This window comes from Dermacentor silvarum, chromosome 9 (genome assembly GCF_013339745.2).
Source record: "Dermacentor silvarum isolate Dsil-2018 chromosome 9, BIME_Dsil_1.4, whole genome shotgun sequence".
Classification (NCBI taxonomy): Eukaryota; Metazoa; Arthropoda; class Arachnida; order Ixodida; family Ixodidae; genus Dermacentor; species Dermacentor silvarum.
Window position 1 is genome coordinate 89,533,078 of NC_051162.1, and position 72,089 is coordinate 89,605,166.

General features: G+C 45.8%; 2 protein-coding genes across 2 annotated transcripts in view; one reads left to right on the top strand and one right to left on the bottom strand.

The window, feature by feature from the left end:
• Positions 1–21,537: 21,537 nt before the first annotated feature.
• LOC119465376 (retinol dehydrogenase 7-like) lies at positions 21,538–48,177 on the bottom strand. The gene is made up of 6 exons (XM_037726163.2): positions 48,057–48,177; positions 43,262–43,481; positions 35,407–35,613; positions 28,841–29,023; positions 27,172–27,304; positions 21,538–23,573 (listed from the first exon to the last, which is right to left on the bottom strand). The coding sequence occupies exons 2-6, from the start codon at positions 43,464–43,466 to the stop codon at positions 23,210–23,212; spliced, it is 1,092 nt and encodes a 363-aa protein (XP_037582091.1). The 5' UTR covers positions 43,467–43,481; positions 48,057–48,177; the 3' UTR covers positions 21,538–23,209.
• A 14,689-nt stretch (positions 48,178–62,866) lies between these two features.
• LOC119465377 (D-beta-hydroxybutyrate dehydrogenase, mitochondrial) overlaps positions 62,867–72,089 on the top strand; it is a 13,412-nt gene continuing 4,189 nt past the window's right edge. Inside the window, exons 1-2 of the mRNA XM_037726164.2 lie at positions 62,867–63,285; positions 68,810–69,016. Of these exons, the coding sequence (XP_037582092.1) occupies positions 63,081–63,285; positions 68,810–69,016 (412 nt within the window). The 5' untranslated portion in view covers positions 62,867–63,080. The remainder of the gene's footprint in view (positions 63,286–68,809; positions 69,017–72,089) is intronic.

Sequence of the window (72,089 nt, forward strand, 5' to 3'; positions counted from 1 at the left end):
CTCAGCACTGACGGACGGCAACCGCAGTGTTATTCGACTGTACGTTTCCGGTGTGTAACAGATATTATGGGACGAAACATTCTGCTGTTGGCCCACCTTTTGAACCCAGGTCTTCTTCGACAGTCGCTAGAGCATCGTTGACTTGTTGTTCGTTGATGATGTCCATCTGCCGAACTTTGACGATCACAAACTTCTTCAATTCGTTGGCTCCATCACTACTGGCGTCCAAGCAACCGGCGAACATAAAGAAACCTTTCTGCGAGAGGCTCTTCACTAGCAAGTGTCCAAAGCCATTATCGCACCCGGCAGTAGAATGTTTAAAATAACAGGAACGTATAACTGATATTGAGGCGTAGAGCTGGCTTGAAAATACAAAGTTTTCCAAACGTGCGGAACTTCAGTGTACCTTAAACTGATCGCCCATAGCTACTGCTGAAAACGGGTTGACAAAACTCGATTGCACTCAAAACCTCGATCATAAGTTGAAATTTTATCCTCTTTCTTTTTCTATTCCTTTACCCCTTTTCCCCGAGCACAACCAACCACAACTACGCTTGGCAAACATCCCTCTCTCTCTCCCTTTCTCCTTCCCTCCCTCCCTGTCTTTCTGTCTGCAGACACATTCTCTCATCCCTAAAGCATTCGTAATTTTGATAGAACCTTCTGTAACGCTGTCGTGTGTGTTTCTGCAGCGCACCCACACGCACGCACGTTCGCACGCATACGCGCACGCTATGCATGTGGTAAGAGTAAAAGCCGAATCAAGACAATGCACAGAGCTCTGTTTTCACGACTAAAACCCTGTTTTCATCTTGATCGGTTGTAAAACACACCAGCACAAACACACTCATGTTCAAAGAAAAACAAACACTTTCAGGTGGTAACGCGACACAATCACCAGGCATGCTTGTACACCACACATAGCTATTGGGCGAGTTAACCCAATGAAAAAAAAAGAAAGAAAAATACAGACAGAAAGAAAGAAGAAAGACATATACCAAACGAGGGCATTTAAGAACAAGAACAAAACATATTGAATGAATCAACTCAACAATTCTACTTGCGAGTCGCACCTGCATGACAATAGAAGCCATCCACAAGAGCTATGACATGGTGCCATGTAAGCTTACGCAATTTTTTCTGCCATGAGAAATAATGCCGGTGTCATCGATGCATAACGTATGCGTCGAAGCAGCGTATGCAATATACTCGTATTTGAGCTCTTGGATTTCTTTTTCTTCCTATTTGGTAGTAACGAGGAGTTCGAGAAACGTGGTGATAAAACGCCCGACCCCCCGCATGACTGCCTCCACTTGCAGTGTTGTTGTCCGCTGCCATGAAAATGTAAAAAAAAAGAAAACACAAGTAAGAAAGATGTAAATGAAGATTAAGCTTGCTCGACAATGGTTTCTTGTACCTGATTTTTCTGCCTTCCTGTCCATGGTGATATTAATTGGCTTCTCTCGTTCTAACTAGGTACATATGCTTTCCGCCTCACTACTGACGTCACGCGTTCTAAGTCAAACCTATTTTCGAATGTCTATTTTGGGTTGTGAACTGCCTCAATATTTAGTAAGTGCGTGCTCATAAATCTGTCCAGTTGCGTGACCTTGAGCTTGTTTTCAAACGTTCGGATCGCCAGCTGAAAATAAGACTCACTTCCTCGTCCTCGAGCATGCTTTCAATAATAAGAACGCCCAATAAGAATGCGCAAAAAGAAAAAAAATCAAACAAAAAAACATTGCAAGACCTTCACGACCTTTAAGAACGACGCCGAGCCAACGTCTTTATACGGCAGTTCCTAGAGAGAGCACACAAAAGAAGATTAGGTATATGTTAATTATTATAATATACAATGAAAATGATAAAGCATATTGTCACGAGCGGCGATCCTGTGCTGACAACAATACGTATTTCATTTGCGTAGGCCTCGCGAGGGTGGTAAACCGTCAGTAGTCGACAAAACTGCAATTGATTGTCGTAAGAAGTCGGTCTTTATAGCCGGCACGTTAATAAGTTGAAGTGTTCAAATAATGTAATTGTCTAACCTAAGTAATAATGATTATTCTAGAAAAACGACCTTCGAATACCAAACTGAATTTCGAATATATCCTCCTTTTTTTATCAAAGTGCAATGTGCAGATCGCGTGAAAAACGTGCTGCTCGCAACATGGACGTCCAAACAAGTGAACAGCTTGCAAAGGAGCAACCACTGATTTCATTTATTTAGAGCACCAATTTGATGACAATAACGGAGCAAGGAAACAGCACATCAAATGCACGTAGAGTTATGTGGTGGATAAAAGAGATAAGTCCGACACTTGAGCACTGCACTTGTTTTAAAGAGATTAAACATAAGACTGATTGACCAGTAAATTGTTTTGGCAAAATCCAAACAATAACTTTATATAAATCTGGTCTAGAAGCAAGACATTCTAATCAATGACTAAAAATGATTCAGTAGAAGTTAGGTGCTTGACTGATGCTTATGACTAACAACGGCGCCTATCCTGCCGCAAAATAATTTGGTGCAGTCATCACTTGCCCCGGTCTGCCTGTCTCGAGACCTCAATAAGAGTGGCTATTCGTAATATTTGAATTGGATGAAACATGTGACATTTTCGAATAATGAATTTTAGTCTCAAATCTAATACGAACCAAATAGCGAATTATATTAAAATTGATTCGTATTTTAAGTTTTGAATATGCGCGCATTCTGAATATTCACTGCTTCTTACTTCTCAATGCGGCTGAACTCTTGCAGCGCTAGTCTTTCCTGCAGCAAATCTTATTGCCAAATGTATATGCCAGACACAATCCTGATTATCAGACGCGTGTACGAGCCTATGAACCAAGATGGATCAGAGATTTAGCGTAACGCGCATGGTCCCGAGAGTGCTGAGACACTCTCAGAAAAGAACCGCCAACATGCAGCAGGTTCGATGTGTACTTAGTGTTGTGACGTAGCTCTTGCGTTAAAGAATAGAACGCGGTACAAATTCTTAACACAGAAGGTATATTACGGATTGTTAGAGTCGTTATCCCTGTCTAAAGTAGCATGAAGGAGGAAGTTCATATGTCTTCCCTATATATATATATATATATATATATATATATATATATATATATAAGTATTGGTGAACCTATTTTGTATCATTTACCCTATACTATTTGTTCTTGGTAGATTGTATATATAGATTGATTAGTTGCGTTTAAAATATCAAGGCCTCTGAGCGGCGACAGCTACTCTTGTTCTCTAAAGTGCACATTGCGCGTAAAAGCGAAACAATTTTCACAGAAGACAAGAAAGCCCCCCCCCCCTTTCCCCCTCCCTTACTCTCAGAAGAAAAAGAACAAGGGACTGCGAGGTCCATCTGAAAGTAAACACAATATGTATCTCCCAAGGAAAGTGTTTGACGACTGTGGCACTTCACGAAAATGCAGGGAAATATGGGCAATAAAGCATATTTAGGGATATTCGGAAAATTCGTGACGCCTCAAAAACTCAACGAGTGTACGTTGGGCACTATGTTGCTGCCTCTCTCACTAATATGCGTCCAAGATATTTCTTACATGAACAATAATCACCCCACATCTCGGGCAGCTTCTCACAGTTAAGATAAGCTTACCTGTCACCAAAACTGCCTTCCCTTCGCCAGAGACTAGCTTCACAAAGGCGACGGTCCAGATGCACCTCGCCAGCCAGTAGGACAACGCGGACACAATGACGATGAATCCGAGCCATTGCGCCACAATCGAGGCTAGGGGCATGTACTTTCAGAACTTGCAAAAGGTGAAGACGAGTATAAAAAACAAGACCCACGACGTGCGCATGTTGGAGTCGTCCTGAAACACCAGAGACATGCGAAAGACAAGTTCGGGTTATTTCCCGGACGAATGGATATGGTACTTCCTGAAGTCTGTTAAACATTAGACATTGTTGACGCCACATTCTAAAAAAAAAAAGAGGGAGAGGACAATGTCAGGAAAGACAGGAAGGTTTTTAGGTGTGACGTACGGCAGACTACCCTGTGCTGGAAAGGAACGTAAAGTGATCGAAAGATAAGAGAATGAGAAATGGAAAGGGACAAAACAGTTACATGTGCGTAAACTCTTGGGAACGCCCCACAACGACTGTAGTATGAACTACGTTGGAGCTCGTCCAGAAGGGCCTCTTGCAGCGCTCTGTGAGAACGACGTCGCAGTATTCCGGTAAATGTAATCACCGTGATATCAATCACGTAGATAACACCATTTTTGGACACAAATATACAATCCAAAGAATCAACATCACTGTGGTACAGAAATATACAATCCACAGAATCGGGGTGCCTCACACGGACGATGACGCGTGACGTCTGCTTGAGACTTTCAACCTTCAAGACATAGCATGTCTCGTTACGCACATTTAAGTAAACACACGTTAGTGTCAATTACAGCGGCAAACTAGGCTTGATCACATCTATAAGGTGCTACGCCATAACGTCCAGCTATGGCTAACCAAACAAGTCCCATAGAAAATGTCGGCTGCTCCACGGTTGTGCTGCGGCTCTGGATCGACGACGTTCTCGAAATATGGGTTTGTCCTCGTCATGTTTTTTCTGTTTCTTTTCTTTCTTTATTTCGAGGAGGGGGGGGGGGGGCTCTATGGCAGGGCACAGCACGTACCAAATATATACCCTCACAAGTTTACCGCAGGATGGCTCTGCAGTGCCAAGGTCTCTCGATATATTTATCACCTGAAAAGTAGGTATACGCAGGAGCTTCGTGTCCCTAAGTAGTTGGCACGAAGACTCTTCAGTGGACGAAAGACTTCAATTGTTATCATTTTATTCCTCCTTTCCGTTCATTCCGAAGGCATTAGACGCTTCCGAAGCACAGCTGTCGAAGCAAACAGTCAATGCCTAAAGTTTCTCTCCAACACGGAAAAAAACATCTCATTCTAGTTCTTCTGCCATGAGCTGTCCGCTTAGCTTTCTTCCTCGACTTCCTTAATGTTATCTTTAGCCTGCATTCGCCGACCGTATGTAAGCCTTCTCGCAGGACACAACTGACGTTATTCATGCACTATAAACCCATATCCACTCCTTTTTTGCGACGCTCGACGAAATGCAACCACCATACGGCGCCTGATCAGCAGCTCGTCATGAGCGTGAACACGTTTCTTTCCTCCTGAATCCGCATTGATTGGCCAAAACAGTGGCGGAACCAAGGTTGCTGTCACTGCGTCAGTAGCCGCCTCGCCTTCAGCAAGGAACGGGCACGAGCAAAAAAATAAATAAATAAAACATGCTGCTTCAGCGCAGCCAGCGGCAGACGGTTCAAGGACCGGCGCACCTCCTGTCACACCTTTGCAGGAAGCGGCTTCTACAACCGCGTGCCGCAGGCGCTGTGCTGTAGGGCGCGAGTCATATGAGGGTGTTTTGGCGCATATCGGTGCTGACTCTCTCCGGTTTCTCCTCTATTATTGCACGTGCACGTTCCAGGGTCGGCGGTAAAATTGCTCATTGGCGCTCGGTGTTTTCGAACGATCGCCACCGGCAGACGGAAAGAAGTGCAGAGGTGAAGCTTGAGCAGGAAATGAGTAACAGGCCTTGCGTAGAAAACACTAGCAAAAAGCCTTAATAAGTGAGCTGTGAAATACAATGTGCTGATTTACCTAATTACCTAATTCATTGACAGAGGTAATGACGTGACTTTCTCCTCGTTCTCTATTTTAGTCTCTGTTTTAAAGACGACACTCTTTCCTGGGCTACCTAAAAGCGAAAAACTTTGCCTGTGACTCGATTCAACCACCCGGCCGAAACCAACCAAGCTACTAGCACTGGTGGCACGGGATCATCATCATCATCAGCCTTTATTTATGTCCACTGCAGGATGAAGGCCTCTCCCTGTGATCTCAAATTACCCCTGTCTTGCGCTAGCTGATTCCAACTTGCGCCTTCAAGTTTTCTAACTTCATCACCCCACCTGGTTTTCTGCAGTCCTCGACTGCGCTTCATTTCTCTTGGTATCCATTCTGTACCTCTAATGGTCCACCGGTAATCCATCCTACGCATTACATGGCCTGCCCAGCTCCATTTTTCCCTCTTAATGTCAACTAGAATATCGGTTATCCCTAACATAAAACATGTTCAATTGTTTCTCTGGTTCCACAAGAGTCGCACATTGGCGTATCCCCCATTCCAATGCGGAACGAGTAGGCCTTTTTAAATGCCACCCTGAGCCAGAGGCGGCACAATACTGTCGCCTCAGAGCGGGAAATGTTTGATGGCAGTTGAAGCTTCAAGGACGGGTCAACTTTGTGGAGATGGCACTTCGGGTTAAGAGAAGACCAATATTTGTGTGTCATAGCTTTAGCCACGATATGAAGTTTTCCTGCAGCGTCAGTCCTGGATAAGGGGATTGGGACTAGTCGGCCTTCCAGATGAGCAGACCGGGCGGCTTCGTCGGCGAGGTTATTACCAGCAATGATCGTATGTCCCGGTAGCCACTCAAATATAATTTCATGCCCTTTAGCGATAGCTTGATGGTGGTCTTCTCTTATCTCATATACCATCTGCTCATGAGTCTTGTGGTAAATGGCAAAATGCAGACTCTGAAGTGCTGCCTTAGAATCACAAAATATGACCCATTTCTGAGGTGTCTCTTGCAGGAGGTATTGTACAGCAGCACGCAGGGCAGCAAGCTCTGCCGCCGTTGATGTTGTGACGTGTGACTGTTTGAACTTGAGTGTGGTTTTCGTAGCCGGAATGACAACGGCACCGAAAGAACTGGTAGATGAGACGGAACCATCGGTATAGATGTGTATTGGGTCCCAGTAGGTCTCATTCATTAATAGCAGCGTCATCTGTTGCAGAGCTATTCTTGGATGATTGGCCTTCTTCTTTACGCCCGGAATACTTAGGCGCACCTGAGGCTGTTGCAGGCACCACAAGGGGAATGAAGGCCTTGCTGCTGGGGTGTATCCTAATGGAAGGCAATCTGGATTGGTGACGATAACTTCAGAAAACGTGGAACGAGGTCTCTGGGAAGGCAAAAACGCCAAGTGATGATCGGGGACGCGGGAAAGATGACGGATATGCGCCCTGAGACAATGCACTGCAACGTATGTTTGGATCGGATGATCTTTGGCGAGGACGATTGTTGCAGGTGTTGACGCACCGTGAGGAAGTCCTAAGCAAGTGCGCAATGCTTAGCCCTGTAAGCTCTCCAACGAGCGAACATTTGAATTGCAGGTATTGGACAACACTGGAAGGCTGTAGCGTAGGTATCCTAGAAATAGAGCTCTGTACAACTGAAGCATGGAGCGTATAGATGTGCCATATGTTTTCCCGCACATGAATCTCAGTACCTGGGCAATCGAAGACAGTTTTTTCTTCAGGTACGTGCAATGAGGTCTCCAGGAAAGATTGCGGTTGATTATTACACCTAAAAATCGATGGGTCTTTCCGTAGGCAATAGTGTGTCCATTAATAGAAACTGGGTATGGCGTCATAACTTTTCGAGTGAATGCAACCAATGCACATTTCTCGGTTGATACAGTCAAGCCTTGTGCTTGAAGATATGCTGATGTCAAGGTTGCTGCCCGTTGCAAACGCGCGCGCACCTGAAGCCGAGTAACTGCAGAAGTCCAAAGGCAGATGTCATCTGCGTATATCGAGAGCCAGATTGTCTTAGGTAAAACGTCAGCTAGTCCAATGAGTGTCACATTGAAGAACGTCGGACTCAATACTCCTCCCTGAGGCACGCCGCAGTGCGTGTAATGTTTAGCTTTGGGGCCGTCTTCTGTTTGCACAAAAAACGACCGGCGAGTTATGTAGTCGGATAACCAACGAAGCATGCGGCCGCCGATTCCAATTTTCTCCAGGGAGGTGACGATGGCATCATGTGCAACGTTGTCATACGCGCCTTTCACATCGAGAAAGAGCGCAACTGATATGCGCTTACGGCTTTTCTTTTCTCCTGCTGCACAAACGTCGTGAGGTCAATGATGCTGTCCATTGAAGAACGACCCCTACGAAAGCCTGCCATGGAAGCGGGGTAGATAGTGTAACGCTCGAGATACCATTCTAGACGTGCAAGGACCATCCTTTTCGATAACCTTGTCGATGCAGCTGGCAAGAGCAATAGGGCGATATCCCGCCAAGTCCAACGGAGATTTTCCCGGCTTTAGTAATGCTACCAGCCGACTTAACTTCCATTGCCGGGGAACTGTACCTCTATGCCATGAGTTGTTAAAACTGTTCAGAAGCGCTCTTCTTGCCTCTTGTCCAAGGTGTCCCAGGGCAGAATAGGTGACGCCGTCAGGGCCTGGAGAGGATGATCGTTTAGAGACTGCCAGGGCAGCTTCGAGTTCTTCCATGGTAAATGACACGACCATTTCCGGTACCTTAGCCGCTGGGAGGTCACTTACATCAACGTTGATGTTGACAGGCTCGCCAGTGACTTTCGCACAGAATTCCTCCGCCACACCAAGCTCTGTTTGGCCAAGATGGAGGGCCAAAGCTGCAAATGGGTGTCGTTGTTGTGGGGATGATCGAAGACCGCGTACTGTCCTCTAGATATGTGAAAGCGGCTTGCGAGGGTCCAGTGACTCGCAGAATGTCTTCCATCGCTCTCTCTCTAGTTTGTCTATGCGACGCTGAATTTTCTTCTGAATGCGACGTGCGTCTCTCAGATCATAAATTGATATAGCGCGTCTGTATCGTCGTTCTGCACGCCGTCGAATCGCACGAAGTCTTTCAAGTTCAATGTCGAAATTCGTTCGGCTTGATGACAACGATGATGAACACTTCGAAACTTTAAGTGCTTCTGCGATGGTGTCGGCGATGTCGCCGGCGAAATCTCCCCCAAATGCTTCTTCCATAAGCGACGTAAACATAGTCGAGTAAGTGCACTTCAAGATACCACGAGAGAAAGACCGAGTGAGTCCATTAATCGTTAGGTAGGTGGGAATGTGATCACTCCCATGAGTCTCGATGTCGCAAAACCATTTAACATGTGATTTGAAGTTCCGTGACACCAAAGTCAAGTCCAGGCAGCTGCTATACATAGGACCCCGCAGATACGTCGGGCTACCATCGTTCATGATGCAGAGGTCATAATCAGAGGCAAGCGACGCAACATTCCTTCCCGTGGAGTTTATCTTGGTGCTTCCCCAAAGCAAGTTGTGCGCATTGAAGTCCCCAGTGATGACCTAGGGGCCATAAGTTTCCTTTAATATGCATTTCAGTCTTTCAGGGTCAAACCGCCTTGATGGGGTGATGTAACAACCAATAAGAGTAAAGGCCATTTTGTTCTTTTAGACGCGGAGGAATACGTATTGGTTATAGTCATGAGGCTGAACAGCATGCGAAACATAGTTCAAGTCCGTGCGGATGTAAATGAGAACGTTGCTCCGTTCCTAGCTTGTGGAAGAAGCAAACGCTTCGTAACCAGATAGTCTGTAGGGCTTTCATACGTTCGGTTCACAAATAATAAGTATAGGGAACCGATTCTTCAAGACAAATTGGCGCAAATCCGAGATGCGGGACTTCAAGTCTCTGGCATTCCATTGAAAAATCGTCGCACTTTTAACTTCAGTGAGAAAAGAAAGTACTGCGTGAGTCATGGTGCTTATAGGAGGCTTGCAAGTACTGGATTCAGTGCATCCAGTATTTGCAATGCGCTTTCAGCTGTTGGTGTCTGCAGCTTTTTCAGTAGCATGCGAATCGTATTCATTAGTGATCGCACCATTATAACCACTTGCCGATCCTGTTCAGTCAATTCACCAGCAGGAGATGCCCGGGGTGGTCGACTTCCATCGGCGGGCAGCGATTCTCCTGTTGGTTGCCGTTTCGGCAACGCAGGCCAGGATTCGGTGTCCGTATTCTTCCCAGTGCCCTTGTCCTTTGTAGACCTTTCTGATGTCAATGGCCTGAGTGGCAGTGGAGGAGGTGACTGTGGACATGGCATACGCATCACCGACGCAGAAGCTTTTCTTGAAGAACGTCGGCGACGGGAGCGTCGCGTCCTGATTTTAGCGGCGGCTTCTCGATGAGATGAATGATCTCTTGCCATCTCTTTTAAGATAGTCATTTCCTTCTTAATCTTGGGGCAGTTTTTCGATGAGGCCTCATGAGATTCGTGGCAGTTTGGACATTTCATGACAGTGGCGGCACATTTATCCGCGGCGTGTGGTTCAGCACAGCGAGGGCACACTGTCTCGTTCTCACAGACGCTGCTCACGTGTCCGATCTTCATGCATTTGCGGCACTGTAGAGGCTTCGGAATAAAATGTTGGACAGGATGCCGAAAGTGGATTACCTTAACGTGAGACGGGAGGCAGTTGCCCTTGAAAACAATCTTCACGCAACGTGAGTTGCCCAGGCGGTAGACATCAACAATGACGTCACGATCACTCGCTGCTTTAACCAGAATTGGCAAGTCATTGTTGAGGATGGCCAAGTCTACATCATATATTACACCAGTGATGACATCAGAGCCCAGTAGTATGTGAGAGCGCACCTGCATGCCATCAAGATCTGTTACCTTGCGTAGGGCGCTAAGAGCACCCGCATTCAGAACATCAACCGCCAGTACATTTTTGTGGGTGTTCACTCTAATGTCCGTGATTTCATATGGCACCACGGTCTCCAGCAGCATCGAGATAGATTGCCTGTTAAGCCGCTTCATGTTACCGTTGGGTATCGAAGGCATAAACAGAATGGTGTTGGCGTCGGAGTTCCGCATGGGCTCAACAGTTTGCGTACTGGAGGACGAAGAGGACCTGGTGTTCCTTCTCTTCGCCTTGCGGCTCCGCACAAGTTTGAACCCTTCGTCGTCGGAAGGGTCCTCGCTGATGAGCGAGTAGATATGGGTGCCTTCGCTGTCGCTGTCAGTCTGGAGCCCGATCCGCTTCCTGGAGGCGGCCGTCGCTGACGCCGCCGGATCCGGCAGACGCCCTGGGCGGTCCACGTCCATCGCCACCGAACAAGGCGCGACGCCTGATCGATACACTGGAGATTTCACAAAAATAGCCAGAGGTATATAAACAACACTCCGCGAAGAGACACTTGCTGTAAAAGCATACATTAGAAGCTATAGTATTTCAAAGTGAAACGCTCTGTGCCTACGTAGCCGTGGTTTTGTGTGTCGCGTGGCTCGGCTAAAAGGAACCAATTCAGGAGATGGTTTAATCCCCCTGACACACGGGCCCTAATCGTGTGTAGTGTTGCAATGATCGTGTGTCAGGGGTATTTATACCCCTCATACACGGGCACTCTGAAATCCTTTAGGTAAGGGGACATCGACCGGAAAGGCGTTCAAGCGCAGTGACACACGACAAAGGAGTATCTACCTCCCGGCAAAGTTCCTTTGCGGGAAAGCAGATCGGGCATCTGCTTTTCGAGCGGAAAGGTGTACTCTAGCATACAGCGTGCACAACTCATCAATAGACGAAAACCTGTTAAATAACTACGGTGCCCCGTAAGTATTCTTTTTTACCTTGGAAAATGTTTAAATTTTTAGCGGTAATGCGATTTGTTGAAGATTTACTCTAGGTATACTCTCAAACACCCGCACCACGTCGTTAGCGCCGCGATGTTGAATTCCGAATATGCGCATTATAAGCCATCAAAAATGGGAAAAAATGTTTTTAGGTTCTACAATCACTAAATATAATCTAGATGCGCAGCTTCTTGCAAATGTTTTCTCTCTTGCTGCTTTAACAGTCAGCGGTTTTTTTTTTCTTTTTTAGCGCGTTCACTTGAAGAACCACCTAAAGAAGTTCGTGCGCTGCTGTGTGTCATCGGCGCAAAAACCTTTCTGCAGAGGGTCCTTCGGAGTAACAAAAGGGGTTTCCTGCAAAGGACTTTACATTTTCCCGTGTGTCAGGGGTATAATACACAATGAGCCAATCCTATCAACAATCTAATCAAAGGTACTGATTCTGTAATCCAATCCTTGCAATAATGCGTTATATGAGTCTTCACAGGGGTGTCAATCTGTTTTTCTAAGACCTGGGCAAATCTGATCCCAGTCGCTCAGGTAGAACGTGTGGACCCAGCATATTTGCCACTTTCTCCGGGCTTGGCATTGGTGTCTCACGAAATATTAAAGACGATAGTCTTTCTTGGGAAACTTAAACGCTGAAAATTTGGTACAAGGAGAAGTTTATTGTCATCTCTACATTTTTTACAATTCACAGGTGTAACACCATTCATTTTTCTTGATATACTGGTATCTGTTTACACACTATTACACACAATTATACACTAGGCATTTGTAACATAAAATTTGATTAGTTTCGAGCCGTTATACAATGTTTAGGCTATTATATTGTACTTTCGTTCAGCCTTGCACAGTTATACAATGTTTAGTTTGACTCGCAAAACATTGGAAAATGCACTTGCAAATGGATCAGCCTTGTATTTTTATACAATGTTTAGGCTGCCCTTTATTTCTCACAAAATGGTATTCTTTAAATGTTGTTGGGGTCACATAATTCCATTTTTTTTCCTAAAGTTCAAAGATTTAAAGGCGTGTTAGTATGGAATAAGTGGGATTTCAACTGTGTTTTCTTTAACTATCCAAAATTTTGTATGCCATTTTTTAAGAAAATTGTCTATTCCATTTTTTTCTAGCTCTTCATTCAATATTTTGCACATCATGATTCTGGTGTTTTTTAATACCGGATACACCGCTTTTTGGGGCTTTTTCTTAATTTCAGCAAGCCCTCTTCTTTTCCACAAATTATACATTATTACTATGGTCAGTAATTTTTCAAAGAGGCTTTTCTTCTTCTCTTCTTTGGCTAGATTTGTCCTCAACTTGGTATTGGCTATCTTCCAAACAACTTTTGCTGAAGGGCATTCTTTGAATGCATGCCTTTGCGATTCAGGTTGTTTGCAGTTAGGACATTCCTCTGATGGTGTGATCCCGAACCGTGCAAGTCTTATTTTTGTCGGGAGAACTCCCCACCGTCTTTTCCATTCAAAGTCTTTCACTTCCTTCGGTAATTGCGTGTGTTTCCAAAATTTCCACTTATGTGGTAGACTTTTTGGTACATCTTCCATATTCAACTCCTTCAGAGCCATTGTAGCGCTTATTTCTGCGGTCTTTATGTCTGCTAGTGGGGTTTCTGGACAGAATTCCTCGATCGCTTTTTTTGTGTTCACTGCTTCTTTGTGAAATTGAAGCGGGATTTCGGCTCTCGGGCCTTTCCAGATCTCTGTTGTGACAAAGCGATCAAGAGTACTAATCCAATATCTCAGTAAAGGTTTTCCAAGGAAGTTATTCTCGTGAATTAATGAGCTTACTGTTTTTGCTGCCAGAGTTCGTGCTGTTAGAGAAACGTTTGGTATCCCTAAACCCCCTCTTGATGGGGGTATTCTCGTAACTGTTTTTGTAACTGGTGCTGGTTTCTTTTCCCAAAGGAAGCTCCCTATGAGGGTAGTCAGTCTGTTTGCAACCAGTCGAGGCATTTTTGCGATTCTTGCTACATAGAAGGCAGGAGAAGATAGTTTTGTTTTCACTACTTCCGCCTTCTCTATTAGGCTTAAATCTTGATGGCGTGGGTTTTCGGCCACTTGGGCAGCTTTTTTAACACGAAAGTGTTTTATTCCGGGGTCCACCAAGACTTCACTGACGTATTTCCGTCACGGAAATACGTCATGGAACATAATACAAAGAAAGAAACCAGAAGAAAAAGTTCCACAACCATGCAAAATTTGGGAATCGAACCCACGACCTCTCGGTCCGCGACGATAGATCGCCGAGCGTTTAACCCATTGCGCCACAAACGCATTTGCAGAGAGCTACACAGACGTGCCTTATATATCTAACTCTCCTCCGTGTACCCGCGCTCTTGCTCGGGGCGGTGCCGCCGCCTACGAGCAGAAAAGAGAAGTACTGCATTATGACACTAACGCGCACCGACAGTGAACGCTTCGGTGGTCTCAGCTCTATGACGCCTCGATGCCAGCATTCGAAGGGACGCTGGCATCAAGAAGCACTACCAACGCCACCTAGGTGGCGTTGGTAGTGGCGTTCACCGTACTCAGCACAGCGGAGCGCGGCCTCCGCAATTAGGTCTGAAAATGTTTCTGAAGTTGATCGCGGAGGCTGCAATTACGACGCGCTGTACGCGCTGATTTGACTCGGTGACGATTCAGTTACGTGCTTTGTCTTGCGCGTTGTATTAGTGTGTCAGTTACGTGCTTCGTCTTTCGCGTTGTGCTAGCGTGTGCAGCGTAGTGCAGCTTCCATATGCACGACGGTTGCTCATGGTCATCGACGTTGGTAGTCGTGATGGAGGAGACGTGCCACCAGGCGTCAGCGTGGGTGCATCAACGCCTAAGGGCGCTTTAGCCACAAAACACCAATAGACATTATATATCAATGTGCAATAAACATTACACTACTTCTGTGAAGACACGTTTCACTTTCGTGTTCTATACCGATTCCTATATAAGAGGGATCAACCACATTTTTTGATTAATTCTTGCTCCAGATATTATAGCATACTCTTTGAAGATTAGCAGAAATGTCTGGTAGCTGCATTCATCTTTAATAAATAAAGATATATAATCCGCAAAGGCTGAAATTTTTATTTCCCCCAATCCTGGCAATGGGAAACCTCTCATTCTTTTTTCTTGGTCGACTCTTCTCAGTAGCGGATCCAAAGTCAAAACAAAGAGTCCTGGTGAGAGTGAACAACCTTGTCGCACCCTTCTCGTAACCGAGAAACAATCTGTGAGCGTGTTGTTAATTTGTATTTCACTTGTAATATCTTTATATAGTAATTTGATGATGTCTATGAAGTCCTGAGGAAAACCGAATTGTTTCATAGTCTCATATATATAATGATGGTTCACTCTATCGTATGCTTTCTCTTGATCTATCGTAATGAAGGCACCTTTAATTTGTTTTTGTTTGACATAAGTGAATATATCGCGTGTTAAAGTCAAAGACGCGAATATCGATCTCCCTGGAACTGCTGCTGCTTGTAATTCTGATATAATCATTGGCAATACATCATTTAGTCTATTTGTTAAGATCTTTGCTGCTATTTTATAGTCTGTGTTTAGTAATGTGACGGGTCTCCACCCATTCACATCTAGTGGGTCATTGTTTGGTTTAGCTAGTAGAATAATTCTTCCATTTGCGAAAGAAGGAGGTTTCTTCTTTTGAATGATAAAATTGTGTGGACCCAGCATATTGTGTGGACCCAGCATATTTGCCACTTTCTCCGGGCTTGGCATTGGTGTCTCACGAAATATTAAAGACGATAGTCTTTCTTGGGGAACTTAAACGCTGAAAATTTGGTCTGTCTGTCTGTCTGTCTGTCTGTCTGTCTGTCTGTTTGTCTGTCTGTCACCCGATTGAGCCACCCGGCCAAAGTTGGACCACTTGCTTACCGCCCACACTACTTAAACTGGTACGGCTGTTCATACTTGTGAACGTTATCGAGCACAAAGTAAATATTACGTATATCTGAGGCGCAACATCACTAGGTAAGTATTAGGAGGTGTGTTCCTTTAATAGAAATACATAGATACGTAACTCTGAAGACCCTAGTTTCTTAAGCTGCGCTGAAAATGCCATGCTATGCGCGCCGACGAACGACGTTCCCCGACTGCGCGCCGACGAGCGCCCGCTGCTATGGAGGAAGGAAACCCTCTGCACAAGCTCATGTTTCCCGATGTATTGCCAGATGGCGTCCATGTCTCACGCAGCGCCTCCTCAATTTTATCAATGCCAGCCAAATGCGGCCGATTCAACATAAAAGAAGCGCTGTCTGAGGCAGGGCAAAACATAAATGGCCGCTTGATGAAATAATGCGGTAAAATGAAATCTGTTCAAACAAACCTCCATTGCATTTATCATGCCAGGACGGAAATGGTACAAGAACAGCATCACGGGTGGCCGCGGATCAGACCAGCACTCATGTAGTACGGCCGGCAGAAGACTATCGTCTTTCGACGACATTTGCAGTGAAGCACGCAGATACGCGGCAATTTTTTTTAAGTGGAGAACACTTTAGGCGCCTGGGCTGTCGGCGTCGGCCGCGTGATCAAGCTCACAAACAAGTGCTCAAAACAGGGTCAAAATAAACTAACATGATTCAGAATAATTTCATAAAAGACAGGAATAATCAAGCACTAAGTGCATTAATTAACAGAAATTCGTTAAGATCGCTTCTAGCAGCAAATGCTTTGGCTCCATGTGCGTGGTGATTTGGCTCCATGTGCGTTGGCGGTTTCGCACCCGTTGTGCCTTAGCACAGGTGTCAAAATGGATGGTGGATTGCTAAACACAAGATAAACACAGGTTAAAGCAAGATAAACACAAGGAAAACACAAGGGAAACGCCGGCGAATGAATGCTCCGCACTTCACCAGTTTTCACGTTCAGCGGAACTGCATTACCGTCGAGTTATCTATTCTTTTATTTTTTATTTATTCATGGAGTTTTACGTGCGAAAACCACTATCTGATAATAAGGCACGCCGTAGTGGGGGACTCCAGATTAATTTGGACCACCTGGGGTTCTTTAACGTGCACCTAAATTTAAGTACACTGGTGTTTTCTGCATTTCGCCTCCCATCAAAATGCGGCTGGCATGGTCTCACGGAATAGACGTAGCACTGTATATCACAAAAAGAAAAGACACTTGTGCTTAGTTGCGATGGCTTACGGCGCAACTAAGCGATTTTAGTGCGATTAGCATTATTTGGTCACTTCAAGCCCTTTTCACTCTGCCGGCATCTGTATAAACTCTGTCATGGCGCATCTTTACACGGTGCGACTTTCATATACGTCAGAATGCGGACTCTTCTAGGCAAACGTTTTACGCCAGAAATAAATGTCTATGCAATCGCGCCGTAGTTAATTCGTAGTCGGAGATACTGAACCCAAAATCTGAAGTACCAGTGGCACAAAACTGGCTGCAGTTGGGAGGCCGCGTTTAGTGAATTGTCTCTTTTAGCGTCCGATCTGTGTAACGCTTTAATGTAAGTCCAGCAAACACACAAAGATCACCGTGCGAGTAACTGCGAAAATAAACGTTTATTGACAACGCACAACTCTGCGAACACGAACAATCGCTACTAATATAGTGGCTCGACCTTGTCGAGGTGTCCAAAGTGAAGCACTCCTAGCGTCTCAAGACGCTGGCTTGCCCGCAACAAATTCATAAGGGCGTTCAATACCTCTTGTCGATGCTTGCGTCCGTGGCGTGATCGTTTCAAAACCGCGTCGTTGACAGGGAATGGCCCTCTTAGGATAAGAGGCGATAATGCGCACAAAACCACAATTAATGGTGGATTAATGACTAAGCAATTGAACTGAAGTGATAATTGGTACACAGAGAGGTGAATGAGGTGAATTAAGAGTGAATTGATGGTGAATTAAGAGTGAATTAAAGGGATTTAGTTGGGTGATAGGAGTCAAACAAAAGGTAATGATGAGATAGAGTGAGCTAAGATAATGAAGAGTAAATGAGCATGAATGAAGTGGTGATAAAGAGTGATTGTTGAAAAGGGTGATTGTTGATTGTGATTGTTGAAAGAGTGATAAAGTTGAATCAAGCATAATAAAAAGGGATTAAAATTGGAAACTTGGGGTATAGAGCAAACCAAGTGTGATGGAAGTAAAACAGAGATGATAGAGAGAATGAAGGTGAACCAAGCAGTGATAGGGTGAATCAAGATTGAATGAAGGTCCTATGGAGTGGGGGAGTAACTTGCAAAAACATTAGGAGATTTGAGGATCCAAGGGAGAGTGACTCAGCAAAAATTGCTAGTGCTGAGTCACGGTTCAAGTTTGGTGAATCATAGGAAGGGTGACTGGCAAAAAAAGACGACTTGAAGAAATGACTGTAAATTGTGGTTTCAGAGTGATGACTCAGCAAAAAAAAGCGCAGAGTCACGGTCCGAGTTTGGTGAATAAACTTTGCGAAATGTGTAAAAAATGTGAATAAAGAAAATAAAGAAAATGTCAAAAGAAATTTAAAGCGTAAAAAAAAAAGCGTCCGTGGCGTGATGGTTTCAGTGTCGGGACTCTGTGCTGGAGGTCCTGTGTTCGAATCCTGCCGGCGAATGATTTTAGTAATGCTTGTTTAATTCACTTGATGGCTCAACCGCGCCGATTTCAGCTCCCGTGAAAATAATAATTTTGGGCAAACAGAAAGCGCAGGCTATTTTACAGGCGCTATTTCTTTACCGAATACGTACAGTCAACACACATTGCGCGCGGTCGCCGTAATGGAGTCCCCCGAACCAGCCTCTTGCGCGAAAGGTACTATGTGAAGTATGTTCTTATAGTGTACGTGCTGTCTGTATAACCAAATGGAGCACATCAGAATGAAGCCTCAATGCAGCGACTGCACGGGTTCGCAGCGACTGACTCCGCGTCTACATGCATGTCCACAAACAGTCTTTCGCTTTCGCTGCGAGCGCGTTTTCGCTCCGTGCCGTGAGTTTTAAGCCGCAGCATGTGAACAGTGAACATTTGACAGTACACAAGCAACCATTGTTGAGTGAATGCTATCAGAGCTGTTCAAGAATAATTTGTACATAAGTAGGGACTTCGACGCTATACGGCGACTCGTGATGTGCTATCGCCACTGGTTAATAATTTTTTTCTTATAAATTTTTGGACGTTTCAAAATCGTTATTTATGTAGTTGCGTCGCACTGTATATTTATCGGTCATCTCAGCGAAGAATTTCCCGTTGCTTCTTTTTGTTAATCCAGTACATTCAATGTATGGTGCTAACACAGACAGGCGCATATGCCATGCCTTTTTTGAATGTGCTTCTTACCATTCCCTTTCCATTCTGGTGAATTTGCCAGTGTCTAGCATAAACAAGTTCATAGACCAAATCTTCATGACATTCAACCGGGCTGCGCGCGTGGGCGAGCTTCCCAGTGCGCGCTTTCTGCTACTCACCGAACACCGCAGCGCCAACGCCGTATAGCAGATATCTTCCTCGCGGAAGGGCTTGCTGCGCACCCGAGTTGAAGCCGATGGCTGCTTGCCGGTTCTAAGTTTCGCAATTCAAGCTTCATGCAGGATCTTGACCTGCGGGTACGTGTGAAGGCTGATACCGGGCTCCGTTGCATACGCGTCCGGCACTGCGGTACCGAGCAATAGCCTACCATGTCGGACGCCTTCAAAGGCAGCCACTACCTATTATAGTGCTTTCAAGAGTTGTCAAGCAGACAGCCGAAGTGGGAAAACATCCCCACCTATAGTCAGAACCGTAGCGCAGGGGGGACTAAACTTTCGTTTTCAGCTCGCTTCGGCGCTTCCGGAGCAGACGACGCGGCCGCTGTGTCCACGCGATCTCTCATATCACGTCACGCCGACGGTGGCGCCAGTGGTGGAGCTCGCCCCCAATAAAGTGGCCTTAAAAGCGTGCCCTGTCAGCGCAGGGCATTCCGACGTTCGGGGACGAGTATGGTGAGGACGAAGAAGCAACTGTTTTGAGGGAACAACAGCAACAACATGCGGGTCATAATGCAGTACTTCTCTTTTCTGCTCGTAGGCGGCGGCACCGCCCCGAGCAAGAGCGCGGGTACACGGAGGAGAGTTAGATATATAAGGCGCGTCTGTGTAGCTCTCTGCAAATGCGTTTGTGGCGCAATGGGTTAAACGCTCGGCGATCTATCGTCGCGGACCGAGAGGTCGTGGGTTCGATTCCCAAATTTTGCATGGTTGTGGAACTTTTTCTTCTGGTTTCTTTCTTTGTATTATGTTCCATGACGTATTTCCGTGACGGAAATACGTCAGTGAAGTCTTGGTGGACCCCGGAATAAAACACTTTCGTGTTAAAAAGTATACACAATGTCTCGTTGTAAATACTTTAATCTTATTAAACGACACTTATACATAAATCTGCAAAAAAAAATCACCGCAGCTTCACTGACTTAACGTCGCGAAGACTGATGAAACAGGGCAGCTGGTGGCTTCAACTACCACCACCCCATAATGTAAAGCTAAAGACAAGTTAAAAGCTAAGAAAACAGCTGAGTTAAAGCTATGTAAAAGGCCAGTTGAAGCCACCAGCTCCGCTGTTTCCTCAGTCTTCGCGACGTTAAAGCTGCAGTGATTTTTTTTTGCGCTAGCACCACGTGTGCTGCGTGTTTACCATGCGTTATTTACATTACGGTTGTGCAGGTTATGACGTCATCGACTCATCGTAGACGTCACACGAAGCAGATGCCTGTTTTAGTTTCGTTTCCGGCACCGCATTCTTTCGTTTATTTAAAATTTTATTTCGATAGCAATTATATGGTCACTCCAAAGCAGATTTCTGCCGTCGGCGTCGCCGTCAGTCGTCGCCGTTGCCGTCGCCGTCGCCGTGAGGTTCCGTATGACGTCAATGGAGATGATCGTCGCCGCGCGCCGCCGAACGCTGTATGTGCGAGTGAAAGGGGCGGGGAACGCGCGCTTTCACGGGGAGTGAACCCACGGCGGAGAACAAACGCGCGTTCTGCGCCGTGCTCCCTTAAGGGCTGCAGAAGTAGGCGTCTGTTTCCTACTTAATCACCATACATGTAGAGCAAACGCGCCTTCTTCCGGCCGTGGGGGGGGGGGGGGGGGGGGGGGGTGAGGGAGGCGACGTTTAGCTGCGGCACCAAGTGCCTATTTATATCAGAGGCTCCGGCAACAGTCACCAACGCCGCACGCATTTTGTGCGAACGCGGGCAAAACGCCGACGGCGTCGACCACAGTTCTGTGTGTGGCCGGTGCTGCTGCATGTATCAAGCTACTATCATTACTCCGTATAGCTCTCTAGAAATTTGCTATCGCAATTGATGCTTCGCCTTTCAGGTGAAACTGCGACAACTTTTTTGATGAGTCTCTCAGCACATTGAACCACCTCACCGGTGACAGGACTGCCATTAGAATTTGATAATACCCTAATATGCTTAAAAAAATGTGGTTGATCCCTCTTATATAGGAATCGGTATAGAACACGAAAGTGAAACGTGTCTTCACAGAAGTAGTGTAATGTTTATTGCACATTGATATATAATGTCTATTGGTGTTTTGTGGCTAAAGCGCCCTTAGGCGTTGATGCACCCACGCTGACGCCTGGTGGCACGTCTCCTCCATCACGACTACCAACGTCGATGACCATGAGCAACCGTCGTGCATATGGAAGCTGCACTACGCTGCACACGCTAGCACAACGCGAAAGACGAAGCACGTAACTGACACACTAATACAACGCGCAAGACAAAGCACGTAACTGAATCGTCACCGAGTCAAATCAGCGCGTACAGCGCGTCGTAATTGCAGCCTCCGCGATCAACTTCAGAAACATTGTCAGAGCTAATTGCGGAGGCCACGCTCCGCTGTGCTGAGTACGGTGAACGCTTCTTGATGCCAGCGTCCCTTCGAATGCTGGCATCGAGGCGTCGTAGTGCCTGAGACCACCGAAGCGTTCACTGTCGGTGCGCGTTAGTGTCATAATGCAGTACTTCTCTTTTCTTCTCGTAGGCGGTGGCACCGCCCCGAGCAAGAGCGCGGGTACACGGAGGAGTGTTAGATATATAAGGCGCGTCTGTGTAGCTCTCTGCAAATGCGTTTGTGGCGCAATGGGTTAAACGCTCGGCGATCTATCGTCGCGGACCGAGAGGTCGTGGGTTTGATTTCCAAATTTTGCATGTTTGTGGAACTTTTTCTTCTGGTTTCTTTCTTTGTATTATGTTCTATGACGTATTTCCGTGACGGAAATACGTCAGTGAAGTCTTGGTGGACCCCGGCATAAAACACTTTCGTGTTAAAAACACCGAAGTTGCCCTTTAAGCGTCCTCCAATTTTTTTTTTCGTGCGGCTTGGATTTTTTCGTACGCTAACATCAACACCGACGGCGACACGAGTGAGGCAATACAAGCTTCGCTTGAAAAATACTGGCAAGCCTGAAGGTGCTCGAAATAATTTATTAAGACCAAAGCCTTGTGTCTCATTGTTCAGTCGACCTTCAATGCCCTTAAGCGAAAACAGTGTCGTTGAAGCGACATCATACACGATGACGACTCGATGTAGTAATTTACTTACTAAACCGACCCGCCATCGTGTATTACCTATATGCAAACGCTCACACAACAATTGTGGTGTGCAGGTCACCGTCATCGTCGTCTTCTATGAGTAAGCAAGCAACGCTCACGCAACAATTTTGATGGCTTGCGGGTCACCGTGTCAGTTAAGATGGCGCTAATTAAGCCACTCAAACCCACGACCTTCGGTGAGAGTCGAAACCTCGAATTTATGTGGGAGTCGAACCCACCACCTTTGGCGTTAATGGGAAGTTAATTAAGGCACAGTTAATTAACATAGAGTTAATTAGAGAACTCGAACACCATACCGTTGGTGGGATTCGAACGCACAACCTTATGTGTTAATTATGGCGAGGTTAATTAAGGCACACTTAATTGGAGTAGCGTCAATTTAGGCACTCGAACCCACGACTTTTCGTCGGAAAAACAATAAGTAGAAATGCATTCGAGTGAGAATGTCAAGTAATTTAATGAATATGTCTTGAGCGCGCAGGCTTTCGTCTTCACCCTCTTTGGCGTATGCCAAAGTGACTGTCAATTTGTTGTATTGTTTTTTACAGCGAAGCTGTTAAGGGCTAGTTAGCCCAGGATGATGTTCGCGTGTAGAAAAAGAAACTATCATCATTAGGATTGGCTCGAGTGTCGTCGTCTCCTTCCACAGCTGGCTGCGTGGCCGCTAATCATTCCAGCGTAGAATTTCACTTCTATTCTGTCATCGTAATGGGGAGGCCGCGTTTACTGGGGTATGACCCATTGCTTAAGGCGATATGAGCCATGCATGAGCAACTGACGACGTGTCCTAACGCGTTTGAGCAACGCCGCCGCCAACCCACTCAGGAAAGGGCTCGTCGTCGACGTGCGGATTCTAGCGTGATGGCTTCCGAAGCCCAGGCGAAACGTCAGCGAAGAGCCGCCGACCCCGAGTTGCGGGAGTTTGATGTTGAGGCCAGGCGTCAGCATCGTCTTGCTCTCCATGAACCCGACAACGGTGGTGCACGCCTCGGCAACGCTAGCGCCAACGTCCTCGGTGCGACGGCCAGGTTTCAACGCGAGTTTCTCAACCGGAACGTTCATGATAGACATGTTCTGTTGGGTGATGCCCAACAACGAAACGCCCATTCTCATCGTGGGGCGCACGAGTACTCACTCGTACAGAGTCACTCGGCATTTCTGGCGCCTATCCTCATCATTCGCGACGCGAACGGCAGCATCTTGAGACCCACTCCGATTGAAAAGTCCGCTAGTTCAGTGGGCAACACTGCGGCTGCATAGTACAAGAAGCCGCCCAGCCGGAACTTTGTAATGTAGCGGATCTTGGGGTCCGTTTCCCGGATCGCCAGCACCATCTGGTCCACCACTTCGTTGATATCGTCTCTCACAATCAAGTCGTACAGCTGTCTGGGTGTGTCCAGCCACCGCTGTATCTCCTCGGCACTGTAGTCGGCCACGACCTCTGGCGGCTGCTGCTGAAGCTCTGGCTGCGTCTCATCCTGAGCACCCAGGTTCAACGTGATCGGCGTTCTGCGAGTGGGTGAAATCAGTGACAAAATGAGAAGCATTGAACTGAGTGCACTATACGGGGTTCCAGCGACAGACCTTGATACTGATGTTACTATAATGAAATCTAGCTTCTCTGTCTATGTCGGTTGGGTACTATGGCAGCGAAAGCGGCCCTGAAACACATTTAGAACATAGTGAGAAAGCGTTGCCGATCTGTTTACGAGGCTCCTGTGAACATGTGAGCCACATATAGCCGCGCTGCATGCCCCAGGGAATTTACAATGTTGTGTCAAAAGCAGTAGAAAAATCTCTTGCTCTCCACAGCAGCGTCCGTCATCGCAAGCAGCGGAGCCCACACCAGCAATTGATTAATTTATGATTGTGAGGACATTCTCAGTAATACAATTATTATTCATTTGGGTAAAATAAATAAAATGTATATGTCTGCGATCTCAGAAAGAGAGAGAAACCATTTCATCTCTCCAGTGACGGCCTACACACGAAAGTGTGCGTTGCTGCTTCTGCTGCGCGCTTCCTCCTATAGATTAAAATCATAGCGTAGATACTGTGGCCGCCACGGGGTGCCGCCACGAGCCAGCTCGCTGTAAAGCCCCTGAAAAAAAAAACTAACGTAGCGCCATTTGTGTCAGTGTGCAGGAACCTCCTCTCTCGTGCGTTTCGTAGTTTGTAAATCAAGTTAGTTGAGGTGCGACGCCCGTGGAGCCTGGCCCTTGGCCGGAAAGATGGGCTTGTGGAATTATCCCGCTAGGGCCACAAGGGCGGTGTGGTTCGTGTGTGAGGGAGGTTTGAGAGAAGGAAACATGCGAAAAGGTAACGTTGAGCACGACAATGGAATGTATGTAGAAGCAAGGGGCGGGATTTGTGTCGTGCCTGAAAGTGTGAAAAATATGCGGTAGTTAATCAGTCAATATACTGATGTGCTCGCACTGGGTGTTTACATGCATGACATAAGGCCCGTGAAAAAGAAACCTATTTTTTCAGCGTCTTTAAACTGAGAAGTTTATGCCGATGGTGTGGTTACGACTTGTTCAATATTTTAGGGGTACACGGTGTCACAGAAGTACTTTATAGGAGATTTAAGTAAGCTAAACACTTGTACTGGCAAAAATCATTCCCGTAAGCAAGCAGGGCCGGACGTGAGCACGTTTGCATGTAGACACGCTCAGCGTTGAAGCTCCTGAAGGCAGCGCCACTGCGCTGGAAATAGACATCCGGGTAAGCTCGTAGTTTCCTTGTGGACACCTTATAGGCGTTGCCGCAGCTTCTGGGAGCTTCTAGGAGAGGAGGCAGAGGCAAAGGAGTGAAGTTGGCGCTACTTTAGTTTTTTTTTTTTTCAGGGGCATTATCTCGCTGCTGAGACGTTCAACCTTAGGGCGGGGCCAGTGGGGCAGTCCCTTATTGCGGGGAACTAAATTCACTGGAACCTGCAAAGTACTGCAACTACCGGAGCGCGCGCAGGCAACACAATTACACAAAAGGCAAAATCCGACCTCGTCGATGGCTCATACGCGCGGCGTGTGCGAGCGATGTGTCTGCGTGTCCGTTCCGGCGCGGCGTGGACGATCTATGGCTGAAAGTGATCACCTGACGGCAACTGACCAATCGGTGGCGCAACGGCGAAGAGAAAAGGGCTGCGGTACTTTCCAGGTTCCAGTTACTTTACTGGGAACTGCACCCTTAACGCCCTCTTTCCGTCTCCTCTGTAGCCGCGTTTACATGAATGCGACAGAAGCGTATCGTAATAACTTTCATGCATATCGCACTCAGGTAAACGAAGTGATTCGCTAGGAAGGCGTATCGATCAAATGCCCCAAACAGGGGCAGTTTGAGATGAAAAATGCGTATTTCAGCGGTCCATGTAAAAAGAAGTGTATAGTATCAGGAATTATGCGACCACATTCACTGCGGAATGAAAACCAGCCAAATAGCCGGCGGCTGCCGCACTGCGGTAGATCAAAACAAAAATTGCGGTTGACGGATCAGGCCGCACGCGATTTCTTCTCACCCATGAGTACATTAATTACACGCGTTTAAACAGTTATCTTCTTTGTCAAAAATAAATGAAATCAACCTGGGTGCGTTACTTGTTTTGCGGCGTTAAGGTAGTCAAGTACAATGGGAGGAAGTACAAGTCGAGACGGCCTCTCTTGGCTACCACTGGACATGGGAATTCACTGGAAATTTTAATACCCTGATACAATATAATACTTTCCCACAAAATTAACGTCGTGTAAATTTGTACACGTGGACAAATGAAGCAGACCCTGACGAAATGTAGCAGACACTCTACATATACTTTCGATGAATGCAGAACGTGGCCGCAAAAGCACGCTTACCGGAAATGAGATCACATATTAGACACTAGATGGCGCTAGCTGGCTGGACAGGAAAATGCGCATTCATGTAAACGGTGGCGTATGGGCATATCCGATACGGTAAATGAACATGATACGCTTCTACCCTAACCACGTTTACCCATGTAAACGTGGCTTGGGTAGCTTCTAGTGCCCTTGCGTAAATGAAAGGAGAGAGAAAGCTGCTCAACCTTCAGGTAACCACGTCTACCTTCACTTCGCAAAATGTTTGCGGCAGGAAGCTCTCGAGGCGGCGTAATCTAATAGTGATGGCATTATATCATTAGTAAAAAAAAAAAGGTTTCAGGGTCTCTCTAAAAGCAATGTGAGAATGATGGTTGTCGTGCATCAGATTTGGCTAAATGTCATTCTTTTAGCTTGGAACGTTTCTCCTGGCTAACTTTTTAAAACTCTTTTGGGTCTCGTACGCTTATAAGCGGTGGGCTAACACTTTTTTTCATAAAGTTACCATAATAATTTATTGCACAATCAACTTATTGCGAGACTGCCTTGCGTTCTGCACCAGGTCGACCCCCGCATAAAGTTAGAACTGATGAATGTCCTAACTTGAATATTTCAGCGAGTTTTACTCCACACATCCTTCTTACTAGAAGCGCCTTACCGCTGTTATTGTGAGTAATTAGGTGTTCTCCTAGCTGCTTCGAAACTAATAAGCGAACATTGTGGAGAACTGCTGCAAAAATTGTATCCCACAATTTATTTTATTTTTCTTCTGTTAGTCTTGTATTACTTTGCTCACTTCTCTTTGTGACTTGTGGTCAGGAGGGAATAAAGAAATAAACCCACACACGGAAGTTATTTCAATAATCAATATCCGCGATGTTTACGGAAACCAATTTTTGGTTTCGTGGTCGAATTGGAATTCTAGGAGGCCGGGGATGAAACAAAAGCAGCGATTTGGTGCTGTTTGTTCTGAGATATTCAATGTGTCATACATACTTTGCTCCAAATAATCAGAAAATGCCGAGTAACAGAGGCAAGAATACTAATTACGCCTTCTTCAGCCAGTGGCACGCAATTCTCATCCTGTCTATCATATACCTCGTGATACCAGCACTGGAAACCTTTTTAATAGCGATGACTTGTTTGTGGAAAGTGTGGGCGTATTTATCCAGTCTCTGTCAGGATGGCCGGTCCTAATGTAGCCTACCTTCTCATCGGTGAGACGTTAACAAACAAACAAACAAACAAACAACAAACAAACAAACAACAACAAAGCTTACTTGTATGCAATGGGCTCTACGGAGACAAAATCCACACCCTTTCCTCGGCATTCTCGTCGCAGTCCATCGAGCATCGACACCAAGGCGTACTTCGTCATGCAGTATGGCACTCCCATTGGCATCGTGACGTGCCCTGGAGTAAAGCAAAAACACACCAAATCGTTGTACCTTGTTTGCGGCACGAAACCCGGAAACGAATTCACAAAGCTTTTCTCTTGTAAGTGGGCCCTACTGTTGGTCGTTCACCTTCACTGATACTTACAGTGTCAGAAATGGCTGTAATTCTTGCAGTATGGACAAGTCAAGCGCAATAACTTTTTGTGAATACATGCCCTGTTTTCTACCCTTGAGCGCCTTGAAGATCTCAAATTATCGTCTTTAATTGACTATTTCAAACTGTTAAGTGTTTATTATGTCTTTAACACACGTGAAATGCAAGAAAATTTGCTGTTTCTTTATTTCTTTCTTTTCCTTTTCTGGCTTTCTTTCTCCCTTTCTTTCTTTCTCTTTCTTTTTCCTTTCTTTGAAGCCAGTCAGGCGTTGCACATGAGTCGGAGTTTGCTTCTCCGATTAATAATAAGCTTCGTGAGGTCGTTGGTCGCGTTGGCACCACAATGATCTATTAAATGACTTGCCCTCAGGTATTGGATACTACTTTGGTACAGTGAAAAACACGTCCCTAGATGTGCATGAATATCCTCAGACATGGACTCGTGTAGTCTATTTTCGAGAGCGAGTGATAAAAAAAAATTGCTATAGAAAAGCTGTGACGCGAACGGCACATGTGTCTAGTCTTCCACCCTGCACAGGGGAGGACGAATAACTGTATTTGAAAACAATAACTGGAAGAATGGGAAAATAACGGAACTGCGTGTGAGAGGCGCATCGGCACAAAAACATTTGCTGCCTTGCTCGAAAAATTTGAATGCTCTGGTTAGTCAGAAGATGGCGCAATTTTTATTTAGCGGCCTCACGTTTAAAACTTTCTTTTTTGTAATTCATTCAGAGTAACGCTTTGTTCTCAATAATTTCAATAACTGAGGCAAACTTCGCCTAAATGTATTTATAGAAGAATAAAGAACTCACTTTGCCTTGGGTAAGAATTTGCTATGGGATATGTGCACTTTTTTCTTTACCGTTGCAGCCTCATCTTTTCCGACAGTATTAGAACACCTTGTGGAGACAAGGTCCCGTGCTAGCCTTGTTATGACGTAACAATATGTTTTCATGGCTGACATTTCTATATGCTGAATAAACAACGCGAAAGGCCCGACGCACCAAGAGCAACAGCCCAACGCGCTAAGAGCGCTCTGATTTTATTGCACGAATAAGGACCTTCTTACATGTATGGTGTACACATGCAGGCTCTCCGAAGCCATATAAAAAACTAGCAAAACCTGAAAATAGCAGCAACCATGCGCCAACCGTCGACACGCCACACTTGCACGACAAACAATGAAAGGACGTGAGCGACTTCGCACTGTTTGCCCATCGCGTCGTTCGGCGTTAGTCGGCCCAAACCCATAACCCCTTTGAACACTGAGATCATTTTCCTGTCAGACCGATTTACCGTTAGGAAAAAATATAATCCTAATACATTAAAAACCTGTTCCCTGAACAAATCTAAAACGCGCAGTGAGGATGCAAACATTCATGTCGTTATCCTTACCAAATGGGCTAGTGACGACAATCATGCGTCCTTTGCTCTTTTTCAGCATCGGCAGGAACTTCTTGGTGACCCTCAGCGTTCCGAAGACGTTCACGTCGAATATCTTGATGATGCTCCCCATTGTGAGCCACTCCAGCAGGCCATTGTTCCGTATGCCAGCGTTGGCGACTACAGACCAGAGGACTGAAATGTTTGCAGAAAACAATGCTTCAGTGTTGAGTGTGTTTAAGGCCAGCAGTACGTAAAAATGGAATGATACAGGTGAAAACCGCAGTTATGAAGGAGAAGTAGAACTCTTAACGAGGCTGAGGCCGGTTGGCTGCACTATACTCTGCGCAAGGGGAGGGAGAAGAAAGATCAGATGACATTATGAAGAGAAGCGTTTGGCGGGATGCAAAAAAGTAATAAAAGCGTCGCAGCGTTTAATGAAATCTATCTGCCTCCGCGATTCCATGTAACCAAATAATGAAAGCTGGAGAGTGTGTGAGAGAGTGCCGGCAAGCATTGTGCCTCCCCTGGTGGCACTTGCCAGCTAGCGCTCTTCCTCGTCACTGCAATTGTTTTATGTGCGCAAGCTGAGTAATAAAATAATAAAATACAACAGAGCCAACAAAATCTATATACAGCGATAATGTTCGTTTGTGGTGTTGACAAAGTGTTAAATTTGGCTGGTTGGTACATACGTATATCATATAGGCGAAGAAAATGCGCTCTAGAGCAGAACAAGGGGAGACGACACACAGGAGCGCTTTTACATAGTTTTCACGGTCGTCACAACCGGGGCGCATGGGATAGGTGACTGCCATTACGGAGAACTATCTGACGCGTGGTGCCGGCCTTTGCTGCGTGTGCCGGGTGCGATACTTTCGCGTTGTGCGCGTTCTAACAGTACAGCGTCGCAATGCCGATGTGTTCCATGATCGGCTATAGTGCGAGAATCAAGTCTGCCGCACAGAAGAACATGGAGCCAGGAACCGGGCTGTACTGCTTACAGAAAGTGATAACTTGCCAATGAGAGCGCACGAACGTGTTGTCGGAGGAGCGTCGGCGTCTCTGGCTCGTTCGCATAAACAGGAAACATGCAAAGAACCTGGTCCGTGTGTGTGGTCGCTATTTCAGTTGAGGTAAGCAACACAGTCAACACTCAAAAAATTAGCTAGCTCTTACAATCGCCTGCAAACGCACCCGTCACGGTGCTTACAGTCCTTTGTGATCTAACCCTGACACAGGAGCTCTTCGGGTAGCGTTCGAGCCCGTTCCGGACCGGTTGCTGCTGCATGAGCACCGTCGATTGCGATCCATGCATCGCAAGCGAGCTAAAAGGTTAGTGCCTGTGCCATCATACTGAGTTAAACCAGCTCGATGAGCATTGTTTGTAATGCGTGTCGCAGCCACCATACCTGCCAGATAGCGATTGAAAAATGTTATCTGCATCGGGCTAGATCGTGATCGTGAGTGACTTCTGTAATTTTACGCTGTGCATGGCAGCTTGCAACAAGACCGTTTACGCGCTAGAGTTGCAATGTCAAACGAAGCAGCGCGCCAGGATTTACCCAATCCGAGAGAGTGAGGCTCGTTCGTGGCAAGTTCGCTAATGTTTCATAATTTGCAGGGCAGCCAGCGAGTCTAATGAATGACATAAACCCGCACTGTCCAACACAGCAACGGCGCGGGACTGGGCGTTAAGTCTACGGCTCGATACAAGCGCGCCAAGGATCGGAAGGTGAAAAAAGCGGTAGCCGCAGCGGCGACCACAGCGAGAACTCAGCCGGCAGAGGATGACCTTCGCCTGGTATGTTCGATGCAAATGACCACTCCTTGCAAGAGACGTCTGCTGAATGTTGCAGCTTGACCACTTCATTTACAGGTTTGTTTGCTCACAAAGTACCTCTCGATCCTGTAAATAGCAACACCTCTTTTAGCTGGATTTTCATGCCCCCAAATTACTTTTTTTGTACAGAAGCTGCTGTACAAACTGAAGTCCCCATGGCTTACATTAACACATTGGAGGAGGACAGGAGGACGCTTGTATTAGATCTTCGGGAGGTCGAGGAACAAAAAGAAAGCTTGAAGTGACGGAAGCTTCCCTCCGAGATGACCCGGGCAAAGTTGTCTTCTACACTGGCATGCCTAGTATTTCTGGGCTCCTTGCTGTTTTTCAGATTGTTGAGTCTGTTGTGAAGCAGACACAATAAAACGGCCTCTGGGAATTCCAGGAGTTCATTGTGTCCCTAATGAAACGAAAGTGGAATTTTTCACCGGAAGACCTAGGCTACAGGTTCGCTGTATCCGATTTCACTGTCAGCTGAATTTTTGATAAGTGGTTAAATGCTGCCTTCTGGAGGCTGAAGTCCCAGATTTTTTGGCCGTCTAGGAATTGTATTCAAAAGACCACGCCACAAGCTCTTGTAGACTCGTTTGGCTCTAAAGTTGCCATGATTATTGAGTGTTTCGAAGTTAAAATTCAACGGCCATCGTCCCTATAGAGCCGCGTAGTGAGACTGAGACTTGGTCACAATACAAAGCCAGCAATAGAGCAAAATATTTGATTGGAATCAGCCCTCAGGGTGTCATAACCTATATTTCAGAGGGATGGGGTGGCACAACACAGATAACTGTGGCATACTTGACATGTTGACGCAGGGTGATGTTGTGTTGGCAGATCGTGGGTTTAACATTGCAGACACTCTTGGTCTTTACTATGTACGGTTGCACGTACCTGTCTTCGCGAAAGGAAAAAATCAGCTGACAGCTTTAGAGATTGACAACATCAGAAAGCTTGCTAGTGTATGTATCCATGTGGAACGAGTAATTGGCTTTGTGAAACAAATTCATCATTATGAAGGCTGTTCAACCAATCAATTTTGTTTCACGTCGGCAGGATGACCCAGTTGCACCCCTGGACAAAATAGTTACTGTTTGTTTTGCTTTTTGTAACCTCTTTCCATCTGTAGTTCAGCAAACAAGAAGGAACCTGTATAAACACTTTCGATTCCCAATTATTTATTGATGAGACTTGTCATCATGCAACAAAATTCTGCGGCAACCCGCAAAAAGGATAGCAGTAATGCATAAATAGAAATTGTGCCATGTGGCCACATGTACCAAATTGCTACAAGGGAAACCATCAAAGTTTCCTCAGAAGTAGAGCTTCACAGTTAGGAATAATTGGTCACACAGACAGCATCACCATGTAATCCTGATGCGATCCTGAAACCCATAACCTCCGCCTTTCCTCTTACGCTTACGTAGGATCCCTTTTTAAGCCTCAGTGTTTCCACCTTTTTGCAAGTTTTTTTTGAAGGTTCAGATAGTTTAGATGATTAATACAAATTTTGTGTCTTTACATGGCTGTGGATGTATATAAAATGCTGACTTGTTTGTTCTCCGCTTAGTGAATCGAATGGCCAGTCACAAATAATTTGCACAGTGACTGAACTTCAGTTACCTTATTTCTTTTGATAAGGCCTTGCAGCCAGAATTCTATGATTACCCTAACAATTTATCAAAATAACTAGGTGTGCTTGAGTTTTGGGTGTCTCTATTAACATGTAATGCTGTAATGCTATTAACTCTAATGCTGATGTTGCGGTCATTATTGGTAATTATCTGCACTCACTCTGTGTCAACAACAGAGGCCAAGGTTAAAGTGTGGTCGTCACATAATGACAACCACAGCGATTTAATGGGTTGAAGTTTCTTCAGAGCAGCTAAAGATGTATGATGTAGCCAAAATATACCTTTCGAGCAAGTATATGTATCCATCGCAGCATTGTTCACATGTAAATAAATTGCATGACGAAGTGTTTTATTTGCAGAGTATAATAGAATAAAACAAATATGCATATTTATACAATGAGCTAAATAAATATGTTACAGTAGTGGGCTGTGTACCTTATTAGACTAAAGATACCCGCGGTGGTGGCATAGTGGTGTTACATTGCTGAACCCGAGGGTGCGGAATTGAATCCTGGCAGGCCACGGCTAGGTCACATGGTTAGGTTTTGTGGTGCAAGTTAAAAGACTTCGAGTGGTGAAAATTAATGCGCCACACTAGATCGTGGCTCATAATATATTGTTTAGGCATGCTATACCTTAGAATCGACGTAATATAAAAGTAGTATTCTTGGATGAATGTTATAAAATGACTTAAAGCACAAATCGAAAGTTCTAACAAATAGACCAGAATAAATTAAATCACCAGTAAGTCTTAATGTGCATGAAGGCAGAAACCAAGTAACATCCCTGGATGGACATAATATAAGATGAGAACACAAAAATTTTAATTCTATTAAATCAAACATAAGTGCAATGACTACAGCGCCTCATTAGCGCAAGCTCAGAAACATGACAGCATCCCAATGTACAAGAAAAAAATGAGTATGCCACTACTAAAACAAACATGCTACAGTGTCTTAAGTACTGCATTTCTGTTAACCAGAGTGTGCACTGGGTATAAGACAGTTTTACTTAAGCAGGATGCCGGGTTAAGAAAACTGCACCATGCAAACCACAGAAGGCTTATGCACATAAGAAAAACAAAATGGCACAGTCCTGCAGAGGTATGTTTTGAACAAGTATAGAGCAGGATTTGGCTGCAGCGAGTAAATCACAGTTGGCTGCTGTCCGAGCTGGTTCAATCTTCGCAAAATCACTGCTTTTGCTTGGCACATTCATGTGAGGGATTTTTTGGAGTGGGTGCTTCCTAGGTTGAAGAAAAATAAATTAGCGTTTTGTCCCTTGAAATGCGTCATATTTTACTCGCCGAGTGCCTACAGCTGGTGACAACTGAAGATGTGGTGTATCAAATATGGATCACTCCCCACTAAGCCTATTATTTGGATCTGTTGCGGCGCTACGGTACACCATAAGGAAACAAAATAAATTTGACATTGTTGTGTATCTTTGGTTTTTTTCTAGTGACCTCGTCCATAACGCCGCTACTTAATCTGTAGCCCTTTCCAAGTCAATGAGGATGTGTGTAGATGCGCCAGGCAATTGTGATCGCTAATTCTTTTGACGTCGTGGTGGAGGCGAACTCCTTTCCAATATCGACCTCATTAACTATGTTGTTGAGCGCGGAAGCATGAAGGGCGGACACAGTGTGGCTTTTTGTGCGGAACTTGTATCAAATTGTTGGGTTGTCACCCGTTGCCGTGTCACTAAGCGAAAAAAAGAAGCTTCTGTAATTTACTTTTGAAAGCGCCTCGAAAGATCTCTGATAATGACGCATCGGCATTTTTAACTGCTACGAAGCTCGCTGATGTCTACGAAAGTGTGTTCCGCATCAGAGACATGATGTATAATGCTTGCACACAGGGAATGGCAGTCGCGAAAAGCACCGATATGTGTTTGGTGCGTCTTTAGTTCGCTTCAGATAGACAAGTGAGAGGTTGTTGCGTGGTGTGATAACTTCGACAACGTTTCAGAATAATAAGCAGGTGTTTGTCATGTGAAAATATGGCGGGTGAAGCTTGTTAAACACTAAGGCAGGGTATTTATTCAATCATATAGGTGCTTTATCGTTTCATTGTTTCTTTGTTGTAGGTAAGGTACATCTTCTATTTGCAGGTATATGTCTAAATATGCAGCCGTCTTAATGCGAGAATAGTTAAAACGAGTGAGGACGCAAGCGTTCTTCTAAAAACTGTAACCAGCGCCGTGATTTTCAAAGCACCTCTGCCTTTGTAGTGTAATAAAGAAAAAGGCAGCTGGCATGTGGTCATTTTTTTTTCTTGTTTTGTATCATACAGGTCGCATCGTAGAATAGGAAGAAGCCGAAAGAGAGAGGTACAAATTGCCAAGTTGTGGTGTTGGTGTGGACGCGAGTACTGCCAGTAGTGTGAGTTAGCATCTAACAATTTATTGGGCAAACTGGTGCGCAGTAAGGCAGGCAACACTCGAATCAAAACGATAGCTGCAAGCGTGTACTGCACACTCATCGGTCATCGAATCAAACTTGACCGGTCGAGGTAGTCCGCTGTGCATCACCGTATATATTGCTGAGTAAAATGACTCTTGCACGCCTACATTCGATGATGTACAATAGTACTCACGTTACACACAAAACTGATTAGACAAGCCCTTACCGCGACGTAATGCAGGCTAACTTTGGTCATTTTTGGAAACCGTATATGCACGTTTAGCGTCGAGGGATGGTCACCAGCAAAAGGTAAAAAAAAGGAAAAAGAAAAATGAGCGTGACAAAATTTTACCGGGTTTTCTTCTTTATTTTTCTTTTTATCTTTTTTTATTATTTTGTTTATTTTGTTATATATGCATTCTATTTTTCTTGCATTTTCTTTGTCTTGTTTCCTTTCCCCAGTCACTCCATCTCTCTCTCTCTTAAAATTTATTTCCTTGTTTAACCTTTTCGGTGCCATTTAACAAAACTGAACATGCACCAATCAGACCAAGCCACTGTTCTTAAGATATGCAATCCTACACTCGAGGTAATGCAAACGTCTCTAGAGACGAGCCGCAGTTAGTCGCACGCGGAGCTTTGAAGAATACGGCCCAGTATCCGAAAGATTGCGAACACTATAAGATAGCGGTAAAGTACGCACCTCTGGAACCCAGTGCTTGCTGGACGCTTTCGAACGCCGCGTCAACTTGCTCAGCCTTGGTGATGTCCAGCTGAAGCACCGTCACATTTCGCAGTTTGCCGAGGGTCTTGGCACCCTCGCTCTGGGAGTCGAGGCATCCGGCGAATACCACGAAGCCGTCTCGGCTCAGTCGAGTAGCGAGTGCGTATCCAAATCCAGTGTCACAACCTGGAAGCCAGTTTCATCAATTCAGAAGCATCGTTTATCGGGAGATCAAGTTTCAGCTCGCTTTCAGTAAGCATTCTAATTCATATTAAATGCAAAGATTCTTTCCTGAGGGGACCGCTCAACGAAGCTGCATAAATATATGTGTAGTTACTGTTGGGAGCCGCGACAGGACGCTTTTCACTGGTGGCGAAATGCAAGAAACGCTCGTGTATATTGATGTGGTCGCACCTTAAAGAACCCCAAGTTGTCAAAATTCCTCCGGAGTCCTCCACAACGGCGGGCCACATAACCAAATCATCGATTTCCGACGTTAACGCAGTTGCCGGAGTTTCTCGACAGGCCAGCGTTATGATTATGCCTGGCATCTGTCAGGACGCTTTTCTTGCTGCGAAGGAGCAGGTATCTTGGGTGCTGTGTGCCAGCAACATGTCACCTTCACGTGTCGCTAGAATACCATATGAGGAGCCGGAGCACAACGCTAAACTCTGTCATTCCATTCAATGCAGCGTACTAAGACAAAACTGACAATTTTATTGGGAGAGCAACAGTACGGGCACTCCAGGCGCGTTCGTGAAGTGGCGCCGCGGCCGTCATGTCACAGTATCGATGGTGCAAGTGTAGCCATCAGCTGGAATGTTACTTGGCGCCCAGAGACGGTAGAGATATTCAGTGCGTTTGGCTGTAGAAATAACGAAGCCCAGCCCCCCCCCCACCCCCCCGACCTAGCTGTCATGAGAGGAGAATGCGAGAACACTCCCCTTACCCTCGCTACCGCAAGGTTGTACTACCGGTACTGATACCGTCGGTACCGCTTGGCGGCACCACATGATGTTACCACCAGTACCGATATCAACTGGAGCACCGGTAACAGATCTATCTTCTGCATCGGTGCAGACTTTTAAACAGCACTATCTCCGATATGCCCGAATACCTGTCGATTTAATCAGAGATGAAGGAGACAGCATGTTTGAAAAGCGTGCCGCACTTTATGCGCCATGCCTCAAGACTTCAAGTGTACCAGAGAACTGGAAGAATGCCAACATTATACTAATCTATGAGAAGGCAGATGCCAAAAAATTCACCAATTATAGACCCGTTAGCTTGCTTTCAGTATTGTATAAAATATTCACCAAGATAATTTCCAATAAAATCGGGGCAACACTTGACTTCAGTCAACCAAGAGAACAGGCTGACTTCAGGAAGGCATACGCTACGATGGATCACATTCATGACATTAATCATGTAATCGATAAATCTGCGGACCACAATCGACCTCTCTATATGGCTTTCATGGATTATGAAAGGGCATCTGATTCAGTAGAGATACCGGCAGTCATAGAGGCATTGCGTAATCAATGAGTACAGGAGGCATACGTGAATATCTTGGCACATATCTACAAAGATTCCACAGCTGCCTTGGTTCTTCACAAGAAAATTAGAATGTTACCTATCAATGGAGGGTTCAGGCAAGGAGACACTATCTCTCCAATGCTATTCACTGCATGCTTAAAGAAGTAATCAAGCCATTAAACTGGAAAGGCTTAGGAGTGAGGATCAACGGCGAATATCTCAGACACCTTCGCTTTGCAGATGACATTGTCCTATTCAGCAACAATGGAGACGAATTGCAACAAATGATTGAGGACCTCAATTGAGAAAGTGTAAGAATTGGGTTGAAGATGAATATGCAGAAGACAAAGATAATGTTCAATAGCCTGGCAAGAGATCATGAATTCAGGATAGCCAGTCAGCCTCTATAGAGTCTGTAAAGGAGTACGTTTATCTAGGTCAATTACTCGCAGGGGACCCTTATCATGAGACGGAAATTTACAGAAGAATAAAATTGAGCTAGAGTGCATACGGCAGGCATTGCCAAATCCTGACTTGGAGCTTACCACTGTCGTTGAAAAGAAAAGTGTACAACCATTACATTCTACCGATACTGACATATGGGGCAGAAACTTGGAGGTTATGAAAGAAGCTCGAGTACAAGTTAAGGACCACACAAAGAGCGATATGGAACGAAAAATGTTAGGCCTAACGTTAAGGGACAGGAAGAAAGCGGTGTGGATTACAGTGCAAACGGGGATAGCTGATATTCTAATTGACATTAAGAGAAAAAAATGGCACTGGGCAGGCAATGTTGTGCGTAGGGTGGATAACCGGTGCATCATTAGAATTACATAATGTGTGCCAAGAGAAGGAAAGCGCACTCGAGGACAGCAGAAAACTAGGTGGGCTGATGAAGTTAGGCAATTTGCAGGCGCAAGTTGAAATCAGCTAGCGCAAGAGAGGGGTAATTGGAGATCGCAGGGAGAGGCCTTCGCCCTGCAGTGGTGATAAAAATAGGCTGATGACGATGATGATGATGATCTCTGATATTGGCCCATGAAAGAAGCTAGAAGCATACATACGCGATATGGAAAATGGGGGAAGGGGGTGTAACTCGCCGAGAAAGACTGCAGTGTGCTGTCTGTCCATACGAACACAACTCTAGCCAACTGAAATTTTTATTAAGAGTATTTCACTTCCTTTTTCCTGCACACTTCAAGGGTATTAGTGGACATAGAATCTGCCATGCCCGCACAACATCGCACGGCCGGAATCGCAAGCTAACCGGAAGTCACACAGAATTGGTTTCCTGTCGTTTTCTGTGTCCTCGTGTTTGATTCGCACTGTCCATTTGTCACAAATTTGGCACCGCCTGAAACCAGCCGTCACGTTTCTGCTGATTTGTCCAATGTATAGAGTGGCCTGGAATAGCAATACAATGTTTGTGTTGTGTCTTCTCTTCGCCCCGTTGCGGCGGCACGAATGCATGATGAAACAGATGTGATTTATGTGCCTTCGTCCATAATTGACGCTGCCCATTACCTATGTAAGCTAGCACAAGATATTACATTGCAGAAGTGGCACCTGCCTCATTTCACTCATCATCACAGTTTCATTCACTGTACTATTCATGCAACTGTAACTGTATTCATGCAACTGTACTCTTCCCCGATGGGAACAAACAATACATTGTCGACTGCGCATGACCGCTACATTCCCTTACGCATGCTTATTTTTGATAGAAATGATTGACCGCGTCGGCTACAATGGCTGTGGTTGTGAAGTAAGAACGTTTTGAACGACTTCTGTGCTACTATTCCCTACGCGCCTCACTGAAGATGAAATCAGAGCAGCAGTGTGTTCCTGCTTTCAATAACTTTTTTGGTGCATCTTCCTCGAATACTACGAGTTCTTATAATAGTGCTTTTTGTAATTGCGCATTTCCTAATATGGCGCCCATAGTGATTGAGCCTCCTGGTGCTTCTAAAAATATTTACACTTTGTTAACCTTTCCTAGAGTCGTAAAAAATGCGTTTCTCACTGAACAATATCTTGGGTCTGTTGTTTTACAGATATCAGAGCTGGAAAAGGCCTCAAAAGCGTTGCTGTGATTGCTGAAGTTAACCGGACTGAACGATCGTGTGTGACAAAGCTGAATATTTCAATGCGTCGGCGACTGCAGTGCACGCCAATTAAACGTCTCTTTCTCTCCTTTTCTTAACCCCTTCCTACTCTGGCCCTTTCCTCCAGTGCGTGCAGGTTAGGCAACCGGGCTCAGTTTTAGGCAACCGGGCTCAGTTCAGATTAACCTCCCTGCTTTTCATTTATGCATAACTTAAGATATCGGTTTCGGCCATCTTGATATGCGTACCTTTTCATCTCTTTAAGTTTGGCCTTTCAACGTCGTACGAGCGGCATTTTGTATATTCAACTGTGGCCACATATGACGTAAAAGGAAATTTTCCTAGGCACACTCATGACGTTATAGATGGCGGAGTCGTTATTATGACGCCGAAAACTGGTCACTGTTTTTACTTCACCGATGCAAAAAGGTTCTAGAGGCACTTAAGTCTCCTTACGTGTATTGAATGCGAAATCATTCTGGGCGTGTCGACTATATCGACGTCCATACTATTTCGACGTTCATGTCTCGTGCGATTGTCACATGGCATCATCAATTGGGCATGTGATCTAGCAGCTTAAGCTTCTTACTTGACCACGTTACTATGTCACATGACTTGATCACTTGGTCATGTGCTCGAATTTGGCAAAGTCAATTTTGAGGGTGACTCAAGTCAAATGTGCGGGTGGGCCAGGTTGGTTTTAAACGTGGGTCAGCTAAATTTTAAATTTGGGTAAACTCATTCTTCAGGGTGGGTCAAGTCAACTTTGGGAGTGTGCCAGGTTGGTTTTGAACGTGGGTCAACTCAATTTTCGAATTGGGCTAAGTCAATTTTTTGGGTGTGGGCTCGGTTGGTTTTACATGACATTGAAACGTGAAGCCATCACTTAGTCACATGGGTTTCGGTACCATCGGATGTTGTTTTTTTTTCGTGATACTGTCAATTCCCTAATTGATATTTACAGGAGTGGGTTAGACCGGTCTGTAGACATTGTGTGTAGAGGCATTCACATAAGTGTACAATAGAGTAACTAGAAAGTGTTAAAGATAATGTACCCATGTTAACAGCATTGGGTTAACAGTTTGGCTAGCAAGTTCATCAAATTTGTCAACAATGGGCTGTGCGACCACCGTCTGGGCTAAAGCATTCCAGTCACGAACAGCTTGCGGGAAGAACGAAAAAGTAAATTAATTGTTAGCGCAAAAATATTCTTGGAGTATGAGGTGATGCTTATGACGGCTTTCTCTGGAAGTGTTATAGGAAATGTAGGTGTTAGAATCCACTTTAACCTTATTATGCAGGATGAGATACAAAAATTTGAGTCGGTAAAGCATCGCGACTGGTTAGGGTATGAAGGCAGATCTCGGACAGCATCTGCGTAGCGAGTCGGTGCGTCTATATCTGTTACAGATAACATGCGCGGAATTTCGCTGGACAGTCTCGAGAGTAGCTGTTTGATTTTGGCCAAACGGAAACCAGGCCATGTTCGCATATTCTAAGATAGGACTTCCATTCTCACATAGACCAAGAGTTTGGCTTCCTTCGTATATAGAGTATCGCAAAGCCCACTCTAAACACATTAGCTTTCGCGTCGCTTCGCTTGCCATGTGCTCTACATGAGCCGACCATCCTAGATCTGATGATATGACGGCATCCTGTCTTTTAATGGCAGGGTTTAGGATGTTACTATCATAACCGCTGTAACCTTACGCCTGACGTTGGATTTTCCGCTTCATGAGGCATATAATGCTTTCGCATTAATAACTGGCTCGTGCAAGTTGGCACTCACATTTTACAGCGGTGCATTCGAAAGAGAGTTCGTCCAAGCAGGCAGGCCGTCAAGCAGGCAGGCGGGGCGGATGGCCTGCTCAGGGTCATCGTACGTGGAAACGCTCGCGATTTCCGTTTAACGACGGCTGAGTGGTACCTTTGCGTTGGCGGCGATTGTGCGTGCTGTGTAAGCACACTATAGCGTGACGGTGGCTTGCGGGCACTTCTGCTCTCTCCTTCCTAAGACAAACTCTTCCTTAAGCATTCATCGATGCGTAGACAAGAATGGTATATGATGTACAGCCTCCATCTTTCGTTTAATCACACGAATTTCAAGAACCTGCTCGCAGCCTTAGGTGGCTTCTACTGCTCTCTTATTATAGAGAAGGCCGCCAGCCAAAGGCAAACAACTCTTACGAAAGAAAGGATTTGTGAATTCAGATCCAAAAAAAATAATAAAATAATAACTGGAGACCTATTTGACGAGTGCCACAGGCAACTTTTGTTTCGCACGAGCACTGTGAAGTTAAGAGCACGCACGTTTACAAAGGCATATTGAACAAGACGTCATAGCACTGCAGACCTTCACCCAAAGGACATAACTTATCGACTGCATAAATCTCTATGAGCCCCTGAAAGCAAGGTCACGTTAAGGTAATTCAGCGGATGCTACTGTTATAGCGTTTGTTAATTTGTTTGTTGTCTCCTTCTTTTACTGGGGATTGTGGCTTATATATATATATATATATATATATATATATATATATATATATATATATATATATATATATTAAAGGAAAAATGCACATGTGCTCCTTACAGATGGTCTTCAGGACAGAGTTAGACGCTCCCACGTTTCTTCCTGCACAGTTATAATTGGAGTTTCTCCACAACTCTAGAAATCCTGTCATTCCTCTCGTGTGCACATATACCCCACTCCTTCTGCCATTTCTTGTATTTTCCCGTTTGATCTGCTAATGACATCAACACTGTTAGCGGTCATAATTGAACAGAAAATGTATCCTCATTGTAAAAATAAATAAATTGATTGGTTGGTTGGTAGACTCTTGAAAAGAAGGCACTGTTGCTTAAGAAAAAAAAAGCACATTGCGTGGGCTTTGTTCGTTTGTTTTTGTTTGTAAGCTTGCTTGACTACAAATTTGTTTATTTGCGCATATATTTATTTGAATTGGCGTCCTTTATTATCTGAGGCAATGTCATTCATCTTACGATGCCTTAGAAAGCGAATGACCGAATTTCCACTAAATAAATATATGAACCCGTGCACGCAGTTCTTTTTTTTCTGGCATAGCATGGAGGTCAACGCCCGTTAAAATGGAAGAAAAAGGAGGTTTTCTCTGATAACGAATGGTCACTTGTTACATATGGAACCGTTAATAAAAGCTCACTGTAACATATGGTACCACGTACATGATTGTGGCTGCATCTACTAAGTTCTTTCAAAAAGACTGGATTTATCAGTGACGAGACAGTTATATTTCGACTACATTTCGCACAGCTGTAGGGTCGGGGTTCTTAATAGCTACCATGTCCGAAGGCTACAGAAGTTTCGGCTGAGAAAAAAAAAGACGGGAGCAAATCAGCGCTTCACCCCTGTGCACTCCAATCGATTTTGTTGAACAGCCAATCTTTGGCGTCTATTGACTGTATTTCGACGAAACGAACTGGTAATATTTTTAAAAAATCAAGGACACTACCATATAACCAGAACATCGCTTTCGGGCAATCCTGGCTTGACACAGCTCGAACGACTGTGTCAATAACCAAATCTGTGGAAGTCGAGAGCTCCAAATATTTTGCGCGGACTCAGTTCCAGTCATAGTGAGTTGTCGCTTAATCTATTCAGTGCACGTTATCTATTGTCAATTAAGTGGTATCTAAAGAAAAACAAAAAATGCAGGAGATATGGTGAATCATGTGTCGGTTTTCGAAAAAAACAGCTCAGCCAGCCATTGAGGATAGGGACTTGCTTCACGTACAGCTCATTTGTTTGGGCCATAAGGTCATGTCACGTCAACTCATAGAGTCAATAATCACGACTAAACGCCGACAAGAAGACATGAGATTTCGAGCTGAATTATCCCGTGGACTTCTGCGACCAATAACTCCTGCAGGCAATCTGCCACAACTCATTTTCATTGTGTAATATGAAGTGACAGCATTTGAATAAATTGGTATCGCACCTTTCACTGCACCTAACGCACTCATAACTATGAATGATTAACAGTGACCGAACGACGGAAGCCTCAGTCTGGTGTCAACATTTCGTCGGGGCACGTATTTGAAGCAGGATAATTTCACTGCAATATTTCGATAAATCCCGTTACGGAAATGCCCACTGTTGACACCTTCAAGTCACCATTCTTTCTGTTAACTTCTGTGGATAAACCATCACGACTCACCTGTGATCAGGACAGCTTTACCGTCGCAGGACAGATGCTTGACAAAGAAAGTCTTCCATACAAAGCCGGACAAGCAGTAAGACGCGAACAGGATGATCACCAGAGATCCTACAAGGCTCCCAAGTTCGGGAAGCAGCGGCACACGATCCCACAGGTCCCAGAAGAGCAACGTGAACACGGCGAACAGTATCCACGAAGTCCGCATGGTTGGCACGTATACCTAGACCGCAAGCACCGGAGCACAGGTGGGGTAGAGACGGCTTGCACGAGGAAAAAATGTGACCGTGTATTCAAGGGCTTCGTTACGGAAAGACGCGAGCATTGATAAACAAAATGAAAAGACAGAAAAAAGTTGAACCAAGAATGCTGCTGCGACAGCCGATCAGAATGCCAACGACTGTTCGTAAAGAACCGGTCGTCGATGGCTCCGACGAGATCCTTTAGTTGACTGCGTGAAAATGCTTGCGCAATAGCGGCCGACTAGATTTTGTACTGCCGTACCCAGCGCAGGTTCGGGCCGAATGAGACGGCGTTAAGCAGGAAGGCGTCCCGAAGGACCGTGAAAATGCTATTCGCGACATTGAAGAGCTGCCAAGAATCCGTTGATACGTTATCGCATTGCGAAGCATGAACCACCAAACAATGGCTGTGTTTTCTTTTATCCTTGGTTACGTAGACATCGTTTCCTCTCAGTGTGCGACGAAGGATGAAAACAAACTTCCCGGACATATGAAAGAAGCCGCACCTCTTACCCCGTCATCAGAGCGCCAATTATATCGATTGCTGGAGAGGTGCCTTTCTACGTTTTGTCTCTTGTTTTGAGCTTCATTTTCAACTCGGATTTCGGCTTAGCAAGTTAATTATCAGCCTTTTTTTATTTTGTCAAAGTGAATGAATAAACCCAAAAGGCATCTCGCATACGCTTCTTCACTTTCAACGAAATGTAGATGATTTCGTCAAAATGCTTAATTTAACCAATCCGTCTCGTTCTCAGGCCTTGATTACTACGTTTCTTTTCTCTTTTGGTATTTTATTTCGCTCCGGTACATTTTTCCTGCCTTTGTCTTTGCACTCAGTGTTGCCCTAAATATGTAAATATGACTGTAAAGCGAGCCCAAGAACAAGTCAAAGAATATTGCGTCATATAATTAAGGTCGGACATTGATAACAGATGCATTATCTTGAAATGAGAAATATTGAAAATATTTTCTTGATCTTGCGCATTCACATACGTGAGATGCAAATTCAATCGACTTTTTATTTAGCGTTTCGCTGTGGAACTGTGTGTCATCAATGCTACAACGGTATCAGCTCCCCATGCTTTCAGTAAAAGATGACTGCGGATTTAAAATACAGGGTGTATTTTTTCTTTGTAGCAAAGGAAAGAACATTTCCCTTCACCTCTAACTGCTACAAGTAAGTGTCCAATCCGTGGGGGGTCCACGACCCATGAGTATTCGTTTTCCTTATTCGTGATATATCCGCTCAGCGTGTGGAGGACAACATCAAGGACAACGTTAGAATCGAAAGCAAGAAACGCACCCGTTGGCAGCCACGTGGAGAACCACGAGATGTTTAGGTAATTGGAAAACCAACTCGGGCCTTCCCTCTTCAAACTTATCCAAAGAGCAGGAATGATCCTGCATAACTTGCATAAGTTCCATAGGTTGAAAGGCTCAAATTATATCCTGTTAGTCAACCGCTTAAACTACTGCGTACACATTTCTGGTAGTTATGAGGGAAAATAAAGTTCTAGTTGTCGCGTTCTCAGGGGTGGGCAGCGCGACCCGGACGAAGGACAAAAGGAGTAGCCGATACGAGCGCCGGAATTCAACCCGTTTATTTTTCAAAAAAGTGATTAGATATACACAGGATGGGATCATGTGACGCATACAAGTGGTGAAAGAGTGTCAGCCTATCTTGACCTTCAAAAACTTGTTTTTTTTTATCATGCAGGGAGCTAGAAGTCTGGCTGACGCATGCACCTGAGTTAGCATGCATAAAGTAAGCTTCTACAATCTCGCGGCTGATTTGGTTTCCATTTTTGTGCAGTACTTCAGTTTTTCGAAGCAAATGTTTCCAATGGCAAATTCTACAGTGCCCGGCCAGATTTGAGCCGCGATTGAATTCCTGATAGCGGCTTGGTGCTCCGTGAGGCGGATGTTCAGGCAACGTCCCGTCTGCCAAAAATACTTTTTGCGGCACGGAAGTGGAATGATGTACACAAATCCCACTGCGCATGCCACGAGCTGCCCTGTGTGCTTGATGAGGCAAAAACCCTTGGACGCCCGCTTACGCCCATTAACACAAGTGAATATGTTTTTTAACCCGTTCTTAGCGGAAAAGACAATTTGAACAGCGTATTTCACGGCTGCCTTTTTTAAACCATGCCCCATCTGATCTACATAAGGAATGACTGCAAACTTTCTTCCCGTTTCGATCTGCTGCTGGGGTGATTCCGCTTTTTATTTTCTTTACTAGCCCTGTAAGCATGTAAGCATGAAATGGCTACCATATGGCGTATTTTGCTGCCTGTGGTGCCACGCCTTCAACCGTGTCTCTTCTTGCAACAGTCCAACGCGCTCAGCGTCTGTCGCCACTTTTTCTTCTTGTCGCATCCAAGTGGTCGGCTGCAAATGTGCGGCCTTAGGTCCCCTGTATCTGCCTTTTGAACGTCGCTACTGGAAATTACATATAAAACTTCAGCGTACTAGAAGTTACAGCTTGAGTGACATTGTGAAGAAACATTAGGAAGAACTCAAAAGCAATATTTGTTGTTATGCGGTCCTTTACAAAGGGTTGGGGGCCGGAGACCGCATTTTCTTGAGTTTTGACTGGTTGCCTGGATGATCTCGTTTTGTTCTCGCAAGTTGCCGGCATGTTCTCATATTGAGTGCCCGGATAACGGCTCTGGATTTTGGCTCAAGGTCACTTGAAGGTCACCGACAACGGGAACTAAAATCATTTGATGCTTAAAATAAACCAGTTGTCAGTCTGCGCTCGTACCGTCTACTACCGTTGTCCTTCGTCCAGGTCGCGCTGACCACCCCTAAGAACATGTCAAGTTACCAACTCGCCGAGTTTGCTGTGTTAATCTAGTTTTCGCATTCAGCTTTAGCGCTGTAATGATTAAAAGCACAACAACAAACGGAGCACAGCGACAGCCTACAGTGCTTCTGCAAAATTGCTTCCAACAACTTGTTTTCTATAACTTGCGTCCAACAAGAAGAAAGCATGGGTAGGGTAGCCATTAAACGTGGATGACGTAAGCAGAAGGCCTGCCCGCACATACCATCGAATGCATTGCATGAGACCCTCACTACGCGTGTGTTCTAAGGGGGAACAGCTCTATTAGCGCGGAAAATGGCCTCCGTGATTGCGCACGCGCCTCCCCTCTGCCTTGGCCGTGGCCGCACACATAGGCTTCGAGATTGGCACACGCCAGCATGCGGAAATCTTGGAGGCCATGCTACACAACACCTGCTTCTCGTGTTTTATACGGAGGGTGCTCCAGGTCACTGCGCAGCCACGTATTTATTATCACTCGCTCAAGTTCTTCCTGCACCGTTCTCCTTGCTCGCGTCACCTTAACTCTAAGTTATTTGTGCTTGCCGTAATTAAATCTCAATTTATTGTGTGTACTGCTTTACAACACTTTCAGCTACGTGAAAGAACATTGAAAATAATCTGTGGCGATCAGTATGCTGAATGAGTGCTTTCACATGACAAGAAAACAATATGGTAACTCGGTTACTCACACATTTTACCTTAGCTAAATAATATAGCGGTAACTGCCATATATATTTAAAAAAAAAACAACGAAAGAACGCAGGAGATTATTACTTGTTCTTATTCCTTCCCTCAGTCGTCTCATGTGGGCTGTTGCTTCGCAGTCCATTATTTGCTACCTGCTATATCACACAATAGCCATCGTGGTCACTGCTCCGCACATTGTGCAAAAACATGTTATTATGAGAAGCGCTTCATTCAAGTAATCTTGGGCCGACATTGAATAGGACATATACATCTCAAGCAGATTTTCTTTTCTGACGAAGGAACAGCCAACACGTTAAAGTCGTGCACATTTAATTACATGTCCGCATGTCGTAACACAATAACGTAAACACTTTCGCGAACTATACGAATTACAGATAACTTTAGGCTCCACTTTCATTTTAAAACGTGATCCACTTCTACATACCTCTGACGGAATTACTAAATTTTCTAGGCGTAGCTGGCTTGTTGAATATATCTTAAACAACAGCAGATTTCTACAAAAAATTGGTTCTCAACACGACAACAAAGTTTTTGCTGTTCTTACTGATGATGTTCTACCACATTGGGGCTGGTACAGCTTAGTTCAGTTTTCAGTTGCACCAATACATTTATTTTAAATAATTACCTACGTGTAAAGGTTCTGTATTTCTGTTTTTGTCTTCCCTCTAGGTAATAAAAAATATTCGACGTTAAATCCGATAACGAAGCGCTGTTTGCTGCTCAAAATTGTCATTTTCACTAGCGCAATTATTATGTTCGACATTTTCCTTCTGGTACGCCTATATCAAAACGTGCACTGTGCAAATCATACGTAAATTCAATGTCACGCTTCTACGACGCTCAATGTGCTTGCTTGTTGGTTGTGGACATATTAGGTTGTAGGCAAAAGCATCTACACTTTTTTTACGAATTCGTCTGCTTCTTGTCGGTGTAGAAGACTTTTGCATATGATAATCAAGGGTTACTCAGACTCATTCTCCAAAGATTCAGGGCGATTTGCCAAAGCGCTCTGTCCTACCTTGGAAGTCAAGGACTCCAAAGAACTCAGGGACGCAGGACCCGAACTTCCGTCAGCCTGTTGTTTCCACACTGCACGGTAAATGTCGAGCGCGTAGCGATAGTCATCGCTACCTTGACTGTATCGATATTCATTTCAGCCTATATTTGCAGTCGGCACTCGTTATAACCAAGGTTGTTCGTTAACCTGCGATTTGCAAAGACCATGTGGGGGCCCATGTCAGCTCTCGATAAAGGAGAGACAACGTTTCTACGCTCGTCTCACGTAAGTTGAAAAGTCTAAAACAAATTCTTTTAAAAGTAATGCTGCGTGTTCAATTCAATTCAATTTACTTGCGTAACAATGGAGGAAGGCCCGAACAAAAAGTGGAAATTTTCCCACTTGACAGGGATTCGGGCTCCCTGTACAAGGCATATACAGCAAGTAGAATGATTCTGGAGTCAAACAGAATAGACCTTCAAAGTAATTAACAAATATGAATCTGGTATTTGCACATGCACATTATTTGTACTGTCTAAATTTTAAAAGCTATGCCAGTTGCAAGGAAGAAAAAAAATAAAATTTAAAATACACACACGTATGTATATACAGGGTGTCCCAGCTATCACGCAGCACGCAGCAGTGGCGGCCGCATTCCGACGGGGGCCGACGAATTAAACTCCGAGAACCCACGCTGAGGTGGGCCGCCACTCTGCGCAGCTCCGACCTCAGCGGCCAACTCTGGGCCATCCAGCAGGCCCGCGAGGTGGCGCTGAGACAAGATCTCGACGTCCCGTCATGGGACACCTGAGCCCGGGTCACCAAAAACCTGCAGGACAATTCAATAAAGTTATTACCAACCAACGCTCGTGTAGTAGTTAGTGGGCACGTTAAACAAAAAAATTTATCTGGAACTATCAACTGAAATACGAATTCGGCGGTTTGGGGCGCCAGAGCCCCCATCCGATTACGGGGCACGCCATAGTGGGGGACTCTGGATTGATTTTGATGATCTGTGTCTCTTTAACGCGCACCTATATCCAAAGTGCACGAGCCTTTTTTGCATTTCACCTCAATTGAAATGCGGTTGTGAACAAACCCGCGACCTTACACTCAGCTGCGCAAAGGTATATATCCAACGTGACACGGCGGTGGGTACGGCTCCTGTGCGACGTCCCCCATAACCTACTCTTCAGTTTCGGGACGTCAAAACCCTATGTAGTGCGATAGCTAGCCCACCTGCCGAGTCGGCGCCATAAACTGAACTGAGTGTCACAACGTGACCGCGGGAGCAAACTATGCGCGTGGTTGTGCACGCGCTCGAGCGTGGAAGAACGAGGTGGCCTGTGACGCAAGAACAGTGAAGAAAAATAAAGAAAAAGAACACCTACGAATGGGCAAGCGCCACACAAGAGATTAGCTGAGTTTAGATATTGTTGGGGCTGGTGGTCTGTTTGTAACGTAAAGGTAGACCATACAAAAAGACTTAAAATTTCTTGATTGCCCACACCACTGCTAAGCATTCCCCCTCTATGGCTACTTCCCTGCTACTTCCCTCGCTACTTCCCCAGACAACAGTTTTCTACTGGCGTATGTTACTGGATGTAAAACTATGTCATGGTCTTTGAGAAGCACAGCACCTAAACATTGCTCTGATGCGCCCTTTCTGAGGACAAATTCGCGTGTAAAATCAGGAACCCGGAGCACCGGGTCCTTGGAAAGGGCCCCTTTTGTTTTCTCAAAAGCGGTTTGATGCTCACTTTTCCAAATGACATGATTTGGTGCGCGTTTCCTTAGTAGTTCCGTTAAGGGGTAGGTTAGGTGTGCGTAATCTGGTATGAATTCTCGGTAATATCCTGAAAGACCTAGGAAGCCAGACACGTGCTGCTTCTTTGTTCGGCGGTGGCCGAGCATTCTTGATTTTCTTTACTGTAAGGTTCACAGGCCTAATGGTGCCTTTGCCTATTTCGTAACCAAGGACTTGAATTGAACTAAATCCGAGCTGCGTTTTCGAAGGCATGATTGTCAGACTAGCATCTCGAACTCGGGAAAACAGCATGCGAAGTGTGCTCGGGTGCTCCTCCCATGAGTCGGTCGCCACTAATACGTCATCAAAGTAATGGAATATGTTTGGCACACCATCTACTACCTTCCGAATGAGTCTCGTGAGGACTGCTGGTGCTGTTTTCAGCCCGAAGGGCATGCACCTAAATTTGTATAGCCATGATGGTGTGGAGAATGCAGTAATGGGCTTAGACTCTTCCGACATGGGGATTTGCCAATAGCCTTTGGCAAAATCCATTTTTGAAAAGTATGTCTTCTGGGACGCATTCCCAAACATGGTGGCTATTCAGGGTAGTGGTTCACAGTCGCCTAAACACTGTGGACAGTGGCACGGCGGAAGCGACTGCTATCGCCCTAGTCACCGTACACGCTTCAACCAAACCGGCACCGGATGAACCCATCACAGTGGTCACTGATTCCCAAACCACTTGCAGGACTTTGGCACAAGGGATGGTGACACCCTACACACACGGCATCTTTACATCATTACACCCCACAGCGTTACACAGGGTGCGTATCGTCTGGACACCTGGACACGCCTCTCTCCATGGTAATGAACGCGCTAATGCGGTAGCCCGAGAGCTCGTTAACCGGGCGCCATTGGAAGAGCTGCCTAACCCAGATGACGCACCGGCAGACCCACTGAACTGCACTGAAACTCTACAACATTAAAGAGATAGCAGAAGACACCCCCCCCCCCCCACACACACACACGCACACCAGTCTCTTAACCGAGAAGATGGCGTCGCTTGGGGACAGCTAAAGACCAATTCACTCCCCTGTCTCTTTTACCTTCACCTCTTCCACCCCACACAATATCCCTCATACTGCCCCTACTGTAGAGCGAAGCCCACGGTATATCATTGCACTTGGGAGTGCTCACACCCCCCGTGCTACTCCCCTATTCCTTCATCTTCGTCTTCTTCCTGGGAGACTGCGCTCACCAGCTTAGACCCGTAAGAGCAGCGACGGCTGATCCAGCGGGCACGCGGTTGGCGTGAGCCAATGGGGCCGTGAGCTAAGGCCTCCACCCTACGAGGAAGTAGCCCCAGCTCATCAACAATAAATGTTTTCTCTCTAACTCTCTCTCTCGCTCTCTGTCTCGTTGTTTTTGTTTACTTGACGAAAATGGACACACAGTCGGATTGTGTTGTCTGGCTTTTTAACCACAACTATTGGTGACGAATATTGCGGCGCGGACTTTTCTGTAATTCCTTGTTGAAGCATTTAATGTATCTCCTTATCCACAGCCTTCTCCACTGCAAAGGTTATAGGGTATTGTTTCACCTGAATATGTTCCTGAATCGTCGGTTGTAAATGCCATTCTTCAAGTTTAGTTCGGCCTGGCTGATCGGAAAATATTTCTACAAAAGAAGAGACAAGCTCCCTCAGCGCTTCCGCTTGCCCAAGTGGTATTTCCTGGCAGACTTGTACATCACTGTAGTTTTGTGTTTTAGCTAAAGGCACAAATGAAATGTCCTCGCTCCCTAATTCCTTCCCTTCAGCTGTCTTTACTGAACACACTGTTGAAATTCTCCCTTGAAGGATGCTGTCTCGATGTTCGTAACACTTTAACAGGTTTATATGAAACAAGCGTTTTTTGTACACAGTTTGACTAAGCAATCGACTTCATTTTTACATTTCTTGATTGTGAAGGGTCCTTTCCACTGAAGTAAAAGCTTGGAGTTTTCAGTAGGCATCAGGGTGAGAACTTCGTCGCCGGCGTTCAGCTCTCGAGGGCGGCTCTTTGCTTCGTAGCGGACCTCAACTCTTCATGTGCTGTTTTACAGGTCTCCTCAAGACGATTTCGTAAGTCAACAACATACTCGTAAGTAGTTCTTGTTTCCATGTCAAGCCTGTCTTTCGTACAGAGTTCTTTCAACACTGTCCTAGGGCCTCGGACATGGCGGCCATATAACAACTTGAAGGGAAAGAATCCTAAGTTGGCTTGTGGTGCATCCCGATATGCGAAAAGGAGAGCAATCAGATATCGGTCCAAGAGCTTTGGCTGTTCTAGACACATTCGACAGACCATTCGTTTCAGCATCCCATTGAATCTCTCCATAAGGTCATTGCACATCGGTTGATATGGGGTTGTAGCAATCTTATGGATGGAGAGTAGGCGGCTGATCTCTGCCATTAATTCTGAGGTAAATGTAAGGCCCCAGTCACTCAACATCTCATGAGGTATGCCAACCCTTGAAAACATTTGTAGTAGCGCTTCTGCTATCGCTTTGGTTTCTATTGCTTGTAAAGCCACAGCATCAGCATACCGTGTAGCAAAATCTGCCACTGTGAGAATATATATGTTCCCGTTCTCAGAACAAGGCTTAAACGACCCCATAATATCGATTCCAACCCTCCGAAATTGGGTTTCATAGTAGGCATGTTGCCTAGAGGTGCCCGTGGGACAAGGTATTTTGCAAGAGTTCTCTGACATATATCGCATGACTTGACAAATCGCTTTATGTCTTAACTGATACCTGGCCAGTAGAACTCGGTGGTCACTTTGTCGGTAGTCCTTTTAATTCCCTGGTGACCCGGAAAGAGACCTTCATGTGCTAGCTTGAGCACTGTCAATATATAGGTTCTCAGTACTACAAGCTGTTTCACTTCTTTCCCTGATGGAAATTTGTGCTTTCTATAAAGCATATCTTTCTCGACTATAAATTCGGACTCATGTCCAGCATGGGAGGTTTTTCCAATGCATCAAAGCACTTTCAAGGCATACCGTCTTGCTTCTGGTGCTCGAGAAACTTTTTCCGGTCCGGTTGGCTCATATTTATAAAAGACAAAGCAAGGGGATCATTGATTCTATCTGGCTGTTTTGCATAAGCCACTTGAGAAGACTGATCAGGCAAACAGGTTTCTCTCGACTCGCGAGCTTCATCTTCACACTTGAGAGGTTCTTGCGGATCCTCCTTTTTTTGACAGACAATTGTTCATGTCGAGACTTGTGACTTTCCTCAAAGAACGGTTGCACGCCTATCCAGTTGTCAACCGGAGATACCCCTTCCATATTTCCGAGGACCAGATCGTACAAGGGATCATTCATACATTTGGCTACGACCTTTCCTGAGAACAACGGTGTATCGACATCAACTGCAGCCCTTGGAAGGTATTGCACGGTCCGGTCTAACAGGAACACAGGACTGCTCTTACCAGTAAAATTTTCACTTGGTACAAGATCCTTGCGGACAATCACGGTGTTGCAGCCTGTATCTCGAAGAACACTTATGATTCAATCTCCCATTCGTCCCTTCTTCACCGGTAAGTAACCGATACATGGGCGATGTTTCCCTAGCGCTGCATTCACGACCGGAATTTTTTCTCACATTTCCTGCGTGACAAGTAATTCTTCTCCATCTTGAGGCTTTCTCACGCAGGAGGCTTGAGCAGCCCCGCTGCTGCTCAGCAGTTGTCGGCGCGGTGGCGAAATCGTTCACATTTCCCCCAGGCGACTGAAGTATTATTTCTGGTATATCGACGGCAATCAGCCGCACAATGTTCTAGTATGTTGCACAGGTCACGTTTTTTTGTAGAACGAAATTCAGTCTTCCTTCCTGGAGTTCTATCTTCTCTGCAGCTAGAAGCCTTCTCATCGGTGCCTGAAAGTTGTCTAGGACCTAGGGTTGTTTGTCCGTGTGCTTCTAGGTAATTATCTGTTGTAGCTGCTACTTCATTAAGTGAAGCACATTTACTTTCCTTGAGGAAAACGACCAGACCCGTGTGGCAGCGATTCGTCTACTGCTCTAATATAATAGTCTCTCTCAAAGCCTCAAATGATTTATCCATTCTGGATGTTTCAATCCATCTGTCGAAGTTTCCTGACAGCGTTGCTGCAAACAGGCGGCCTGTCTATCTTCAGGCATAACTCCTCTGAACCTCTCACGGTAGCCTTCACTAGTTTAACGAAACTCTTGCACAAGGATCAACTTCAACTTTTCGTAATCCAAAGAATCCTCTGATGACATTCTGCCTATAACAGTGAAAGGGTTCCCTGAGAGGCAAAAGTTAAAAGCAGAAGCCCAGTTTTCTTTAGGCCACTGTTGACCGGTAGCGACGCGCTCGAATCTTTTAATGTAGGTGTCTAAGTCATCCCTTTCTTCATTAAAGAGTGGGTAAGCTTGTGAGGGCTGATTAGCTTTTTGGGTGGTGCTGCCACCTCTTCCTCAGCCACGGCCCCTGCACTGGTCAAAGGTCGTTGCGCGTGAAGCTCTTCAAGGCGCAACTTTTAATCCAAAACCTCGCGCTCTAACACAAGCCTACGGCTATCAGCTTCACGTGCTAGCACTCTCTCGTCCAGCGCTTTCTTTGCTTCCTCCTCGGCCCATACCCTAAGCTCTGCGCCTTTCAAGACAAGCGTTGCACCTGCCGCAATTACCTTATCCATATCTGCTTTCCGTGCAGCCCTCAGCTACGATCCCTTACTGCGCTGATCCGACCTTCTTAATAAATCAGAGACAAGTCTCCGCCGCGGACGCCAATATTATGATGTGACTCGGGGAGCAGGCTTAATTGTGTCAGTCAGAGACGCCTCCGAGGGCAGCAAGGACGGAATGACAACAATAACCGCAGACAAATATATATTCAAAAACACACAAAATGCACGTACAAGGGCACAGGGCATGAGGGCAAGTGAGACCAAGCGTCCCTACCAGGCGTTCAGAGCGACTATACCACCGCGCACTCACAGTTTGGCTGGTGTTGCGTCGCGCGATGAACGGCACCAGTGGAGACGTCAGGTGAGCCCTCGCGGACTCTGGTTCGTCGGTCGGCTGATTGCGGGAGCGGAAGACGAGTCGTTTAGAGGTCCCCTCGTGCGTTGCACGCTCGACCGGGTCCCTCCGACAGCTGTTGGCCTCCCGAACGTTGACGTCCGACTCAAGCCAACCCGTCTTCCTTCTTCGGCTTCTCAGCTCCGTCTGCCTTCCCGAAGCGGCTCTTCTTCTGTAGACTGCTTCAGCCAGGCATTGTTTGCCGATTCGCTGAGCGCTCTTGTGTGGCGCTTGCTCATTCGTAGGTGCTGTTCTTCTTTATTTTTCTTCACTGTTCGTGCGTCACAGGCCACCTCGTGCTTCCACGCTCGAGCGCATGCACAACCACGCGGAAGGTTCGCTCCCGCGGCCACGTTGTGACACTCGCTCAAGTTTATGGCACCGACGCGGCAGGCGGGCTAGCTATCGCACTACACCCTACAATTCAACGTCTGGAATCTGCACGGTGGTCTGTGAAAGGCGAAGTAATGAAGGGAAGTAGTGAAGCACGGTACGCGACTGCTTTTGGACTTCAATCCCGATCGAAATGCGGCCGCTGCGGCCCTGCAACGAATCCCCGACCTTGTACGCTGCAGCACAACGTCACAGCCACTGAGTCACCGCCGTAGTCACCCAGCCTTGATAATATGTGGCATTTGCACTGCCTACGCGGCTCGCACTATGCCTAATTTACATTGTCTGACGCTGCTATTCGTAACCAATCTAGAAAGCAGCCTTCGTACTTTATCCAGAAAGGAACTGGAGGAGCCTCGAAACGCATGCGCACAAAAGCGCTGGGCTGGTCGTGTGCATGAAAGCGTCCTGCGCATTGAGCTGACCTGGTGCGTACAGCAGAGCAAGGAAAACCTTAGAAAAATTATGTATAGACAGGAAGGGGGTTAACCAGAGGTCGTTCAGGTTGGCTACACGGTGCTGGGGGGGGGGGGGGGGCGAGGGGGGGAGGAGGTAGGAGCATGCAGGAAGGGAGAGCACAAGCGAAGTACGGTCGTTGTCTGTCTCGTCGTCCAGTGTTCCTATGCTTCGCGCTGTACCATTCTGCGAAGTAAACCGTGTAAACAGTCAAGCGGTCGGAGGCCGCATCTGCAAAGTATATTATGATGGCCCGTAGAACTAGGGAACTTCAGCAGCGCTGACAGAAACTGCTTCGCGAAGTTACTTTCGAAGTTACTGCGTTTTACTCTATGACGTACGGCCGCAGGTATTTCATGCCATGTGCAACAGGTATGTCCTCATGTTGACGTCCTTGAAAACAGTGTTGTGAATATACAGCGTCAGCCGCACTGCTTCCTCTTGTTCCCCCCGCGCGCCGCGCACGTACGTTCCAATAATGTGTCGCTGGGTGCGATAACGGTATCCTTTCTGGCCTGAACAACTACGCGATTTCATGTGGCGTTTAGGGTGGCAAGTGCTCCCAACGCGTGACGGACTAGAGCGTTGGGGCGTGGTTAATTGCCCCCTTCAAGAATTCAACAACCATGAGCTGCAGCAATGCGTCGTTGTTAAGATATTTTGCAGGGCCATGCATGCTGGTTTCTGTGGCCTTCAAGTTAACCGCGTCATCACATCTGGTCGCTTGCTCGCGTGGCCGCTCTATGCGTCCTTTATTTGCGGCTGGGGGCCATTTTCTGCGGCGTAACCTGTGCGAGGCAGTTGCCGCGAGACATCGTCGCAACACTCTATATCGACTTCTGGAGTGACTCACTCTAAGCTACTGTCGTTGTTGTTCTTCCTTGGGGATGAGAATTTCCTTCGACAGTGCTCATGCTGCTACCTGTCTGTGACTGATGGACGCGCATAGCTTAATTTGAGACCTGCCTGGTTCTTCTAGCCAGGCCATTAAAATACTTCACTGAATGTACGTAGTGTGTAGGTGCTTGGGATTTCTGTGCGCGCGTGCTCTAGTATGAATGGGAATTTTCGTATATACACATCCAATAGCGTCATCACATAATTATGTAAAGTGCCTCTGTCACATCATCATTGTGCGTAACCTTCATGTACTTGCACACATAGGCGTGTACATCATTTTATATAATGTGACAATTAGTTTATGAGTAACTGTGCATTTCTTTTGGTCTAATTGGTTATATGGTAGTGAGGACATGTGGACTAGGACATTTCTTTTAAAACGTTCCGCGTGTACAATGTTCAGTATTTTGATATGTTACAGTCCTTTTGTTGTTGTGCCGTCATTGAGACTCAGTATGCTCGCATCGTCTTTTGTTGAAATAAACTTTTTTTTAACAGCACTTCTGTTGCAGTTATACGTGTGTGTGTAATTAAATATTTGAACAGTGAACTTGTGGTTCTCGGGAGGAAGTGTTTCTTCAACGTTGGTCAACACACTTTGTGATAATTAGGAACAATTGTGTGTCGTTGCCCATGCTGCAATTTTAGTCAGACCTGTGTATTGCATATCATTTTGGGTCATCGCGAAGGCGTTCTTTGTTGACCGTCCGTGAAAACTATGTTTGTCCCCATGGACTTTCATTCCTGGGCTGTCCTTTAAACTGTTATGTGCAATATGGACTTGTTGTATTACGTTCTTTTGTATTAGTAGCTTTTGAAAAAACTGTTTTCTGTTTCTTGTCATGTAACCGTCGCGAATAGCTGACGTGCGTTTATTTTATATATTTGGTAAAGTCTCCTAAACTTCTCTTTCCGCCGATGATCATAATGAAATATTAGTGAGATCTATGCATTCCACATCATTTTTTTTCTGTTCACGAAGGCTTATTTCGTTGAAAATTCTTGAAAATTCTTTTTGTGCACTTGTACGTTTTATTCAGTGGCTGTCTTTTAAACTGGTGTGTGCAATATGGACTTTTTGGAGTACGTTCTTTTGTATTAGTAGCTATTGAAAAAACTGTTTTCTGTTTCTTGTCATGTAACCGTCGCGAATAGCTGACGTGCGTTTATTTTATATCTTTGCTAAAGTCTCCTAAACTTCTCTTTCCGCCGATGATCATAATGAAATATTAGTGAGATCTATGCATTCCGCATCATTTTTTTTCGTTCACAAAGGCGTATTTTGTTGAACGTTCTCGAAAATTCTTTTTGTGCACTTGGACGTTTTATTCAGTGGCTGTCTTTTAAACTGTTGTGTGCAATATGGACTTTTTTTACTCTGTTCATTTCTATGAGTACCTTTCGAGAACTCTGTTTTCATGTTTCTTGTCATGTCACCATCGCGAATAGCTGATGTGTGTTGATTTCATACGTTCTGTTAGGTCTATTAAACTTCACTTTCCATGGTCAGGAAAATCGGAGAGGTTTCGCAAAGAAAGCTCCGCTTTAAAATCGACTAGATAAACAAATTACGGTGGAACTCCTCCCACAATTACCGTCGATGGTAATGCGATTAGCATTCAAGCAATGTATACCGAGACACCGTATTTCTGAAGTAGCATTTATTTGACAGATGTAGTTGTTATTCTAAGACTTCCGTTGCTTCCCCTTTATGCGGCATACATCCTCCCCACATTGCTGTGACACTCCGCGGCCAAGGTAACCCATGATCAGGGTGGCATGACTACGACGGCATGACAATAAAGACATTAGGATTGTTAAAGGAGGACAATGCATAATGAAGACAGGGTGACAGCGACCACACGAGGGCCATGACATGACGGCGAGCGTATAACGACGATGACACGATGGCATATGACGGCAACGGTATGACAACGCATGCGTGATAGCGGCTGTCTGATGACTACGCAATGACGACGACAGCATGACAACGATGTCATGATAGATAGATAGAAAAACCTGGCCATCCCCGTCCCTGCGAACGTGGATGTACAGCGAAGCTGTTGAAAACAACCACTACAACTGCTGAGGGGGTACTCAATGCTTTATGGCTTATAGTATCAATGCTTTATGGCTTGTAGTATTATTGTAGTAGCACTATTTTAGAGTAATGGTAATAATGGGAGTAATGCTAATTTTGGCAGCATGCCGCCGCCGCAGTGCTGCAACAACATTGTACTTAGTTGCTAGGCTGGTTACCTTATATACGAAAGGCTAGGGACGTCACGCCCCACGTCGAAAGGTGGCGTTGCCGTGGCAACTTGCTCAACAGTAATCTTTACCGGGAAATGTATGCAGAGAGCGGTACGTGCTTCGCATTCGCACCACGAGCGCCTTATCCTGAATTATGTGGTTCGGATGCTTCTTTTGAGCTTGATTTTATTTGAAACGCATATGCTGCTTTGTATGTTGTATGCGTGGTTCCAAAGAATGTATGCGCTGTTCGCTTTACTTTGCTTAGTGCTCGTAGCCTCTGGCTTACGGGCCATGCATGAGCCATTGCATTTTTTGCTTGCTTACGTGGGTGTGAGAGCTTAGGAGGTATGGGCCATTGATTATGATAGTTTTCTGTCGACGGAAGCGAAAAACATTCAGGGATCCTAGCCATATAGAGAGCTTCGCTATAAAACGTACTTATAGGTTGTGGCCTATTAGAGTGAGACATACGAAACGTAACTTGTATTTATTACTAATTGATCATTAAGTTTAAAAGTGAAATTGGGACTTTATGACCACGTTGCCTTGCATTTACATTTGATGTCGACTAGCTGCGCCATCGCACACCGACCTTCACCGATGCACGAAAACCGTTGCGGAACTCTCCTTAACAGCTTGGCTGCAAGGTTAACACAGATCCTCAGTACGACATCTTCGAAACGTGAGAGTAGAATTATGATGTTAAACAAGTGCAGTCCCGCAACGCCCCTATCTCTTCGCACAGAATACTTATGTTTTCACCTTTACTAATAAAGAACTCTCTTTAAATCCGTCGAACACTCAGTTATACATTCAACCTATATTCCATCTCACAAGTCATTTGCAGCACTGGGGAAGCTGCAGGACTCTTTAGCCAATAGGAAGGCCGAGTGCTTCTCGAGATGCGTTGATCCGCGCAGCGTCATCTGCCTAAGCGCCTTAGTAATTTGCGGTATTCAAGGTGCATTCGCAGATGTCCTAACATGTCGCGTATTGCTGTAACGTAACATGTACGAAGAAAAAAAACAAACCTAATTCCGCCAATAATCAGACAGCAGCGCCTGGAAGTATATCGCGCTGCGCAAGGACATTACCTGGATTTGCCTCGTACCTTTGGCACTGCTGCAAGTGATGTGTGAGATGAAGACATAAGAGGAGTTTTTCTGTGCGAAAGCTTTACGAACAGAAGATACTTAAATTCCCAGACGTTACGCGGATGAACTCTCACACAGGCGTGCAATTAAAGCAAAGAAAACTTGACTTTCAGTTCCTCCAATAGCAACCAACGTTTTTTTTTCCCCTTTTTTTTTCCTGTCAAGTGCAGGAAAACAGTGTTTCGTAGGTACGCTTTAGAAGTCATAACTGAATCGGTGCAGCTATTATGTTGTATCTTTATTTCACAAGACAGTGGCAGTAGGTGACTATAGATGTCGCTACTGTCGACAAGTAAAGTTAGTAAATTGCTCGGGTCGAGTGACTAGCGCACTCTTCCCACTCAATCAGCGAGGCCGCGCATACAAGGCCGGCACAAGCACCACAATTGTGAAATTGACGGCGCACACGCCTTGCCTCTTTTAGCTTCGTAGACACTTCGCATAGCGTCTTGCACATGGTCATTACCCTGGCATGTAATTGCGTTCCCTCTAAACAAGTTTGCCTTTAAACGCCCTGCTGAAACGTCCTGTTGTTTTGCGTTTCTGGACGGGGACATAGAGCATGGTGGCGAAAGAACGGCGGGAAGTGGGAAGCGGCAAATGCGCAGCAAGTGGCAAGTGGGATTTGGCACGTAAAACCTCAGAAAGAAGAAGAAGAATGTGTGGTTCCCCAAGTAAAGGGACAGGCGAACATTCTTGCGGCTGATCTGCCACGACGCAAAATAGGCAGGAACGAGTAATTCAACTATGGTCTTCTGTGTTTACACGTGAGCCACAAATAACAGCTAGTGCTAGCTAAATGTACACTCTGCACTGTAAACTTATTTACACTCGTAAGGGTGCATATTGACGTAAATGCAGTCGCTTCGGGGCTCTTACAGAGGTTAACTTGCATCCTTGATTGGCATTCGGTACTGGCCACACCGTGAGCTTTCGCCGCCGCTGCCGTACGAACTCCGGTACCCGACCTCCAAAGTGGAGACGTCAGGAACAAAAATTTCGGATTACTAGCTCAAGAAAAAAAAAACACAAGTAAATAATACATGCAGAGAAGTAGTTGTCTGCTCGAGTGATGTATACGCGAGGTATCTTTTATTTTGTAATCATTGATCATTACGTTTCATAGCAAAAGTCGGGCACTCTGACGTAGGTCACCTTGTTGCAGGGCTGATGACGAGCAGGATAACGAGCACGCCGCAGCTCGTTAGCCTACGCAGCATGAAAAATTCTGCCAAAACTCTGTTCAACAGCTTCACAGTAAAAAATCAATCTGGGCGATCCTTCCACTCGCAAGAATTATAAAGCAACGATCAGTGTGCGCGGTTTGAACTCGCGCGTTTAAGCAAATCGCTGTTCTAGCACGGATTAAGCGTGTCTCCACATATAGGCGCCATCTTCATGGATGTAACAAATTACGAGCGTGCGTCGCAAACCTAAGTTACGTCTGAAATGCATTCCGTGCAGGTAAAGCTCTAGTTTTCCTCGAGACATTGCTTTCCGTGCCAGCGAGGCAGGAAATAGCATAAAAATAGCTTTATTGAGGAAGCTACAACTAATGTCCCTCTTTACTCATCGCGTGTCTTGGAAAGAACTTAGCGGCTACATGGCATTGCCGAGTTCATGCATTCCAATAAACACGAAGTGTGTGCAATAGACATTGTAACTTATAATATTGGAACATTGAGGGGAAGCATCGATGCGTTTATTCAATGTTAAAAGAGCGGAAACGTGATGAGCTTGAAATGCGAGACCATGGAAGTGTTGAAAGTGACCTGTAAATATACGAACGCGACGCTCGGAAAACCACTAACTGTTAATTGCCTTGTGTAAATTTGTTGGGCCCACGTGTGTTTCTATTTCAGTGCAGTGTAAACAACCAAACGACGCGTACTCAGTAAGTCGAAAACTGCTATGTTTATATCTCGGAGCATTACTCCTGCCTCATTCGTTAGTAGCGGCGTCCGTAAGCGTCAACAATTAGTGATTCCGGTGGCCAGTTGGCACAGTAATAGTAAATGCATGCACATACAACTGCGCTTGTATTTTTTATGACACGAGAACTTCGTGGTGACGTCTGAGAAGAATGAGAAGGGAGCGGTATGGGAGATTAGAGCCTGATAAAATCTGCCCCGTAGAGGTTTGAGGACGGCGGCTGCGCGCTGAGTTCACGCACCGAAGAGCATCTTAAGAGGCACTGCTGTTGTTTCTATAGGCGCAGACAGTGGGAAAACGTTATCTCCCGAATAAAAACAAAACAAATTAGCCACATGAACGTACACATCGCCGGCTGGATTAACTCAGAGACTTCCACCCCAGAACCGGAGATGAACGATAAGAAGTACAAAGTGCCTCCCCCCCCCCCCCCGCTTGCTCCACACTCACGCACACAACTCGCAAGCTGGCATAATACTCGCAAGCTGGCATAATACACGCACGCGCGCACGAACGCACGCACAGAAACACAGACATACGCATGGTATAACAGAAGTACATACAGGCGCACGCATTCAGACGCACCCAAAGCACATGCACTCGCGGGTACGCATGCATATGTACACGTACACACACACGAACAAAGCGCGCGCGCACACACACAAACACACGCACACACACACACACACACACACACGCACGCACACACACACACGCACACACACACGCACACACACACGCACGCATGCATGTGCACACACAGGCACGAGAAACATGAGCAGCGAGAAAGAAAACACCGTCTGAAGAGATAAATCGAGACCCACCGGCGTGAGCTGCCTCCCGTGAGTGAACCTCCTCTCCAAGGCGAACCGCGTCCTCTCGCAATCCTCTTGGAAGCGAGTTCGCCTCTCGGCTAGACGTTGTCAACGCAGATACCAAGGCGTGTGCGCGCACGTGCGAGAGAATAACACGCCCGGTGGCGAGCAATCGAGACTGCGGCAGTGAAGTAATTTTCCTCATCCGTCGACTTCGACCAGCGATCGGCGAGCTTAGAGGTATTGGGTGGCCACGAGTCTCGGGTTGCCGGTGATATCACGGTGTGTGTTCTCGCCATGAGGACGTCGTGGGTCTTGTTCGCGGCACTTTTGTTCGCGCTTCACTACGTGTGGACCTGGCTGCCGTTCCTGGCCGTTCCGGCCCAATGGTTGGGCACGACGCTGATTCTCCTGTCTGCCGCACACTGCCTGGCTCGGTTCCTCTGGCGTCGGCTATTCGTTACCTTGGTCAAAGGCGATGGGAAGGCGGTTCTTATCACTGGTGAGTGAGACGTGGATTTATAACGATAACTTGTGGCTTTTAACGTATCAGAACATCGGTCTTTAATCTGGGTGCCGCGGCTGGTATGAGGCAAGGGAGGAGCACATCTAGATAGTGGCGAGTTTCCTTCGCCTACGTGCATCAAAAACGGGGAAAAAAAGAAAGAAACGACATTTCAACATTTACTTTTCTACCAGCGTCTATATCAGACCCACTACCGTTACTGTTACCGTTACGCAATGCCGCGCGCGACGCCCGCATTTCAATGGGGGTGCACTGAAGCACATTTCGCTCCTTCTTGCAGGCAATATTTCGTGTATCTCGACAAAGGCGCGGTTCTACGCGAACTCTACTGCATTTTGAGAAGACTTCTGTGTGGCCCCTCGGCTTCGGGCGCGCATACATTCCAGAGAAATTAGGTCAATGTTAAGCGTTTCGACGTTTCGACTGCAGCTATGTTATGTGCCAACTCGTCATACGGGAAATAATTATTACATCAACGAAGTTTCTGAGTTGACAGTCAAGAGAGTTTCTGAGTAGACAGCTGTCTACTCGGAAGCTCCATTGACTGTCTACTCAGAAACTCCGTTGACATAAGAATTATTTCCCGTATGACGAGTTGGTACATAACATAGCTGCAGTCGAATAAGATTAGTAGCCTAGGCTACTAATCTTATTCGACTAGTGGGAAAAAAAGAATTTCAAGAGCTGAGCGAGTTGGAATGAAGGCCAGTCAAATGTGAGGGTCTTGCACAGCACTTGAATTGAATACTGGTTTTTAATCGTCTTAAAGTAGCGCAGGGGCTATCGCATTAATTAACTTTCACCACCATATATAAGGTTCTTGACGTTCGCACAAAACTCTACACTACTCTAACGTTTTTGCTACAAGGCAGTCTTCGAAATGCGGCCGGTTATAGAAGCCGTGACCTCGTGTTCTGGATCACAGCACTACAGCTGCACAATGACCGCGGCGGCTAAGAAAAGCTACTGCATTTTCCGTAACCCCCTGCGGTGAAATCAGTGGCAATGGCGTTGCATTGCTGAGTACTATAGGTTGCTGGTTCGATACCCGGTAGCTGCGGCCGCATTCCGATTGTGGGCGGAATGCAAAAACGTTTCTTGTGCCGGACATTGAGTGCACGTATGGGAATTCCAGGTGGCCAGAATTAAGCCATTCAGTATATTATACGGCATGCCTCATAACGCACCGTGCAGTTCCCGGAGTTTAAACCACACGATTTAATTTGTTTCCTTTCTTTTCAGAAGGGAGGGCATTTGTCTGCTATATATGAGTGCGCCTTCTAAAGCAGCTCAGATGCTTGCTTTAGCGTTATGCGGCTCAAGGACGTTTGCGCTTTGCGCATGACCGCTAGAGGAGGCGCACTGCTCGCATCATTTGGAAAGCGTGCAGTGAACGAGGACCGAAGGAGGTCGAGGACGCACGTCGCCGTTTCTTCGACAGGAAAATCGTTGCGATCAAACGTGCGCTGCGCAGACTGCAAGTGAATTCGGCAAGTGAACGGGTCTATAGCCTTGCGCTCTTTTTCACGGCGATAAAAACCCGTTCGTCGCTATCGTGAGAACCTTGACTATAAGGGAACGGAGTTTGACTTAACCGTGCACCTGCGAATAGGAAAGCTGTACGCGCAACTGTTTCTTTGGTCAATCAATTGTTAGACAGCAGATAGCAACAATATATCGAAATCACTGTCCTCTTAATTTAGTTAGAAGTTACAGTTAAAAACAATAAACAAAAAATATGCATTTGTTGAAGTTTGACAATAGGAGTGCAGACTGCGACCATAGCAAGCGCTTCTTAAGTTGTTTATGCGCTCTATATGTCTAATGTCGTTTCACTACAGTGGTAAGAAAGTGTGCGTTATACCGCAGATCAGATTATTTGTAATCTTGATTTTATGAAGAACGTTTATCTGTCGTATGAATTGTTTTTCATCGGATCGGTGCTTCTGCCGAAACTATGTTGGTTATCGTGATTTGCCAGCGTCTATATACACATTTATATTAGAAGGTATTTCCACTTCAGCAAATCTGCTTCTAGACAATAAATAGTAACAGTAACATCAAAACCAGTTAACTTTCAATCAAAATTTGGGGCGCGAAAATGTGAAATTTCGCACGGTAGTTAAGTTTGCGATTCTCACGAGCGGTGTTCAGTATGATGAGTTACTGCATAGGCCTGATGCTTCACCACAGTGCTCAGACAGCATGTGACGCGCCGCAAGGGTAGATTTGTCCGTCAGAAAAGCTGCTTTTCTTTGAGGTGTTTCTCCTCTAGCGGCTCTGGCTATTATGTTCGCTATCATGATTGCCAGCTCCTGTTTTTTGCGATTGGCCCTATATCGTAAGTGTTACTGTTGTTTATTTGCTGCAAAATATAAAATACTCGTCCGCTCAACGAGTGGTTACTTCGTAATATTAACCAAAATGAAACAATGACGTGAGCGCGCATCAATGTGTAGGCCTAATGAGTGTTCTGCATCCGAGCTCTAATGGCTCAAAGATCACAAGAACAACGAAAGCGGTAACTTTTGAGGACACTGAAGGATCCACGCGCTAGAACTGTCCCGCACTTGTGCGTAAGAGAGCTGAAGACCAGAAAAAAGTTGTCGATGCGTCCACCGTTCAGAGGTGATTGGCGACCTTATTGCTTTCAGCAATTGATCTGATGGTTAGTGCGTAATATTACTGTTGATGATTAATTTTAATTATGGGGTTTTACGTGCCAAAACCACGATCTGATTATGAGGCACGCCGTAGTGGGGGACTCCGGAAATTTGGACCACCCGGGGTTTTTAACGTGCACCTAAAACTAAGTACACGGGTGTTTTCGCATTTCGCCCCCATCGAAATGCAGCCGCCGAGGCCGGGATTCGATCCCGCGGTCTCGTGCTCAGCAGCCCAACAACATAGCCGTTAAGCAACCACGGCGAGTAAGTGTTGATGATACATTTTAAATAATGATTATCATAAAAGGCGGCACATAACCAGTGTTACATGCTGAGTGACTCAAATTGGTACCGCGCTTGGTTTCGAACCTGCTTGCGTCAGCATAAGAGCTTAATAGCCTGCCTATTTGAATATACCCAGTCACCCAACTTGGCGGGAAAGAGGTTAGGCGCGGACATGTATATACATACATAAATAGATACTGAGATACATGCTGACATACTATAAACTGGAGAAAGTTCCCAAAGGATGCTATAGAACTAAAATAAAATATAATTATAACTTATACAACGCTAACCAAAAAGGTTTAAGAACTTCATGAATTTAAAATTCGGGTCGAAATGTTATTCACGGATAAAATTAGTACGTCGTAAGCGTCTGCTGGCCATGAATTATTTTTTTTACTGTGGTTGATATTGTCGGCACTCAATGAGACACACCCGCCGTTGTGGCGTAGGGGCTTTGGCGTTGCGTTACTAAACCCGAGGGTGCGGGTTTGAATCCCGGCCGCGGCGGCCGCATTTCAATGGGGGCGAAATGCAAAGACGCCTGTGGGCCGTGCATTGGGTGCACGTTAAGGGGCCCCAGCTGGGTGGTCAAAATTTTTGGAGATCCCAGCTACTGCATCTCTCATAATCAGATTGTGGCTTTGAAACGTTACGCTCCAGAATTTAGTTTAATTTTTATCGCATACTTAGGGAGTTAGCGGTGTTATAAGTTCTGGTCTACCTTTCTGGCACTTTATTTTGTTTGCATAACGATAAAGTAAAGCTATTGGCACCGCTCTCGCGGGCACCTTTGATGGCACCACAGGTCAGCAGAAATGATTGTGCCCCCGAACAGAAGTATCTAAATTGCAGTTTCTGCAACAGGCTTTCCAGAATCTCCGCCACATACGCCTACTCGTGCCCACTGCAGTATGAATACCTTTCCCAGCGATCACCATTTGCACATGCCCTGCGTTAGCTGACTCCATCTTTTCGCTGCAGTTTCACATAAATTAATCACGCACCGTAATCTCCTGAAGCCCAAGAAAGAGTTTCCCTTGTGTCGACACTCTGTGAAATATATATAGACATTTTCATCGGGCGAGGAGGAAAGGGTGCGCGACGAGCCTTTCCTCCTCTCTGGCTTGTGCGAGCCGGCGCGGCGCGGCTTGAATATGTTGCGGGATGCACGCTGCGGAACGATTTGGAGGTGTTTTAGCTAGTTCTGAGTGCAATTTACGGGATGTCAATTCTTACGAGGTTGTCGAACAACCACTGTGTAGCCTTTAGGCGCAGCAGTATAGCTACAGTATCTGGAAATTTCTCTTGGATGTGCAATAATGCGACGCGCATTATCAGCCGCGGTGTGTGTATGTGTTCTGAACTATGTTGGATGTATGGGTTTTCACTCGATAAAGAGTTGTTGTAAAACATTTGCATCAGCCACCGGCATCGTTCTCACGCATTTTAAGTCTAGTAGACTTCAAATCCCGATGTCTATGTTAGCCTCCTGCAAGAGGCCGAGGGCTTTGCTCAACACAGCGAGCACTGCGGTTGGCAAACCAATTATGATACACACAAGATTCGTGCTTCGATGGGCATTGCCTTTTTGCCGTAAGGCACAATGTACAAAAGGCATCGCATAAAGAGAATCCAACAGCTACTTGTAATGACACAATTTCCGTAAGATGGGTGAATGCGTCGTAAATGATGAGAATGAAAAACAAAAAAGAGTTCATATGTCCTCTCTTTGCGGCAAAATAAAGCATAACACGGCATAACGACACAATAAGACTTCGCATCGGCGTGACGCATGCTGGAACCACTTGAACCATGCGCTATAGAGAATCTATAACACAGCATTTAGTACTGCCTCGGACGCATCGCGCAATCTGCAGCTGGTCGTTCGACCACTCGGAAAGTGGGATTCACACTGTCCGGTATGCGGTTATTATTAACCAAACTATTTTATTTATGGGCGGAAACCTTGAGCAGCAAACAAGGCAGTCGCCCAATGTATCTACAGATAACTACTTGAACGCTTGTCAAAGTAAACAGCACGACTTATTCTCCAGCAGAACGGCACCCACGCTGTTAGGATCGTAAAATGTTTCGTAACTACTCGTTGCAGCTAAACCAGAGCTTAGAGTGACAGTGCTGATAATGCTGCAGTAAGGCAAGATTCGTGAAACGAATTTTCAGAAATACCTAACTGATATCCGAGGCTGATTGTAAGCTCAAACAAACGCGCACACCTAGCGCTGGGTGCTCCGTCAGCTCTAAGGCACCAGCAGAAACTCCAGCCGCTTAATTACTGCAGACTTAAATTCCTTCACTATCACTCACAGGGCCATACCCCACGTAGTAAACGCCATTTCATGCTAAATAGAAGGCGAGAGTGGGGAAAAATCCACCAAAAACTGCCGACGAGCGTATACCATAGAATACAACACGGGCGTTCGTCCAAGCCAGCATGCCAACTGCCCATATATGGCGCCACTGCCTACGCAATGGCGGCGCCCATGAAAAAACGGTCTATAGTCTCTCACGTGGGTCTCACTTTGCAGGTTGTGACACGGGGTTCGGCAACATGCTCACCCGGTGTTTGTCTCGAGAGGGTTTCATGGTTTACGCGGGCTGCCTCGACTCCAACAGCGAGGGTGCGATGTTTCTCAAGAAGAGCCAAAACGTACGGGTGCTGCAGCTTGACGTCACCAAGGACAACCAGGTCGACGAAGCCTTCGAAACGGTCAAGCGGGACCTTGGATCAAGAGGTAAACTAGCGTTAAACAGAAACGATGAAAACATAATTTGCATGTTCTATCTTCAGCGCGATGTGGGCTCTGTGACATCACGGCGTGCGAAGCCCGTGCCGTTGCCCTTGATGTATACCTGCCAAAGAGGAAGCTTTGGCTCGGGCGCCACACCGACTCGCCTTATAAAGTTCACGTAAAACGCCGAAATGCTGTTGTCAGACAACCACTCGATCGATCTGAATGAAGTTGGTTGCATTTGAGAGAAAGGCTTGAACAATAGTGACTGTAGGAGGCTGAATTTTTATTTAATTAAGGCAAATTGGCAGGTTAAAGACTACAAGCATCGAGCTTACAAATATCTAACTCTGCACCAAAATCAGGTATGCTTCAAAGTTAATAGTTTCGTGCTCAGAAATATTACAATATTTCAGCAATTTTCAACATACAACATAATATTGTTACGTAAAACGACACAAGGCGGGACTAGTTACACTGTATTTACACTACGTGAGAGACAGAGTAGCCAAGATGGTGGACAGCCACCAGCACCCGACAGAACCGTCTTCTTTGTCGTCTGCTCCAGGCAGAATGTCTCTCTCGTAGGAATATTTCAACAATATTCAGCAATTTACTACATTGAAGCTGCTTCTTCCTGTGAAATTTAAGCTAGTTTCTGAAGCAGATCACTTTACCACTGGGACGTCAGCCAAAGTGAGTACGGTTGAGGAGAAACTCAGTTACGGCGTGCCGTGGTTCTGAAATATTGTAACGCGAATGAAGCAATGATGACACAGAAAACTAAACCCAATATATTAACATAGCGGACTGTAACGCTAACCAATGTAGGTACCAGCTTGCGCGTGAGTGTCGTCTTCGTCACCGTCTTTCTTCGGAACAACTGTGTTCCGATCTTTTCAATGAACGTTATCACTTGATTATGATGAAGGTAGCGTAGTACGAGTAGCAAGGACGATCTACTACGTAACCGGTATCACGGCATTAAGCACTCGATAGGGGCCTCTGTACCAAAAGATTACAGCAGACACACTTTTTAAATTAATTGGTTTATTTTTAACTATTAACTGAACGTAAAACTCGCTGATTGCTGGCCCACCTCTCATTGTGGGTGCGTGCCATGTTTTGAAGGTGCACCTACAACGCACCGCTGTTAGCTATACTGGCCAAATTACCGGCACCTCCTATTTCCTTGGAACAAAAACTTATGCCGCAATATGAAAGTTCAAGTCCTGTTTACGAAATTCCGCCCTGCTCCTTGTGGTGATACTGTGGTGAGGATAAGTTAATAGAACACTTCTTCCGGTCATGTCACCGTTTTTCATCATTAAGAAACATACTTTATAAGGACAGTTTCATGGTTCTGGATTTCATATAACCATTTCCGATATTATATCTTCGGGAGACTCTTCTCTGAGAAATTATCATAGGGATGTTGGTGCAGCTGTTGTGAGGTATATCTGAAACAGGACGATTTCCTTGCTAATTTCTAAAATTTTTATGTGACTTCATTCTTTTTAACTCTTCAAGGTTTCACAATAGTGCTTCTTTTTGACGCGTATTCTTGGCCCGATTCTTGGCCCATCCCTCATAGTGGGTATGAGCCACTACTGGAGGCAAACAAACAAACACACAAACAAACTGGCCAATCCCCCACCGTGGGTAGGAGCCACATGCGTGATAGGCAACAACAACAACAAACAAACTGGCCAGCGTTGCAATCATGCCATGCCATCTTTTGCTTTGCTGGAATGCCTGGTGTCTGGTTCCAAACACACGGAGAAGAGTTCACCAGAAGAGAGTTTTCATGCACAAGCTCCGCAATCTCTTTGGGGACTTGTCAGGCCGCCAGGAGACCGCACGCAAAGAGTTCGTTATCACCGCCCAGTCTTCCATCGAGTCTTATATTACCTAGATATAAGATGTGCTCGCTCTCTGCAAAAAGTGGACGAGAAAATGCCCGAGAGCGATAAAGTTGGCCACGGCTTGAATGGTATCGCAGATGACGCGTCCAACTTGCTGACTTACACCAACATATGCACCATCGACGCCAACTGATGATGGCGTCGATGGTGGATATGTTGGTGTAAATCAGCAATATGTTGGTGCAATGTTGGTGTAATGCCACCGCTTCGAGCATGCAAAAAGCTCAGTGCAAAAGCTTCCCTATTACTGCCGTGACGCCAGCCCACGCCGATTTCCTTATAACACCACCTTCCATGAGAACGTGACACACATCGTTCGGCGCGAACTGGAGGATGCGTGTCCTGCCCCGCTTCATCCCCAACCGCACTACCCTGCTACTGATAATTCAGTCCCGGCCATCACTTTTACCCAAACAGTTATGCGCCAGAGCTTTTCCAACCTGGCTTGCTTTTACTTCAGCCTGTGCTCTCTTTCGACCTGGCACTGGACTGGTGCCGATTAGCATGCCCCGCAAACGACCCGTGCATTCCGTATTGTTTCCACAACACAGCTGAGTGGAGAAACCCCGACGACTGGCCGATCTGTGTCGGTTGTATCTCGTCGCTGCTGTTCCCGTACTAGAAAAAGCTTGTCCTCCTCCCCCCCTCCCTCCTTCTCGCCCGTTCACTAACCCCCGCCGCTATTCGCAAAGCCGTACGGCACCTGACTGTAGCGTCCCTGTGGATGATGCCCCCGTTCCGTTCATTCGCCCTCCCTTCATCGCCGTTGGTCCCCTTCGCCTCAAACTTGCCGCTAGACTTCTCCGGCAACCAACCGCGTTTCCCGGAGGGAAAGCAGTACGACACGGAAGTAAGCACGTTTGTGCGTTAACTATGGCAACATCGCGTACAAATGCGGGTACTTCTCCTTGGAAATGCTCAGGACTATAGTGAACCCCATCGGAAGCCCAGCTCAACCGATACTAGCGAGCGTGTATACCTACGGTATTAGCGCCATCAAGAGAGGGATCCGCAAAATTATTTTAACCTCCTTCAGGCTTAATCTTCACACCGTGAAAGCTTTCGGGCTGGAGATATATCAACGGAAATCATTTTCATTGCTTTTCTGCAGTCACAATATGCTTACCTGCTTCCGCATGCTAACTGTTAAA

Bases quoted from the DNA above. Each gene is read 5' to 3' on its own strand.
- LOC119465376 (XM_037726163.2), bottom strand. From the start codon at position 43,466: ATGCGGACTTCGTGGATACTGTTCGCCGTGTTCACGTTGCTCTTCTGG. The intron at 35,614-43,261 runs GTGAGTCGTGAT...ACTGGCTTCCAG, and splicing joins TAAAGCTGTCCTGATCACAG to GTTGTGACACTGGATTTGGA. The intron at 29,024-35,406 runs GTGCGTACTTTA...CAAACATTTCAG, and splicing joins GCAAGCACTGGGTTCCAGAG to TCCTCTGGTCTGTAGTCGCC.